Source organism: Pinus tabuliformis, chromosome 4_1 (genome assembly GCF_031772625.1).
Source record: "Pinus tabuliformis cultivar Carrire ecotype Pingquan chromosome 4_1, CPIR1, whole genome shotgun sequence".
Taxonomy (NCBI): Eukaryota; Viridiplantae; Streptophyta; class Pinopsida; order Pinales; family Pinaceae; genus Pinus; species Pinus tabuliformis.
Genome location: NC_142303.1, coordinates 619,030,780 through 619,102,868, shown reverse-complemented (window position 1 = coordinate 619,102,868; position 72,089 = coordinate 619,030,780).

The following is a 72,089-nucleotide window of genomic DNA, read 5'->3' as shown; positions in this document are numbered from 1 at the left end:
CTGACCAAAGCTAGTTATGAAGATAAAAAATTGAATGAAAAACAATATATAACTCAATTAAATCAGGAAGAGACAACAAAGAATTCTAATACCACTTAAATAAATACCACCTCCTTGAGGAGGAGCCATACCATCATAATCAATATGAATTCCCCATGTTTATTTTCCATTAGATCGACATGATAGTTGCATGATAAAAGAACATGAAGAAAATTAATGAAAGAGATATACTTTGTAAGCCCTTGAATTCTTCTGATTTTGTTAAAGGGTTTGAGATTTGTGCATTGGCTAGGTTCCTCACTTGACTAATGACTATTGAGGAATCACCAGGAAATAAGACATTTTTAATCCCATGGATATGTTAATAAGAAAATTTTGGTATAAATATAGGATTGACCTAGTTTATTGTGCCCTCCCCAAGCTCTCGAATAAAGTTATTCACAAATTCCCTTAAGGTTGCAAACAACTCATGGAGTCACTAAGAACCAAGACATTTTTAATCCCATGGATATGACAATGAGAACAAATTAGTATAAATTTAAGATCTACCTAGTTGATGGCGCCTTCCCCAAGATCCTAAATGAAGGTTAATTCATAAATTCCCTTAGGGTTACAAACAACCCCTAGACATGCCACCCAAAGTGTAATAAATGTATATTATTAAAAAATATTTTAGTATCTTTTTCATAACTTTTTACCTGAACCTTCAATTATTATTATTATTTTTAATTTTTAAATTTGGCATAGTGGGAAATATATACAAGACATCTACACAAAATTTATCGTCATCTTTTGATGTTTTGCATGGATTTTTAAATCTTCAATTTTTTTTTAAACTTTAAGCACTAAAAATAATATTTTTAGAATTTATCATAACCTTTTGCCCTAACTTGAATTTTTTTTATGTTCTTTAGATCTTTACAAAAATCATGACTATATTTACAAATTTACTGTTATAATTTTTGAATATTTTACACATATTATCTCTATTAAAAATATATATATATATATATATATATATATATTTGATAATAAAAAAATATACATTTATAATGGTGGAAAAACATTACGTGAGCATGAAAAGGAGTAAAACATTTCATTTTATATTTTTATATTTATTATTAAACTCATTATTTAGGATGTGTGCAAAATAATGTCAATTATATTTATTATATGTTCACAAGAATTTAAATTCTTTAATATTAATGAATACGAATCTAAACTATTATTTATTATTTGAACCATCTCCTCTAACTCTAGATTAAACTAAGTTTCCTACAAATAATTAATGACATCTTAAAAATAGTGTGATGTAACATATGATTTTATGATATTAATATTTTCTTTTGAAGGTCCACTCTAGACTTCAAATGTCCCTTATGGTTTAGAGAATTGATTAAAAAAACACAATCATAACCATCCTTGGTTGAGGGAAAAATGACATAAAATCCATGGAGACCAACTCCCAATGATTTTCTGGAATGAGTAGAGGATTACACAATCCTTGATTCTGGGTTGTTTTTTACCAATGACACATATAATGAATGACATTATATCTCTATTAACATCCTCTTTGCGGTTTGACCATTAGTAGAATTGCTAATGTTGTACCACCACAACCTTCATATTATAGTGCCTTTAAAATCAATTGTAGCATGCCTCCAAAATCATAGTGTTGCACTTATCTAAAGGAATAGAGAGATGGCCCAAATGGAAGAAAGGTCCAACTTTGAGGTGACATTTTTCAGCATGTTTATTTGTAACATGTTTTATATGTAGCAACAAAGTCAAGATTGCTACCATATAGTGGGGGTTGCTCAAGGTATCACGTTCACAAGAACTAGGGACTGTGGTCAATGCCATTTCTAGAGGTTGACTAAGGTGGTATGAAACTTTATTAATGTAAGTACATGGACAACTTGTGATGGTAGTCATTTTGTAAGTTATTGTGTCTCTACATAAATTGTAAAGGTTTATGCTTGGTACGAAAAATCCTTTCCTTTCTTAAAATATATTTCTTAAAATATTTACAAGCTAACAAGATCGAGTAAAATCGCTTGTGGCAAGCGAGGAATCTAGAAACTATATTAAGGAGTGTCTTACCATGTCAAATAGGTCATCAAAAATCCATGTTCGGTGAGGATTGCATCGATAACATAATCATAAGGTGCTTATTTCAACTTTTTTGTGGATCCAAAAGATTAATGAATAATATTGAGTAGATACAACACTTTGATTCCAGTGATTTCTATTCTGTCTTGACCCAAATAAACTTAACCTTGGCTCCACCATTTGTCACCTAGCTCAATAAGACCAAGCATAATGTGATAATCTCAACATTAACCTACCATAAGAGGTGGAAATTACTAAGAAAATGAGAGGTTTTTTCAATGCCTTCAGCCAACTAATTTCAAATGAATTAAATCATGGTTGGTCGATCCAAAGTACACCACAATCATCCTTAATTTATCCCATATATAGAATTGTATACATCCAATTGAGTACTTCTCTTGGTTTTAGAGTGATAAAGACTTACAAAATGTGCTTCTCTAGTTCTTTTGAAGGTGAAGATATTGTCCAAGCATATGACCACAAAAAAATTAATAGATGGCTATAAAATGGCATATGTCACCCTCATGAATCTAGTTGGCACATTAGTCAAGATAAAGGGCATGACCAAAAACTCAAAGAGACCAACCTTAAAGTTGAAGCTTGTCTTACACTCATTTCTTGGCCTAATTGGCACCCAATTATGATCTAAATTATGATCTCTTTGATTGAAAAGTCGCAAAAAAATTGAATTGATTATGTATAATATCAATTTTGGGGATGGGGTACTAGGTCATGACTGTTATTTTTACCAAGTATTTATAGTAAATGCATAGTCTTCATGTCATATCCTTATTCTTAACTAACACAATAATGTTTCCAAGGGATGAGGAGCTTAATCAAATGTGTCCTTTCTATATTAGTTTCAAAATATATAATTTGATTTCCTCATTCTCCATAACTTAGTATATGTATATAAGGAAATTAAGTATAGAAACAGTAAGTTTCAAATCAACTACATGATTTACCTAACAATCCATAGGCAATCTTGTATATGCTTTAAAGATATTTTTATATAATTCCACCAACTAATCTACATATATTTATTGCATTGAGAGGCCTTCACAACCATGGTTTTCTTCTTTGCTCCTTCCAACCAAACCATGAAGGGGAAAAATCTCATAGTCAAATAGATCATATTCGTACATTGCTTGACATTGACTAGAGATATTGTTTTAGTTATTGATACCTTTAGTATCCTATAAGATGTTCTTTCGAGATGAAAATGACACTATGGGGCCTAATATACTAAAAATCATGACACTTCCATGTATGTGGATACCCAAAAATAAAATCACGAACTTCAAGTGAGGAAACATCACATGATACCTCATATTTGAAGGGCTTGATTTTGTAGTGTCAATGGCATCATTGAATGATGAGGAGGTCTAACCCATGGTTGAACCAACTAATGGTGTATGAATAGGGTTGTGGTGTTGTTGGAAACTTATTCTTCTTGATAACTTTTTTTGATATTGGTTTCATATGGAAAATATTGTAAATGATGAAATGCAATGACATCCCCTTCACCTACATCTATGAGTGGAATATGAGCTCAAATTCCTCAGGATCCTCTAGTTTTTCTAGTTGTACCTTTGTGGTGGAAATAAAACCTTGAGTTATGTGCTAGTGATATATTTCCCCTATCCATGGTCTATGGTGGTGTCAAAGTTGAATTAGAGTATGAGTCTTATAACATAGGCAATAGCAATTGTTGAAAATTACATTCTTTGTTATTATGCCAAGGGATTTTATGGGTATCATATTTTTTCATGTGTCCTTATTCAAGTTATTTTTCTTCTTCTTTTCATATTGCTTGAATTGGTTATCTTGAGATTTGTTATCTCACTATATTCTTTTCCATGAAAGTTAGGATTACCTTTACCCTTATTCTATTGTGGATAATTTCATTCACAAATTCTTTCTCACTAGTGAAGAGATGATTAGAAAATAAAAAAAAAAATCTATTTCTATATGTGTAGGTCGATACATATTTTAAAACCAAATGTCACTTAAATTCCTTGACACATAGTTTTACACATATGGTATGAAATACATTATTATACCCATACATAAAATGAGTATTTACCCTCCTACATTATTTTTCATCTCATGTATTATTCTAATAATTTCCAATATTTAGATATTATTCCTTGAGGGCATCAACGAACTCCCTTGAGGTGGATTTTGTCTTATATGCTCAAGAATGCCACAGATAATAAATCCCAACAAGTTTTAAAATGAGGAAGGGACTTGAGGAGTGTGAAGGTAATATTATCAATGTTGGAAAATTTATGCATAGATAAATAACACTCTATATGACCTAATATATCTTGAAATCTTATATATAAGTATTTCATTCAAACAAGGGGATATCAAAATTAACATGTACCTTAAAACGTATCAATTTTAGAAATTATTTCTTACAAAGGTGCCCTTGTTCTTTTTCGGAGTCACTAAAGGATCCAGGTGAAATGATCCATCATTTTATTCATTTACAACTTGAAGTGATATCATTCGCTTTCATTTTTCATTTCATTTGCTACGTGAAGTTGTTTAGCATGAAAAATGAAGATATTTACTAGACTTGGTTAGCTAGAGGACCAAATCCATGCACCTTAACCTTATAGGACACATAGAAAAAAATAGAGAGAATACTCTTCTAATAGTAGTAACCTATATTATGTTGAGAATGAAGTAAAAAATAGCATCAATATGGAAAAGAAATAGAGAAACTAGATTCATAATAATGCCATCAACCCTTAAAAAAGAAAATATTAAGGTGTGAGAACCCTCACCCTAATATGAGTTAAGTGTTAAGTGTAATGCTAAGTTGGACGAAAGTGAGTCAAAAAAATTTCACTTGATGATCTATTTTAGGCATTATTAATCTTTTTGGAAAGAGGATTTGCACACTAGTCTAAATGCCCGGGCCTTAAAGATGCATAAAAAATTTTGGAGTGGAAAACTATTAAAAATATCAATTTCAAGATTGTTTATGTGATGACACTAAACGACCACCTTAATGAAAGGAGAGTGGTATATGTATATGCTTAAGTCATGAAAGGAATTTTTATTTTAAATTTCATATGACATATTACGAGGAAATTGCTATAACACTTTCTCTCATTTCAAGGATGATATTAAGAGTAAATCCTAGATTTTTTTAGGACACAAGGCTAGATACAAAATTTATGGATTGATCATATATAACTCATTAACAATTATCTTAACAAGAGAAAACATGTCACGAAGTGGGATTTAAACTCACATGGGTAGGTAACAACTTTTCCTCACAACAACTCAAGCTACGCACAATTAATAGGTCATGTAAGGACTTATTAGAACAATAAAGTATCATGAAGTAATTTAAACGAAGATGATAAAGTAGATAGTATATATTCATAATTTACAAATAACCTTAAGTAATAGTATAATAGAAAATGATTTAAATGTATAGAATATTAAAATATGGAGTGAATAAATGACACAACATTACTTCTTTGTGTAAAATATAACCAATGGAGGCTAAAAGATCTTAGCTTGAGTGATTTGGCAAATAATTTATCTCCCCTTCTGTGCAAGTTCAACTCTCCATGGAAATGTTGTAACTGGCCCATTTGTTGCATTTATGAAATAGTTGTATTTGGTGTAATATTGGTAACTAATATTTTGAAGTTACTGAATCTCTAGAAATTCTCATTTTAGTTATATATCTATATCTATATATATATATATGATATTTTTGCATAGATGAAATATTATTCATTATTTTGTTTGGTCTCCTTTCTTGCTCTCACTAGAAGATTATTCTTCTTAGACTACTTCATTGGGTATGTATATATATATATATATATATATATATATATATATATATACATACCCAATGAAGTAGTCTAAGAAGAATAATCTTCTAGTGAGAGCAAGAAAGGAGACCAAACAAAATAATGAATAATATTTCATCTATGCAAAAATATCCAAAATGAAAGATAGTTGAAGTTCATAAATAATAGTAATTATATAATTGATAAATGGCTAATAAGATGATACAATGAGCCTTGTGATGGAATACTTATATCCATTAACTAATTACTAAGTTGAAGGGTTCTGTGCCTTAGATTATAAATTATTATTATAACAATATTATACTTTATATATCTTATATTCATTATACTATAATGTAGTTCAAATATGGATGAAACGTTTATGAGCACATTAGTGTTGAATGAGGTGAACCAAGTAACCATCATCACAAAGAGAATAAGGAAAATGGAATTATTACTTATCACGCTTTAAATTAAGAACAACAAGGTTGATGCACTCTTCAATATTGTTTCATACAATGACTCGGTAAGTAAGCTTGGCTTAGAGTTGCATGATCACCCTCATCCATACAATTTAGGATGGGTGATTATGGATGTAGAGTAAATTTTTTCCCAAGAAGTGTAAGCTTAGATTTTCTATTAGTGCAATTGATGAAATAAAACTCAATGTAAGTCCCCTTAATGTGTGTGGTGTAGTGGTTGGTAGTCCCAAAATGCATGTGAGGGGTGCATTCTTCATGAACTGGAAAACTGATACTGCATAACATATTTGATCATTAATGAACACAAAGGGAAGTTTAACATCTCTCTTATCAACTCCATCAAGCTAAGAGATTAATCAATTGAAGAAAGAAGTATGTATTTATTTTTTCAAGGTAGAAGCAAAAAAAACACTAAATCAATGGGCATTGAAACATCCTTGAAGGCTTGTATGAAAGAAAAAAAGTTTTATTTGAAGGAACTTTTGTAGTTGTGCATAAAAGTGTTCAAGTGTAAATAGGAGGTTTGACCCAGAATGGAATTGAAGTATGAGATACAATTACTACTAGATTTTCCTTTATTAAACATAGGATTTTACTGACAATTCATATTAGAGTAAAATGAAGTGAAAAAGAAGTTTCAAGAATTGTTGGAGGAAGAATTCATCAAAACAAGTAACTTATGAAGTGAGCTCTATGTCATTTTACTATCAAACAAGGAAAAGATTGGGAGAATGTGCATTGGCTACTAAGATATAAACAAGATAAATCTCAAGAATTGATACCATTTTCTTCAAATTGATGACTTGTTAGATCAACTAGAACATATAAAATACCTCATCAACATAGATTCGAAATATGGATAACATCATGTTTGAATTAGGGAAGAAGACTTGGAATACCACCTTCAATATGAAACAAGGTTTGCATAAAGGTTAGTAATGCCTTTTGGTTTCATTAATGCACCGACAACTTTATGTGTTTAACGAACGATGTATTGCACCCATTTATAGATTCATTTATCATTGAATAGATGGATATCATTTCGATCTTTATTCTAATTTGGAGGAGCAAATGCTACATATGAAGCATTAGAGACACTAAGGAAACATCAGCTACTAGAAAGCATAAAGAAACATGTTTCGGATAAGCAGACCTTCCTCTACTTGGGGAATGTTATTGGTGGAGGTGATTTGAATATTAAACTTCTAAATATTGAGGGAATCCTTAAAAAGAATACTCCTATTAACATCACATAAATTAGGAGTGTTTTGTGGGATTCCCACTATATAAGAAAGTCCATTGCACCATTTTTAGTTGTGGACACACCACTTCATGCTATAATAGTGAGTGGTAACAAGTCTACTACATATAGAAATATATTTCAACAAAATAGTATGACGGTATGGCTAAAATTAGTCATACCTTTGAAAATTATAAGAATAATGTCATTTTTTTTATCAACTTGAGTTCATTGACATTGCAATTCCGTATCTCCAAATCGTTCTAATTATGATGATATTCCATGTTCATTGCAATATTGATGAAAATCCCCATTTTGACCAACCACTTCTATCTGTTGAGCTATTAATGAAATGGCTAGTCACTATTTTACTTGTCATCCTTGACTTGGTCAACAATCATTAGAATTTTGATGGTACAAAAATTTATATATATGCCGCATTTACAAGAGTTTGCAACATTTTCTTTATAACTACAATGGTTCTAAAAGGTTATAATGTCTTCTTATCAAGTTATATATATATATATATATATATATATATAGATTGATTGCATTACAAAATATAATAAATTTAGTACACGTCTTAATTTTATAACATAATCATCACATAAATTTTTTGTGGGGAAGAATGTCAACAAACATTAGTAGGGAAAAAAATCAAGGGGATGATGGGAGACGTTATTTCCCTTGAACTAAACACGAGGGCTTAAGTCTCATAATATTTTTAAAGAAATAGTTAAAAGCTATTGTAGGAGACATGGTCACATTGAAGGGGGACTAAAGGAATATCGTCCCTTGGTAAGCTATATATTCATTATTTGTTGTGCTTATATTAATCATATTTGTAAAATTTTCTATTATTATAACATTTGTTCTAAAAACTAATTTTGCATAATTATTTGTAATTATAAAGTCAAGTTTGCCCCCTAGTGAGTGTACAAATGCCCCAAGTAGTAGTAGAAATGATGTTGTACAAGGTGAGGAACATGGATAAAATATTGAAGATCAAATTAATGATATGTTACACAGTATTTTATCAATGACCCCGCATCTCCTGATCCCGGGTAGAGTCAGTCCTTGAATGGCATCTGTTCTGTGTCATACATCAAAATATGTGTCCATATCTTCCACATCATTCAAGAAGATCAACCATGCTCATTAATCCTGAAGTTGACCCTTTTTGCCTATGTTTCAAGATCGTCGCAAGACACTAGTATTCTGTCTACGACGATGGACCAAAGTGAACTAGAACCTCGCGACACCATCGCAAGAGTACATTTGTTCTCTGCGACGGTTGGATTTTAGGGCTCGTCACAAGTCATCAGTATCCTGCTTGTGACGATAGCTCTGAATACATTGTTGCCTCGCTATGTCGTCTCTGAGTCTTAGTGTTTAACTTGCGACGACCCAGATATGGTGAATTAGTTCAAACAGAATGCTTCTGGGTGGTTCTGGAACTGGTTGTTGGGTCAAGGAAGTTCGCCTTTCCTCCTTTGAGATGGTGGTTCCGCCTTTTGAGTAACCTCCCATGAAGATAAGCTCCCTCTCCCTCATTTATGGAGGCTCCTCCTCTTATAAAATCATCCTCCATTGCTATGATCAGCTAGTTTTTGGGTGTGAGCAAATTAGCAAGTTTTTGGTGTTGGATTGATAGTTTGTAGTGTGAATTGCTGATAGATTAGCAATTGGTTGTGGATTGTTAGTGTAAAACGGTTTTATAAGGAGGAAAATTGTCTTAGCCTAATACTAGTGCTTTTGAGTTGGAGAGAGAGTCATCAGTCTTTCTGGAGACCTTTGAGAATGAATGCTTATGAAGACAGACTAACTGGACCCTTCAAGGAAGCTTGCGATGTCAAGGCATGGTTGTAAGCTTTACTTTTGCTCATATTAATACAATCAACGGTTGTTTCCTATATCTTGTATGAAATATATTTGATAGCTTATGGTTCCTTGACTCTGTAAGTAAATAGTTCATTGTTGTGCTCTATTATGTGTTTCGTTGTTCTCTTATGTTGTTTCAGGTGAATCACTCATCAAGGAGAAGGGAACGATAGCTGGAGCAATGTAATGAAGACTGCATCGAACACCGACATAAGGTAGGCTCTTTCAACGATGACTATTTAAGGAATTAACTGTTGTATTTGTCTTGCTATGACTAGACCCACTCTAGGGCTAGAGGGGTTGCCTCTATCCGCAGAGGGAACTTTACCTACATCACAAGTTGGCGACTCCGCTGGGGAGTCCTTTGTGTGTTGTCTCTTGTTTTGCTCTTGATTTGTTTTTGATTGAATTACATAGTGTCTCTTGGTTTTGGGACTGAGCCATTAGTGTTCTGGGTTACTTGAGTAAATCTGGTAGTCCCTCTCACTGTCTGAGAGATAAGTCTGGTGTCTTTCAGGTGTTTTTGCTTTTTTTTGCCTCTTAATTGAGATTGTCGTTGTTTAGCTCTTAACAGTTGCGACGAGTCACACCTGTCCTCTTTGATCAAGCTGTACGTCGCGGATATCCCGTCATACAGCTGCGATGATTCCTAAAATCAGACTGTTGCCGAAGACAGGTGTACTCTTGCGACGACGTCACTCAGTTGCTAGCTTTGTGCCTGCGACGATTTGGCTTTCATCTCAGGTTGCTAGTTTAACCCTTGCAACAATTCCTGTAAGGTTGTTTTTCACAGCCTTACCTCCTGAATCAGCCAGTGTTGCTTGTCCCCTGCTGTCTCTTGTATCTTATCAAGCTTGTTTTCACTGTGTTTGTTAAGGCACTTTCTCCTTGGTTTCATTTGTCTGAGTCTTGAGTTTTCAAGCTATGTGGCCTAAACCTTCCTAAGGTTTCGTCAAGAAGTCATTTGCTTAGGTTTCTTGTCCTTCCATGATTCGTCCACAACCATCTAATTAGTTTGTTTGAAGTTGTTCTACTGCTTGTCTTCTTTCTGATTAGTCTGTAGTGTTTGACTATCAAACTAGTTTCTCATGTTAATTTGATTTCCGCACTATCAAACATAGATTACATTTGTTTGGATTAGTTAGGCTTGCATTTGCTTGTTTGTCATTAAATCCCAAAAAAAAAAAATATTGCATTCATACAGCATACGAAAGTGAAAGCGCATTTGCATTAGTGAATTTTTCATGATTGAGAAATTAGAAAGCAAAGTTCAAATCTTTCATTAGTAGTTGCGAGATAAGTGCATTGATGCATTGTGTTTCCTAGTGATTGGATTGCTTGCATGCACTGCTTCTCTTGCATTTGCTTGTTATGGTTTGCGTTCACTTGGAAATGAACTCCTTACCCTCATTTAGGTAGTTGTTCATCGAAAGGAATGGTGTTTTACTCATTGTAGTTGCATCCTAGGAATTGTTGAAATACATTCAGTAGGGCCTTAAAACCGAGACTTAATTCAAGATTAACTGTTAAAATCTATTGAATGAACTTAAAAACACATTGGAACCTAACACACACATATCTAGAGGTCTAGGCTAGAGACATGTTCCGGCGTCGTTAAACCTAGTTGCTATTGTTTTCACTAAGGTTGGGTGATTCCTCCTTTTGTGATTCAATAGGTACTAGTACGGATTTGTGCTCCCTGTACCGTCGAGTATATATTGGGAGACCCCACTAGGTTATCATCCTATTATCCATAGGAAGCTAAGTTTGCCACCTTACGAATTGTAACGCACCGAACACAACATTCAGGAAGATTGACTGTCGTACGGAAAGTCCTTGGTCATTTCTCTTTCATTTGATCACCAAGGTGTATATGCAGTTTTGTGATTTGTCTGGTAAACCTCTTGTCTAGTACTCTAGAGTAGTCACTTTTGTTCCTTTTCGACTCTTTAAAAGTAAAAGGATCATCTGAGCACTTGTCCTTTCAGGCTCATTAAACATTCGAAGGCGACTAGAGTCATCTTTTGTCCTTTTTCTCGACTGTTTAAATATGAAAAGGTCAAGTTTCATTCCTATGTCATAAAATTTATTTGTCCATGCTCACATTTTACCTGTTAATCTTGGCTGTGGTCTTGGTTGGAATAAAGTTGCAACCCTACTCAATTGTCTCTTTTTCTCGGATTTTGAGTTTAGGCCATCCTGGCGAACTCACCGATTCCGTCCTCTTTACCAAGCGACGAAGACTCTGCATCCCCTGTCTCTTTTGAGGTATCGACTGTTGGTGGTACCCTTCCCATTATCCCAAGTGTTCAAACTCTTGACTCTTGAGCTCCGGGAGGGGAGCCTTTTGATATCAATTGGAATCCTCTTTGGGAGCCTTCAGAAGAAGACTTCTTGTTTTCTCCCCCTCGTGTTTCTGGTGCAATGTCTTCTTCCGACATGGATGAGATGAGCCTCGTTACCGATGAAGAGAACCTAGTGTCAAGCGGAGAAATTCCTCTTCCCTCAGAAGGTTTCCCTTTTAGCACTCCTCTTGGCATGTCATTACCATTGCGCTATCATGCCTTGTCTGACATCATGAGTTCCACGTCTCTAAATCAGAGTTCTGTGTGGTCTCGTGCTATAACCCCGACCTCAGGGCCTTTCATACCTCAGATTCACAATGTATCGGTCACGTCTGTTCCGTCAATGCCTACTGTTTGTGTGGCCTCTACAGCTCCTGCTGTTAGTGCCGTTATTGCATCCTCGGTGGTTACCACTGTTACCGGGCCTTCTGTTGAACCCGCTAGTGGTGGTCCTTTATCCTCGATGCCCGGAGTTGTTAACCCTACAGGTAATATCCCACTTTCTTCCGTTTCCATTCCGGAACAGTGGTCATATGAGCAATGCATGTTTGCTCTTAAAAACCCTAATCATAACCCTCTGGGCTCCCAACCACCATCCTCTCCGCATAACTAGTTACACTATTATGATCCTTAAGGGGCTCATATTTATCACACTAGGTCCCTCCCTCCAGAACCTTGGTTGAAATTATCGTTCCACTATTGGTTGCTTGGTCTCATACTACCTACCATGGTCCACAAGGCTAACCTTTACAAGGGAAGCCTTCTAGTTTCCAAGGGCAGCCGTATCAAGGGCAACCTTCAGGCCTACAAGGACAACCCTTACTGGGACAACCTTCGACCCTTACAGGTTCCTCTTTTGTTTATCTAGGGCAACCTTCTGGTCAACTAGGTCACCCTCAATTCTAGCCAGGCCAACCTGTTGTCCAGCAAGGTTAGCCTTCTAGACAGTTAGGTCAGCCTTTGTTTCAACCAGGTCAACCCGTTGCCCAGCAATGTTAACCCTCTGGTCAAATAGGCCAACCTTAGATCCAACAAGGCCAACCTACTGTCCAGTAAGGTCAACCCTATGGTCAAATAGGCCAGCCTCAGATCCAAAAAGGCCAGCCTACTGTTGACCCATGTCAACCCTTTGGTCAAATGGGCCAGCCTCAGTTTCAGCAAGGTCAACCTATTACCCAACAAGTTCAACCTTCTGGGCAAATAGGTCAACCTCACTACCGACCAGGCCAGCCTTCTGGCTAGTTGGGTCAATCCTAGTTTCAACAAGGACATCAGTTCGATCTAATCAATCCATCTCTCAGTCAACCGGGCGTTCAAACACTAGTTATTTCTCAAGCCCCACCCGGTTTCCAGACTCAGGCTGGACTCTAGACTCAACTTGGTCTCCAAACTCAAGTTGGATTTCAAGCCCAACTTGTTTATCAAATGCAGCCTGGGCCTCAGGCGTAGTTTGGAGCTCAGCCGCAATACGGTCTCCAAGTACTTCAACAACCCCAAGGGCAACCTTAGGGTGCTCCGTATCAAAATTATCAACAACCACAGGTCAATCCTTATCAAAATTTTCAGCAGCCCTATGCTGCCCTTGTTGGTCAAGCTGGTAACCAATGGGTTGCTGGTGGTCAAAACCCAGGTCAACCATCAGGTTATACTTATAATCCTTATGGAAAAAACCCTTATGGGAAAAATCCTTATGGAAAAAACCCTTATGGGAAAAATCCTTATGGACAAAACCCATGGGGGCAACAAGGATTTGGATGGAACCCTAATGTTGGCTCTTATTAGAGGCCTATGATGTCCTTTAATCCTCAATTACCTTTTCTGGCAACCTTGGAACTGCCTGATGTGTCCAAGCTGATGAATGATCCAATCCTTCATAATCCATATTGGCCACCAGTTCCAACCAAAATTCTCGGTGATTGTCCTAAATTTGATGGTAAATCTGGAGAGGACCCTCAAGCTCATGTCATGACTTATCACCTCTAGTGCTCGTCTAACTCATGGCTTGATGATTCTATCCGCCTCTGTATTTTCCAACGGACTCTCACTAGTTCCGCTGCGAAATGGTATATTGAACTTGCTCGTGGAACTTTCCAAGACTTCAATTCGCTAGCGATGGCATTTCTTACCCATTTTCAGTTACCGATTCGTTATGAAATGGGCACACACCTCCTTACTTCTCTGAAACAGGACACAGTGACACACATCTCCGATCATATTCATGAATGGAGAAGGCGACATCATTTGATTAAGTTCTGGATCCCTGATCAACTTCTGACTGATTGGTTCACCACCTCTTTTGTCGGTCCGATAGCCCACGATATCGCTATGGGGGCATGTGTTACTGAAGAGCAAGCTATCGCGCGTGCTCAGTATCTCGATTTGGTTTATTCCCAATCTAGCATGCTTTATGATCTCTTGCCTGATGCTCCACGTCCTGGAACTTCTAAAGCCCCATCGATGCCCTCCGTCAATGGTGTTATTGGTTCTGTTGCTCAATCTTCCCGAAAGTCTTCCACGAATCCTGTGAAGCAAAAATCTACTGCTCCTAGTGAAAATGCTTCTCAGGCCACATCTAATACTGGTAAAACCTCTGAAGTCAATGTCGTCTAGTCCACCGCGGCAGATAAAGCTTCGAAAGGTAAGAAAAAGGGGAAAGGCAAAAATAAGGCCGATCCACTAAAGCAGGACCCTCCTAAGCCTCTAGCCAATGATGGTGCTAAACACAAACCAAAGTACCCTTGTCTCATCTGTGATGAGGATCACTACACTAAAGACTGTCCTAGATGGTCTGAAGTTAGTCATTTGCTTAAGGGGACTCCAGGAACTCCTGCTGTGCTTAAAGAGCCTTTTCCCTCTCAACAAACTCAAATGGTGGTCGATCAACCTCAGTCCTCTTCCACTTTTGGCTCCCAAGTTTTTATGGCTGGGACTATCCCTATCCATGTGAGTACTCAAGCGAAAGAATATCCTCCATCTGTCGGCAAGGAACCTGAAGTCCCTTCAAGCGTTCCTTCGTCCAGTTCTGGCCCTCTTCATATTGAATGACCTAGCACTAAGTCTGTCATTCAACCTCCTACTAAGGGAGTCCTCCAGAAATCTTCTTATAACCCCAATGCTTGTGCCATGCAACACTATAGTATTGTTGAGGACTTAGCCCAAGCTCCTTCGGCTATGTCTGCTTTAGAAGTTCTCCAGAGTTGTCCCCCCCAACGGAAGTCTCTGCTATCTGCCATTGGTGGCATTGACCCGACCGATTTGGAATTAATTACATTTGATCTTGAGAACCATGTGCCGCGATTGCCTCATCAAATTGCTTTCCTCATTCAAGTCATCATTAACTCGAAGAATATTCATCGCACTGTTATTGATGAGGGCGCCTCCACTTGCATCATGTCTGTTGCTTGTTGGAAGGCCATCAACTCCCCGTCTTTGAGTCAATCTCCTAATACTTTGGAAGCCTTTGATGGAAGAGATTCTTGTCCATTTGGTATCCTCCCGCATTTGCCTATTACCCTAGAAGGGAAGATAGTTGAGGTCAAAGTCGAAGTTGTTGACGCAAATTTGACTTATAACCTTTTGTTAGGCCAAAGTTGGACTTACGCCATGCGTGTGATGGCTTCATCTTTATTCTGTGTACTTCTTTTTCCTCATCAAGGGAAAATTGTCACGGTAGATCAGCTATCCTTCTTCACTTCTTCTTCTTCAGATGGAAATGTTCTGTTTGTGGAGCATACCAGTATTCCCTATGAGAGTGTGGGTGCTGGACTTTTCAAAGATCTTACCCTTATGGGCATTTTTTCACTCCCACCTCCCAATGTCACCTCTATTAATATGATTTCTACCCATTCTGATCCTTGGGTGATTCCCCCCATCGATCAGGTGGATTCATGGGGCGAGGTTATGCCGTTGAGCCCTACCGAGCTCAACTATGTTGAAATTGTTTCAGCTTCAGTTTCATCATCTGACTTTGCTCCTTTGAGCAGATCTCTCGATGCATATGTGCAATCCCCTTGGCTTGGAGACACTATTTCTTTGGATCCGTTACAAGAGACATTTCCTTCCAACGAAGCAATTCTTGAAACTATGTCTTTTGAGGATCCTCCTTGGTTCGATCATCACCATCGTTCCTCATTTCTCCCAAGCCATGGGGCCATGACTACCTATCTAGAGAAGTTTGCTTCCTGTATTCCCTCTCAGCCGCTTCAGATGCCTATCCTGATTCATGAAGTTTTTTTCTGAAGGAAATATGGGGAATATTACGCAAACCATGCCCATCGACATCTCTATCAAACTAGGGATTGTTGAGAATATTCACATTGGAGTTACCTGTTCTCCAGAAGAGATTCAGCTTTACACCAACCTTTTCAGAGAGTTTCACGACATGTTCACTTGGTCATATGAAGAGATGCCCGGTATTGACCCTAGTATCGTGGTACACAAGATACCTATGTACCCTGGTTCCAAAGCAATTCAACAACGTTTACGTCCCGTACACCCGAGAAAATCCACGGCTATTAAGGGAGAAGTTGAAAAACTTCTCAAAGGAGGGTTTATTTACCCTATCCCACTAGTGACTGGGTCTCTAATATTGTCCCTGTGACCAAAAAGCAGGGCACTATTAGGGTTTGTGTTGATTATCGTGACATCAATCGCGCGTGTTCGAAAGATAACTATCCTACTCCCTTTATTGACCAGCTCATCGACGATTACACCAGGAGTGAGATTTTCTCATTTATGGACGGCTTTTCTGGCTACAACCAGATTAATATTTCGCCTGTCGATCAACACAAAACTGCCTTCATCTGCCCATGGGGTACCTTTGCTTACAAAAAGCTTCCTTTCGGCCTAAAAAATGTCGGTGCCACTTTCCAACGAGCAATGTCCTACGCATTTCATGACATCTGTCACATTGTTTAGCCGTATCTGGATGACCTTCCAACTCATTTAGCTAAACGTTCTAACCATCCAAACCACCTCCGCGAGATTTTTCTTTGTTGTCGACATTACCGTATTCATCTTAATCCACATAAGTGTGTCTTCTGCGTCGAATCCGGCAGACTCCTTGGGTTTGTCATTTCTAAAGAAGGTATTCGTCTCGACCCCCTCAAGGTTGAAGCCATACTGAATCTCCCACCTCCTGCTTCTTTGCATCAGTTGCAGAGCTTGTAGGGAAAAGCCAATTTCCTACGTCGTTTTATCCCTAACTATGCCGAGGTTGCTAAAGGTTACACACGTCTCCTTAAGCATTGTAGGAGTTTTTAGGGTAAGTTCCTCAAACAGAACACCAAAGGACACCGCTCACAAACAGATCACAGATCAATACACCAGTATTTTGACGTGGTTAAAACCCTCAAAGAGGGAAACAGTCCACGGCCTGAGCCAATGCAGCCACTTCAGGCAATTTATTAATAAAAGAATGAAAATTTACATATGCTTCTCTCATAGACGGATTACCCTACAAATGACCCTCCATGCGCTTTAAATAGAAATCATGGACCAATCGGGTGTTAAGCCACGGATCAAGTGTTGGTAATACCGAGGAGAGAATGAACCGTCGAATCACTACATATCGTGACCGTCGGATTATAAGTTACAAAATGTACAAGGTAAAGAAACACACTTTACCTAACTCTATACTAGACCAAGTTGTACTTAACTATTTCCTATGTGTTGGAATATCCTAACATCCCCTCTTAAGAACAACTTGGGATAGGATTGAAGGATTTACAAATATGACACAATAGGAGAAGGAAGGAGGCACTAGAGCCTATCCCCCCTTAGTGACAAAATCCTCAACTCCAACCATAAATCGAAGTTTAGTGAACTTCGCCTCTATGAGAGCCTTTGTAAAGATGTCTACAACTTGATCATCTGTTGAACAATATTGCACTTCAAGAACATGGTCGTGAATGAGCTTTCTGATGAAGTGCATGTGCAGTTCAATGTGTTTTCTGCACTGATGTTGGACTGGATCTTTGCATAGCTGAATGGCACTTTGATTATCACACCAAAGTGTAGTTGGATGTTGCTGCTGAAAGCCAAACTCTAACAGGATCTGACGAAGCCACAAGGCTTCCTTACTAGCTTCTATGGCACCACGATATTCTGCTTCTGCTGAAGAAAGAGAAATGGCACCTTGTTTCTTGCAAGCCCATGTAATAGGTCCTGAACCAAGAGTGAACACATAACCTGCAATAGACTTCCGATCATCAGGGTCACTAGCCCAATCGGAATCAGTGAAACCAACCAATAGAGGAGATGCTTCGGCACTGTAATGAATCCCAAACTGAACTGTACCTCGAACATAACGAAGTATTCTTTTAGCTACTTTCCAATGACTTTCACGTGGGTTTTGAATAAACCGAGCAACAAGGCCAACAACAAAGGAAAGGTCAGGACGAGTATGGGTTAGATACAAAATTTTTCCTACATGTTGACGGTATAAGGTAGCATCAACTTCAGGAGAAGTACAAGTGACTGAAAGTTTGACTCTAGACTGAAAGGGAGAAGGGGCTGGCTTACAATCTTCCATGTGAAAGTGGCGTAGAATATCACATGCATACTTGGACTGAGAAAGGGAAATACCTTCCTTGGATTGCAAGACTTGAAGACCGAGAAAATAATGTAAGTGTCCTAAGTCTGTCATTTCAAACTTCCTTTTAAGGCTAGACTTCAAATGGTTTATAAGGTTGGGATCACTACCAGTCAGGATAAGATCATCAACATAAAGAACAAGAATGATAAGAGACTTGCCCACTTTCTTGGTGTAGACAGTATTGTCAGAATGACACCTAGAGAAGCCAGATTCTAAAAGAAAGTTATCCATTTTGGCATACCAAGCTCGAGGAACTTGCTTGAGACCGTAAAGGGATTTCTTAAGCTGACATACAAGGCTGGAGTCTGTTTGTATAAAGCCAATAGGTTGTTCCATATAGATTTCTTCATGCAAGTCCCCATGCAAGAAGGCGGATTTAACATCCATTTGAAAGAAGCAGCAAGGGAAAGAATAAGGCAGATAGAGTTCATTTTGGCAACAGGGGAGAAGGTTTCAGTATAGTCAATGCCTTCAACTTGTGAAAAACCCTTAGCAACAAGACGAGCTTTATGTTTATCAACTTTCCCATCTGGTCCATACTTGGTTCTGTAAACCCATTTGCATCTAACAAGTTTTCGTCCCTTTGGTAGAGGAACAAGATCCCATGTATCATTTGCCAATAATGAATGATATTCTTCATTCATAGCTACTTCCCAATCTGGATGGCCTGAAGCTTCTGCAAAGGTGTCAGGATCATAATTCACTGAAGCTTGAGCTAGTAAAGAAGAGGCTCTCTCGAACTGAGAACGTGTACATCGCTGATCTGTAGGATCACCGGCAAGATCACTTGCTGCATCCCGAGTAGCACAGACCCATTTTGGAAGCTGAGGAGCTGAAGGAGGATCCTAAGAAGGTGGTGGAGGATTTTCATCCTCGCTTTCATCATCTCAAGAAGAAATATTTTCAAAAGTAGAAGAGATAGGGAGAGGTGGCACATCCACCGAACTAGGCTCGCAGGCCGATATATTTTCAACAAACTTTACATCTCTTCTAATGATAACATTTTTGGACTTAAGTGGAATAAGTCTATATCCTTTGACATCTTCAGAATATCCAACAAAAATACATTGTTCACTCTTAGGTTCTAAAGCTTTATGTTTATCATCTGGAATATGGGCCCATGCTTCACTTCCAAAAACACGAAAGTGACTTACATCTGGTTTGATTGAGCTCCATGCTTCTTCTGGAGTGATATTCTTTAAAACCTTAGTAGGAGTGCGATTTATTATGTAATTTGCACAGTTAATTGCTTCTGCCCAATAATTAAGACTAAGTCCTTTAGATTGAAGCATATAATTAGCCATTTCATTTAAGGTGCGATTCTTCCTTTCAGCTACACCATTTTGTTGTGGAGTATATGGAACAGTATGTTGCATTTGAATTCCATTCTCAGTGAAAAAGTTGATGAATGTGTTTTTAACATATTCTCCGCCATTATCAGATCTTAGCTTAAGAATTTGATGTCTAGATTGTTTTTCAACAAAGGCCTTAAAGGCCAAGAACATGATAAAGACTTCACTCTTGAGTTTTAAGAAGTATACCCAAGTGCGTCTGGAGAAATCATCAATGAAAGTTAAGAAATACTTGTAGCCAGAGAATGAAGCAACTGGAAGTGGACCACATAAATCACTATGCACGAGCTGTAAAGGGGCTGAGGCGTGCCAAGAGGCACGTTTTTCAAAACTGTCCCGATGATGTTTTCCGAGTACACATCCGGAACAAACACCATCTTTGCAAGATACCATTGGAAGACATGTCACCATATTTTCTTTACATAGAGTCTGAAGAGAGCGATAGTTTAAGTGACCAAATCGCTCATGCCAAAGTTTGCTCACTTCATCATTATGAGCAACAAATACTGAGGGAAGATTTGATGACCCAAAGTTGTGAAACTTATACAACGTTGTAGAATCATCAGCAATGCCAGTAGCTAAAATCTGTCTAGGATCTCTTAGGTCCTTAATTACAACATCGTGAGGTGAAAATTCAACGATTTTACCTTCACCTGAATGAGTTATCTGATATACAGATAGAAGGCTGCAGGATAAGGTTGGAACACATAATACATCATTAAACTGAGCATTGTCTAGATGAACAGTTCCAGTCCCTACAACACTAAGAGATCTATCATCACCAACATATATATTTTTGGTGTTACAATCATTTAAAGAAGAAAACATGGCTTTGTTTTTGGCCATGTGATAAGAAGCTCCAGAATCAATGAGCCACTCATGAGAATGAGAAGAAGAAGATACATTTAGTGCATAGCCAGACCGAGATACTTGACAACCACATGCAAAAAGTGCCATTCCTGAAGATGAAGTTGAAGATTTCTCCAAATGGATGTTATGCTTCTTCATTGCTGCTTTCAAGGCTTCCATCTTCTTAAAGCATTTGGATTCTAAGTGGCCATCTCGATTACAAAAGTTGCAATGTCTATCAGTCTTCTTCCCTTTGTTTTTATTTGTCTTATCATTTTGTTGAAATGATTTTTCATTTTGAGGCTGAAATTGCTTAGGACCCTTGTTTGGTTTAGGACCATTCTTTTTAGGATACAACTTCTTAGGATTCTTTGGATTTGGTTGCTGCTGGGCGGCTAACGCTTTCTTAGAAGAGTTTCCAAGATGAAGAAGACCAAGGTGTAAGAGTTTTTCTTGTTCTCTTATTAAAGAATCACAAAAGGAATCAAAGGAAGGGGACTTGTAGGTTTGTCCTTGAGAAATGAAGGCTTATCTTGTAGAATGGAAGGTGGAAACAAACACAGAATAGGCTGGTCCCAACTTAGTAAGAATGGAGTAGATAAGGCTACTATCTTCTTTCTTAACCTTAACACCTTCCAAGAGAAGTCTAAGGGTCTTGAACTTGGACAAAATATCTTCAATGCAAGAAAATTTTTTGGGGTCCAATGTAAGCAATTCATTTTCAAGTTGATGGGCTTTAAGTTCATTTTTAATTCCAAAGACTTTAGTAATTTGTTGCAGTGCTTCATTAGGAGTATCAAGTTCTACAATATGGAATCTAAGATCTGGAGAAATAGACATCCCTATCCACCCACATGCTTGGTCTTGCTTATTTTCCCATTTAGCTACCTTATCTTCATCTTTCGGTTTGGTCTCTTGGCCTGTGGCTATTCTGTAAAGACCTTTACTTCTAAGTAAATTCACAATGTAGGACCACCATTGGAAGTAGTTAGTGCTATCAAGAATGACTTGGCATGGACTTTCCATTTTTAACAGAAACTGAAGCTGTAGATGCTGAAACTAAGTGTACCAATGGAAAGATCTCGAAAAATTAGGCCGTTTAAAAAAAACGGTTCTGAAAATGGCTTCCGAATGAAGAAGTTATGGCTTTTTGAAAAAAAAATGATGAAGTCGCCGACGAAGTGCGGGAATGTGCGGAAATGAAAAAGTCCGCCCCCACAAAATGGAGACTTGAACCCAAGACCTCTACTCTCATAAATTATCTTTGCACCAAGTGAGCTATACAAAAATTTGAGAGAGAGAGAGAGAGGGGGGGGGGGGGGGGGGGTTGATGCTTTGGGTTGCGTGCTTGCTTTGAGAAAGCTCTTTTTCCCTACAAAACAAAAAACACAAAACCCAACACGGACATACAAAAAAAATGAACCTTGCGGCTCGAAGTTAGCTTTAGCCGGAAACTAAATATTTTCAAAAATGAACCTTGTGGTTTGAAGTTAGCTTTAGCCGGAAACTAAATATTTTCCTCAATGTTTCTGATTTTCCGAGATCACACTAAGGTGCAGCGGAAAAGAGCATACGCATGAGAAAAATCCTTCCTTTCTGTTTCTGATTTGCCCAGATCGCACAGAGTCACAGGGCAAAGAGCATACACAAAAATGAAAGGTATAGATCCGGTAATAAAAAAGGCTAAATAAACCGAAACCGAAATAAACAGAGAGAAAATAACTGTAAACTGCAAATAAACACTGTATACCTCCAGATCTTAAAAATGACGCAGCTAGGGCTACTGGAAACCTTTTTGCGTGAAACGAAAGGGGTTCCTCACTGGAATAGATGCTCCCAACACAACAGAGCAGTCCTCTCGGCCCGAAAGCAGTCAGAAACAGTAGATCTAGGAAACAGTAGTCGGATACGGTTCTACCGGCTTCAGATTTGGATCACCAACGGATGCGGCCCTCAAATAGCTCTGATACCATGTAGGAATTTACACGGTAAGTTCCCCAGACAGAACACCAAAGGACACGCTCACAAACAGATCACAGATCAATACACCAGTATTTTGACGTGGTTAAAACCCTCAAAGAGGGAAACAGTCCACGGCCTGAGCCAACGCGGCCACTTCAGGCAATTTATTAATAAAAGAATGAAAATTTACATATGCTTCTCTCATAGACGGATTACCCTACAAATGACCCTCCATGCGCTTTAAATAGAAATCATGGACCAATCGGGTGTTAAGCCATGGATCAAGTGTCGGTAATACCGAGGAGAGAATGAACTGTCTGATCACTACATATCATGACTGTCAGATTGTAAGTTACAAAATGTACAAGGTAAAGAAACACACTTTACCTAACTCTATACCTAACTCTATACTAGACCAAGTTGTACTTAACTATTTCCTATGTGTCGGAATATCCTAACAAGCATGACACTCCCTTTGTTTGGGATGACATTTCCCAAAGGTCATTCAAGAAACTCAAGACACTTCTTGTTTCTGCTCCTTTGTTGTGTCCACCCGACTATTATCGTGACTATACTCTTTATCTAGCTATTGCTGATAGTACTATTGGTATGGTTTTGGTTCAAGACGATGACGATGGTTCCGAGCACGTTATCTATTATCTTAGCCGCAACCTTCTTGACACTGAGGCTCGATATGCTTATGTCGAGAAGCTCGCCTTGGCGGCCGTCTAGGCTGTCCAACGCTTTTGTCATTATATTTTGTTGCGTTCGATGACTGTGATTTTAGATTGCAACTCGATGACATACATTTTGTCACGCCAATTGCTGGGCGGCAAGTACTCGAAATGTCTTGTTATCCTTCAAGAGTTTGCTTTGGAGTTTACCACTGCTAAGTCTAAGAAGTCACTCCTGTTTGCTGAGTTGATTTGCTCGTTACCGTCTACTACCGATCCCTCTCAGATAGAGGATCACATTCCGAACGACACTCTTTTCTTGATCAGTACCCTTGATCCCTGGTATGGTGACATTATTGTCTACCTCCAGACATCTTCCTTCCGTCCTGATTTGTCTAAGGATGCTCGATGACGTATTCGTCACCATTCTCAGCCTTATCATATCGTTGGAGACACCTTATACCATCTCAGCGTTGATTCAATTCTCCATCATTGTTTGACGTTCGAGGAAGCTGAACGAGTCTTGAATGACTGCCACTCTAGTGCATGTGGTGGTCATATGTCTAGTTATGCTATTGCCCAAAAAATCCTTCATGGTGGTTACTTTTGGCCCTCCATTTTTAAGGATTGCATTCTCACTGTCCGTTCTTGTCACGCATGTTAGATTTACCAGTGGAAGATGCGTGCGCCACCTTCCCTTTTGCATCCTGTCATTACCGTGGGCCCTTTTGCTAAATGGGGCATTGATTTTATGACCTGTAACCCTCGCTCGGCTGGGGGGCATGGGTTTATCATCGTTCCTGTCAATTATTTTACAAAATGGGCCAAAGCGATGCCTACATTGTCTAATGACGGTAAGACAGTTGTACAATTCCTATTCAATCATGTGATTACTCGATTCAGAGTCCCTCAGGCTATTGTCACTGATCACGATTCTCATTTCCGTGGTTATATGATGACTGAGTTAACAACCCAGTTAGGCTTGCGTCACGATAGTTCGATGCCTTATTACCCTCAGGCCAATGGCCAAGTCGAAGCCATCAACAAAGTGTTGGTTACGATGCTTCAACGTACCATTGGCATGCACAAGTCCAATTGGCACTTGATGTTGTTTTCTGCCTTATGGGCCTACCATACCTCAGTGAAGGATTCAACCGGATTCACACCATTTCAACTGGTTTATGGTCTGGAAGCTACCCTTTCGATTGAATGCGAAATACCTTCTCTCAAGTTAGCTATCGAATTTCTCTTGAATACTACTCCTGTGGAAGAATGCCTTCTTTATTTAGAGTGGCTAGATGAGACCTGTTGACTTGCTTCTTTAGTCATTGAAGCCCAGAAGAAGAGAGTGAAAACTCATTTCGATCATATTGTTAATCCTCGTTCTTTCGCTGAGGGCGATTTAGTCCTACTATACGATGAAGCAAAATGATAAGTTGGGGGTAGGCAAATTCGAACCTATGTGGCATGGGCCTTATATTGTGAAATGTGTTTTGTAGAAAGGGGCCTATGAGCTTATTAACTATGAAGGAAACCCTTTGGATAAGCCCCGGAATGGGCTTTATCTTAAAAAATATTATGCATGAGTCTTTCGTGCATCTGCTGTGTACATAAGTGTGCTTTTCATTTTGTACATGTTTGGCTTGGTGTGTAAGCATTTGCCGCTTATTGTGTCTTTTTACTTCTTGTGTAGATGTCTGTTGCACCTTATATCGGTTTCACTGATGGTGCCTGTCGCAGTACCCAGAATCTTTCCTCTGCAGTCTGGGTGATCTATGATCCTCACGGTAAGTTAGTAGACCTTCAAGGTGTTTGTCTGGGGTGTACCACAAACAATTTCGCTAAATATAGCGTTGTCATCGAATTACTGGCTGAGGTCGTTGACCTCAATATTCGTGCATTGATTGTGAATCTAGACTTTCAACTTGTTGTTCTTCAACTTAATGGGCGTTATTCCATCAGAAACCCTCAAATATTAAGGTTGTATTTACGTGTTTGCTTACTGGAAAGAAATTTTGATTATATCACATATCAACACATTCCTAGAAGGCTAAATACGTTAACTGATGCATTAGAAAACCATGTATTAGATAGACATTTACGCAATTTATAAAAATCATAAACAAGTATTCAGATGCAATAGGTAAATGCAGTAAAACATAAATAGATGTATATCGTGTGTTGCGCACCGAGGCGCTCAAAAAATATATGTATATGTCCAAAAAATATATATGTGTGTTCAAGTTACATCGCGAGACACATGTCTCTCAAAATTTGCAGAAAACAAAACCTAGAAGTCTACTATGGATGATGCTCTTTATAGCAGACTACTGCTCGGACCACCCGTCTAAGCAGCCAATGTACCCTATTTGACACACACGTGGTGTGTCATTGGTATTGTATGGGGATCTCTTCGAATCCTCTGTAATCTAGAATCCCCTTAGTCAAGCCCTCTAGGTTCCGGGCTATCTCCTCCTCAGCATCTCCACCCAGAGGTGGTAGGTCAATCTCTCTGGCAGCCCTCTGGGCAGTAGGAGTGAGACCTACAGGTCTCTCAGGTCCAACATCTATGAAGAATTGAACATAATGATTAGGGCATGTATATTTAAAATCCAAAAACAACAAAAAAAAATTACAAAAAGTTTGTCGGTGAAACTAAGTATTTTACCTCTCTCATCCCACTGCTCTCCAGGTGGAAGCAACATGTCAGGGTCTCCCCTGAAGTCCATCCTTGCGTATGGCCAATCCTTGACCACCACCTACTGACGATGTAGCCACTCCATAAATTCGGGACCCCATGACACTGGCTGGTCGCCGCCTCCTCGCGGCATCACAAGAGCCCACCGAGTTATTCGAGTCTCTCGTGGTCCTGGCCACCCCACTCACATGTCCTATAACTGAAGGATAGGTACCCGCTCCAGCATGAGTGGTATCAAGATCGAACCGTACCCAAATTGCTTCATCTCACCTCTCTGGCATTTGGTCAACTGCCTCTTCATGTTCAGAGACACGGCCTCTGCCCAGTCAAACATAGTAGGATTGAGACAGTCTAAGGCCAACCGCAGTTGAGTTTTGGTTGCCTCGTGCTGGGCTTGGGAACCAACCACCCTCGTGATGGTGAATAAAAACACTCGTAGTGATAGATCATTCACCATGGGTATCTGTAACTTACCACTAGTGGATGATTTCCGTGCCCCTAGGCACACTCGTGCGATGAGCATATCTAAGGAATCTCTGGTGATTCACACACCGCCCATCCGGGGTCTCTCTCCTTGTCTTGATAACTCGATCAAAAAATAGATATCTGTGGTGTCAAAGTCAACCTCTTGCCCATAGATGATGAATTTCCCCTTTGTTGGGTTCCATGATTGAATTAAGTATTCCAGGAGATCTAGTTGCGCTCTCAATAGCGGTGTTAAGAAGAATTTTAGCAGTCCACAGTTTTGGATGACATTCAAACACTGAGGATTGGCTACCCCTCTCATGTCATCATCGTCGTGAGTGCGTTCTTGCCAGGAGAACGCCATTTTGCACCTGCATGCACAAGCATTCTCTTATTAAAAGTCATTCAACCATTTTCATATGCCAAAGTGGTTTAAAAATGAAGTTTTTGTGTTTTCCACGCTCGTTGCAGCTGTTTCTAAAATAGCTGCGACGGTCCGGTTTGATTAGTTCATAATTTCTTGGATCATTGCAGGGGTACATCACTTTCCTGCGATGATCCCGATTTTGGCCCATTTAGATTTCTCGGTCGTCGCAACCCCGAGGGGGAAACCTGCGACGACTGAGGCAGAATTTTTGAACCAAAAATTCCTCCAAAACCCAGCCAAAAACGTGAAATTACGTTTCAAATTGACACAAAAAACAAGAGAAAGGGCAAAGTATTTACCTGGAGGAAGTTTGGGAAGCAATGAACCACCGAAGCTCCGGGAATCGACCACCCAATTTCGCAAGGTACGTGTAGTTTGAAGTTTTTACCACGGTTAAAACAAACACAAAGTGAATTATTTTTTACCATATGCCTTTTTATAGCCCTTTTTTCAAAATTTAGGGTTTTGACTTAGGTTTTTGAACATTAATCGTGTATTCTTGTGGAATGGGTCTTATGCTTGGATTTCTTTGTGCAGTAACAGGTGTTTTGGATGTGGGTAATAACCGATACATGCTCAGTAAATACCGCAAAAGTTTGTCCTGAGTCAACTTTAAGCTCTTTTCTGACTCTTGAAACGTGAAAAGATTGCCGAGCCCTTGTCGTTTCGAGTTCATTAATGGTTACGAAATATCGTGTCCCCAGTAAGTTTTTTACTTTTTCAGGCTAGAGGCGCTATTTACGAAAAGTACTCCTTAACTGAAACAGTCAAGTGGTTCTGTCGAGTATCGTTTTCTACCTTTTCGGGCTTGAGATACATAAAGATACGAAAAGGGCCCCTTTGGAGTTTTCTTTTCCGCGTCTTTTTCAAACTCTCTAAACATGAAAAAGACTCTGACTTTTAACTATGTCGGACTTGTTAACCCCGACAACATTGGACTCATCACCATGATGAGACTCGAGCTTCTCCTCCCTAGTGCTCGTTAAAACTTCACTAGCTTGGATTTGTCCGAAGGACAAACTTATATTGCAAGCATATGCTATCCCCTTCAAGATTGTGTTTCAAAAATAATTGGGGTACTTGCCAACAATGGTGGGGGAAATTTTTTTTTTTGGAAATATTCTGTTGATTACCTATGGTAGCTAGTCACTCTTGAGCATCGACACTTTTGCTTCTCGCTATCCTCACATCGTCATTGGCCTTCTGGGGTTTGGATTTGTCCCTTTCCCTCATTCCATTTGATCTTTGTTGTCTCTGCATGACCTTCGATCCCTTGGTACCAAAATGCTGCCGCATTCTGCAGTCGTGTCGCTGATATGTTCAAGAGCTTAATCCTTCTGCAGTTTTCACCCTTACCTCCCCCTCTGACTCTCTGTTTCATCCATCTTCATCTTGTTCCTTGTCTCGTGTCATTGATGTGGGAAACATTATGGCCCTCCTGTGACGGATCGCTTCCTGTCGACATCAACTCATTATCCAGGAAGTTGATCTAGAGACTCCTTTCAGGTACCTTGGAGCTTGCATGCCTCAATGGCAAGTTCTTCGCGCTCGATGACAGACTTGCATTATTGGTCTTCGATCGAGTGATTTCACAAGTGTTTGACTTCAGCTCATTCTTCACACTTTGTGGATTGTACTAGCAGTACCTTGAGGACCATTGACATCACTAGTGGTCTCTCTCGCACTTGTTAACGGTTCACATCATTGGCCGGTAATCAAGTGATTTTCTAGTATGCTCAACTTCAACACATTTATTCGCGTATTAGAAATTTTACAATGGACAAGTTGGATTCAAGACCCTGGACTAAGATTACATAAGTTCGAGTTGCATGGATTGGTTGGTGATTGTATACATGACTCTTTGATTGGATGGCTGCGACCATACCTGAGTCCTTATAAATGGCTACGACCATACCTATATTGTCATATGGTCTTACCGACTGGGTGGCTGCGTCCATACGACAGACCAATTCTATTTGTCTTTTGGATGGCTGCGCCCATACCTAGACTACATGTATTTCTTTCACTATTAGAGATATCAGTTTTACTTGCATCTACAGGTTCTTCGCAACGGTGTTCTGGTTTAGTTATGGTTTTGTAAAGCATTTCACCCCTCCCACTCTCTTAGCCTTCATGCTTTAGGGGGCATCTATTACACAGTATTTTGTCACCGACCCCGCATCCCCTGATCCTGGGTAGAGTCGGTCCCTGAATGGCATCTGTTCTATGTCATACATCAAAATATGTGTCCATATCTTCCACATCACTCAAGAAGATCAACCATGCTCATTAATCCTGAAGTTGACCCTTTTTGCCTATGTTTCAAGATCGTCGCAAGACACCAGTATTCTGTCTGCGACAATGGACCAAAGTGAACCAGAACCTTGCGACACTGTCGCAAGAATACATTTGTTCTCTGTGATGGTCGGATTTTAGGGCTCGTTGCAAGTCATCAGTATCCTACTTGCGATGGTAGCTCTGAATACAGTGTTGCCTCGCGATGTCATCTCCGAGTCTTAGTGTGTAACTCACGATGACCCATATATGGAGAATTAGTTCAAACAAAATGCTTCTGGGTGGTTTTGGAACTGGTTGTTGGGTCAAGGAAGTTCACCTGTCCTCCTTTGAGATGGTGGTTCCACCTTTTGAGTAACCTCCCATGGAGATAAGCTCCCTATCCCTCATTTTTGGAGGCTCCTCCTCTTATAAAAGCATCCTCCATTGCTATGATCAGCTAGTTTTTGGGTGTGAGAAAATTAGCAAGTTTTTGGTGTTGGATTGATAGTTTGCAGTGTGAATTGCTGATAGATTAGCAATTGGTTGTGGATTGTTAGTGTAAAATGGTTTTATAAGGAGGAAAATTGTCTTAGCCTAATAATAGTGCTTTTGAGTGAGAGAGAGAGTCATCAACCTTTCTGGGAGACCTTTGAGAGTGAATGCTTACGAAGACAGACTGACTGGACCCTTCAAGGAAGCTTGCGACGTCAAGGCATGGTTGTAAGCTTTACTTTTGCTCATATTAATACAATCAACGGTTGTTTACTATATCTTGTATGAAATATATTTGATAGCTTATGGTTCCTTGACTCTGTAAGTAAATAGTTCATTGTTGTGCTCTATTATGTGTTTCATTGTTCTCTTATGTTGTTTCAGGTGAATCACTCATCAAGGAGAAGGGAACGATAGCTGGAGCAGCGTAACGAAGACTGCATCAAACATCGGCATAAGGTAGGCTCTTTCAACAATGACTATTTAAGGAATTAGCTATTGTATTTGCCTTGCTATGACTAGACCCAATTTAGGGCTAGAGGGGTTGCCTTTGTTTGCAGAGGGAACTTTACCTACATCACATGATCCTATGGAAGAAGATGCCAATAATAACATAGTTCAAGATGATTGGGAAAATGAACTGATCCAAGACTTGTTTGCTCCACTGGTCAGTGATCAGGATGATAACAATGATGATATTTTTGATATAGTTTTGTTAGAAAAGGCATTGAAACCATTTTACAAAGGTTCAAGAGAAAATATTATCTCTAGTAGATTATTGTTGGTGAACTTAAAGGTTTTGAATGGTTTTTCAAACACTTGTATGGCATAGATCCTAAGGTATGTAATATGTTTCATCACATATTATACATAAAAGTTGATTTTTTTCCTTTTTTGTGTGTTGATTAATGTGTAAAATAAGAATGAAATATTTACGATTAATATACTTTACATTAAATAGTGATTTTTTATGTTGTAGATTGTCAGGTGAAATTATGTTACCATCGACAAATATCTTACCTCACACATACCGAGATTTATATGCAATTATGAAAGAAATTGGAATGGAGTATCAAGCTATAGATTCATGTACTAATGATCATATTATATATTATGGACAACATGCATCAAAGATAAAATGCCCACAATGTCAAAGAAGTAGATATTGAACCGATCAAATAGAAAAAAGTGCCTCAAAAGGTTCTTTGTCACATTCCCATAATTCCGTGTTTGCAATGATTGTTCAAGTGCGAAAGCTTATCTGGTTTATGGATTACCATGCATGGAAGAGAAGTGGAGATGGTGTTATTCAAATGTATGTAGTTGGTTATGTATTTAGGGAAACTGAGGAAAAATGGTTGTGTTTTAAAGATGAACCTTGTAATGTTAGGATTTCATTGGCAACTGACATTGTTAGTACATCTGGAGAGCTCGGGTATGTTTACTTTATGTAGCCAATTTTTGTTATCGACAATATCCTTCCTCCTTGGATGTCAATAAAGAGGTAGCACATAATGTTGGCAATGATTGTTCCACGTATTTGTTTACATTATTTTTTCAAATGTAACATTTTGATTTTTCTTATTTGTTGCATATATATATATATATATATATATATATATATATATATATATATATATATATATATATATATATATATATATATATATATATAGATACATACATACCATGGCAGTAATTATGTGCACTTTCAAACAATTAGTGATCCAAAATGGATTCAGTTTTTCCTCCAGATCAAAGTGTTCAAACTTTGTTGAAAGTGGGATCAAGTCGAAGTGCTTGACTAGATGATTCCAACGGTGTGAAAATCCCAGTTCGGATGAAGACGTTAAGGCCAGTCAAAGTTTCAGGTAAAATAGGGAAAAAAAGTCAAAAGTGAAAGTCAAAGAAAGTCAAAGTCAAACTAGTCAATGTCAACAGTCAATGCTTATGTTAGTAGGACACATGTCATCCCGAGAATGTGCCACATGTTTTTGATGATGTCAGCAAGGAGGGTGACGTGGCAATTTGTGATTGGTGCACATGGGCCAATCCGGTGCTGATACGTGGCAGCCCAGATTTGCCCAATATTGGCATGCAAATCCCAAAATGTTGGGGGTCAGGGAGGATCGAACCCCTGACCTCCCGGATTCCTAAGTTTTCACCGGATTCCGCTCATCGGATGAGCTATCGCATCTCTTGGTTATCAATGTGAAGATATGATATTTATTGTTGCAGTTTGGTTCCTCTGGAAAAAGAGCCGGACGGTTGGGGTCAACCCCAGACCACCAGTGTCTTAACTGTATGCCAAACTAACTGCCTGGAATCGGAGTAATATTGAAACGTGGTAAGTATATAAACCATACAAGATATATTATATATCATATGATATATCAAACCATATTACCATATCAAATGAACCATGTAAATTGCAACCATATGATATCATATATCAAATCAAATATATGATATACATTCAAATCATATAAAAGGTTGGAAGTGTCAGGTGGGGGTTTTGACTCGCCGACCTCCCACTTACAAATACCAACGACTTCACACCATTCCGCGGACCGAGATGTCAAGTGTTTGGGCTTGATATAAAGCTAAACCACCTTTTATTTAATCTAGTTGCAAGTACAGTCCGCTGAAGAGCGCGCGGTTTCCAATAGTGGGTTTCATGCATAAGTGGTTTTGACAACACAAAAGTGGTTTTGTGTAGCTGAGAAGTGGTTTTTCCATAGGCAAAGGTGGTTTTTGACTTTTGAGGGGGTCTGGAGGTCACAGTGGCCAAATATGGTCAAGTTTATACTCGTTTGACTTGAAATTTCGAGCTGAATGCAATGGTGAGGTTCATTTTCTCATCTGAGACTCTGTTTTTGAGCTCATGCCTGTAACAGAATTTTTGAAGACAAAATAAAGAGGTCAACACTGGAGGTGAAAGGACCAGGGGACGTAGCCAGGAAGCCTGTTGAACTCCTTTATTAAATTCTGTTGTGTTGATGTGTTTGAATGTGTTTTCAAATGGTTTAATTGTTTATGTTATTCACAATCTTTTTGATCCATTGCATTAAGTAACATAAGTGAATTCACACATAGTCGATAATACCTTTTTCATTAACGGATCAAGTGGTATCAGAGCTCAAGGTTTCTAAGGTTTGACAAGTTTGAGTGAAGATTTGAATGCTTACTAGGTTGGGGCTCCAACGAGGTGAAGGAGAGCTTGTTGAAGCAAACCCAAAAATTGGAAGGGTCTCTTCTCGAAGAAGAATGGCGGAAGAAAATCCACTTGGGTCAAAATCCCAATTCTTGGATAGTTTCATGATGATACGTGCCATGGTGGAAGAGATGTATAATGAGTTTAAAAAGGATAAAGGTGAAGACACTTCATCACCTAAACCAGACAAAGGAGCAAAGGAACCTTTTCTTTTTACACCTCCAGATAAAGAAGGTAAAGGAAAGGGAGAAAAGCATCCTCCATATCCTCCATCATCACCATTATCATCATCATCATTTTCTTCTTCTCATACAACTAGTTCTTATAAGAAGAAGAAAAAGAAAACCTCTTTGATCAAATTAGATGTAAAATTTGATTTGCCAATTTATGATGGAGAACTTAATGCTGAAAAGATTGATAATTAGATAAGGAAAATTGATGTATATTGCAGGGTGCAGAAAGTTGATTCAGAAAGAAAGAAGATCCAGCTTGCTAGCTTTCGACTTGGAGGAACCATACTTGTATGCTAGGAAGGCAAGACACAAGCAGATCTCCAAAAGAATGGTAAAATAATTTCAACTTGGAATGAATATGTTTCTGCCATTAAAAATAAATTTTATCCATTGGCTTATATGCAACAAGAAATGATGAGTTGGTAAACACTACATCAATTAAAAGGTCAAAGTGTTCAAAGTTATACTCAGGAATTCCGTAAGAGAGCTTTAACACTAGGCTTTTCATTGGACTCACCAGAAACATTGTTGAAATACATAGGTGGTCTTCATAGTTATTTGAGAAATACCATACTTATGTTTAATCCAAATAACTTAGATGATGTATCAGTTCAAGCAACTCATCTAGAAGCTAGAGGTAAAAATGTAACCCCAGATGTTGGGAAATCATCCAAACCTATTGAAAGTAAGAATAAAGGCAAGAAGAAACTAAAATGGAAAGAGAAGAAAACAAACACTGTGAAGAAAAACAAACCTTCATGCACTCATTGTAATAAGGAAGGACACGATGAGGCACACTATTGGTCATTGCATCTGGAATTGAAACCTAAGAAGTTTGGAGGTAAAGAGTGAAAGAATGTTGCTGCTATTCAAAAGGACTTGGGATCAGATTCAGGTGACGAAACAACAGTTACAGCTATAGGTATAAAAGGTAAATATTTTAAAGCATCTACAAGTACTTCTTCAAATTCTGTTGATAACGATAATGACGAGAACAAAATAAATGAGCTATTTCATATAAGAGTAATTTCCAAGCATACTAAAATTGATACTTTATTTGATAGTGGGTCGCAAGTTAATTTGATTTCCGAAACAATTTTAAATAAGTTGGGTCTAGAAACAAAACCTCATAAAAAGCCATATCCATTAGGTTGGGTGTGTGATAAAACTAAACTACAAGTTATGAAACAATGTAAACTTCATTTTGCTATTGGGTCAAAGTTTGTAGATGAGGTTGAGTTAGACATAGTCCCATTGGACATATGTGGAATTGTATTAGGAAGTCCATACTTGTACGATAGAAATGCTATCTTCTATCAAACTGAAAATAAGTATCAAATCACTAAGGATGGAATTGAATATATTGTAAGGGCTCATAAACTCAAAGATAAATTCTCTTTCATAAATTCTGGACAGACAAAAAGAATTGTAAATGCAAGTAAACAATTTTTACTTATGATTGTAAAAGAAAAGGATATTGATAAATTTGATGCATTCAAAGGCTGTAATCCTAAATAAAAAATAGATCTAGTTAAAGTTGTTTCCGATTATGATATTATATTTCAAGAGCCTAAAGGGCTTCCACCCAAGTGAGAGATAGAACATGAGATTTATTTGCAGCAGGATGCTCCACTACCTAACATTGGAATATACAGGTTATTAGCTCTAGAGAATGCAAAAATAAGGAAGCAGGTACAAGAGTTGCTCGATCAAGGGTTTATTCAACCAAGCACATCACCGTGTGGATCACCTATTGTGTTAGTGCAAAATAAAGACGGTTCGTGGAGAATGTGCATTAATTTTAGAGCATTAAATAAAATCACAATAAATAATCGTTATCCTCTTCCTCGTATTGATGATTTGTTAGATCAGTTAAAAGATACAGTTTACTTCTCTAAATTGGACTTGCGAAGTGGCTACCATCAGATCAGAGTTGCAAAATAGGATGTGTGGAAGACTGCTTTCAAAACGAAGCAAGGACTCTATGGATGGATGGTTATGCCTTTTGGCTTAACTAATGCTCTAGCCACATTCATGCGAGTCATGAATGATGTATTTAGGCCATTCATTGATGATTTTGTAATAGTTTATTTAGATGACATTCTTGTTTTTAGTAGAACATGGGATGAAATTGTTAAGCATGTAAAGCAGGTTTTAGATGTTTTTAAAAGAGAAAATATCTATGTAAAACTGTCAAAATGTGAATTTGGCAAAACATCTTTAAATTATTTGGGTTATATTGTAGAGGGTGGTGAATTGAAGATAGACCCATCTAAGGTCAAAGTCATTGTAAATTAGCCTAAGCCCAATACTGCTACAGAAGTTAGAAGTTTCTTAGGGGCATCGCAATATTGGAGAAAGTTTATTGCTAACTTTTCATTGATTGCAGCTCCTTTACATGCTTTTACAAGTGTGAAACAGTTGTTTCAGTGGGGAGGAAAATGGTAGAAAGCCTTTGACACATTGAAAGAAAGGATCAGTACAGTGCCAGTACTAGCACTGCTAGATCTTTAGCATCCATTCGAGTTCGAGATAGATGCAAGTGAATATGCCATGGGGGAAGTGTTGATGCAGCATAGAAATCCTATATGCTTTCATTTTGAGACATTTACATCAACAGTAGTTAACTATCCCACATATGATAAGGAATTATATGCTTTAGTTCAGAGTGCTAAAAAGTGGAAACATTACATAATGGGTAAAGAAACAATCATACATACGGATCATCAACCACTTCAATATTTACAATCACAAACTAAATTGCAACAATCAAGACATTACAAGTGCATGGCTTTCCTAAAACAATTTCATCTTGTTATCAGATATAAGAAGGGCATACATAATAAGGTTGCAGAAATGTTATCAAGACCAATTATAAATGCATCCACAATACTTAAGCATAATTCAGTGAATCGTGAAAGTTACATAGAACAATATGCTCAAGACACAGATTTTAAGGATGTATATGCAACTTTAAGTCATGGTAAGAAGGTAGAAGAATTGGATTATTACATAAAGGACAAACTCTTATATCATTTGAGAAAATTATGCATTCCACAAATTGAAAGAGTTAACATAATTCGAGAAGCACATAGTTCTCTCATATCAGGTCATTTTGGTGTAAGTAAAACAGTTGCACAATTACAAAGATTCTGCTATTGGCCACGAATGAATGAGACAATTTATAGATATATTAAAGGATGTACTATGTGTGCTACAAGCAAGCCAAGTAATAGAAAATTAGGCTTGTATACTCCATTGCCAATTCCTTCTCGTCCTTGGTAAGGTGTTTCCATGGAGTTTTTTGGGCGATTGCCAAAGTATAGAAAGGGTCATGATTATTTGTATGTAGTTGGGGATAGGTTCAATAAAATGTGTATTTTGACACCATGCAGTAAAAAGCTCATAGCTGAACAAACTACAAAGTTGTTCTTTCAAAATGTATGGGTTCATTTTGGGATACCCACTTCTATTGTATCCGATTGAGATTCTCGATTTGTCGGGAAATTTTGGTCAAGTCTATGGGAGTTAATGGACACAAAGTTAAAGAAGAGCACGACATTTCATCCACAAACAAATGGTCATATAGAAGTTGTCAACAAGATAGCGATACAGTTGCTTCGAGGATATTGCAGTAAGCATCCCAAACTTTGGGATGAGCATTTGTGTTATGTGCAACATTCTTACAACCGTGCAAAATATTCTTCTATTCAGAGATCTCCTTTTGAGACTTGTTTTGGTTTTACACAAAAGTATCCCTTGGATTTTGTCTTTGGTAAAGACATAGCAGTTGATGGACACAGTGATGTGGATGAAGCAACAAAGTTCATTGAAAAAATCCAGGAAATTCACCAGGCAATACAGGAATAGCTGGAAAGAAGCTAAGCAAAGTATAAAGTGTGACATGACAAGCATCAAGTTGAGCATAGTTTTCAAGTTGGTGATCAAGTCTAGTTGTACATCAACAAAGAAAGATTGCAAGGGGAAGGTAAAAAGTTGAAACCAATTAGATATGGTCCTTTCAAAATACTTGATAAAACTGGTGAAAATTCCTTCTGCCTAGATCTACCAGATTATATGCAAATCTATTCTATCGTAAATGTTGAAAACTTGCGATTGTATGAACCTTTATTGATTGAAGGTCCAGAAGAGCAAGATCAACTACCTTCCATCGAAGATCTTTTGCCCGAGTATCTCAATGAGCTACAAGAGGACACAGTTCTTGACAGGAGGATAAGGACTTCGCTACGGGGAAATGTTGAGTATCTTCGAGTTGGACTCAAAGGTACAAATCCAAGTAAGGCACGAGGGATAGAGATTGGAAAAGTAAGGGAACTTTATCCTCACTTACTCGATAACTAAAACCAACTTTTGGTGGTCCAAAAGCTTCTAGTGGGGAGGAGTGATCCAAAATTGATTTAGTTTTGCCTCTAGATCAAAGTCTTCAAACTCAGTTGAAAGTGGGATCAAGTCAATGCTCGACGAGATGATTCTAACAGTGTGAATGACACGAAAATCCAAGTTCGGATGAAGAAGTTAAGGCCAGTCAAAGTTTCAGGCAAACTAGGGCAAAAAAGGTCAAAATTCAAAGTCAAACTGGTCAACAGTCAACATTCAATTCTTACATCAGTAGACACATGTCGTCCTAGGAATGTGCTACATGTTTTTGATGATGTCAGCAAGGAGGGTGACATGGTAGTTTGTGATTGGTGCACATGGGCGAATATGGTGTTGGCACGTGGTAGCCTGAATTTGTCCAATATTGGCATGTGAATCCCAAAATGTTGGGGGTCAGGGAGGATCGAACCCCTAACCTCCCGAATTCTACTCACCAGATGAGCTATCGCATATCTTGGTTATCAATTTGAAGATATGGTATTTATTTTTGCAGTTTGGCTCCGCCAGAAAAAGAGTCGGATGGTCGGGGTTAACCCCAAACCACTGGTCTCTTAACTGTATGCCAAACTAACCACCGAGAATCGGAGTAATATTGAAATGTGGCAAGTATATAAACCATACACGATATATTATATATCATACGATATATATCAAACCATATTACCATATCAAATGAACCATGTAAATCACAACCATATGATATCATATATCAAATCAAATATATGATATATATTCCAACCATATAAAAGGTCGGAAGTGTCGGGCGGGGGTTTCGACCCGCCGACCTCCCACTTACAAATACCAACAACTTCACACCATTCCGGGGATCAAGATGTCAAGTGTTCGGGCTTGATATAAAGCTGAAACACCTTTTATTTAATCCAGTTGTAGGTACAGTCCGTCGAGGAGCGCACGGTTTCCAAAAGTGGGTTTTCACATGCAGAAGTGGTTGTGACACTGCATAAGTGGTTTTGTGCAGCTGAGAAGTGGTTTTGTGCAGCTAAGAAGTGGTTTTGCCACAGGTAGAGGTGGTTTTTGACTTTCCACAGGGTCTAGAGGTCACAGTGGCCAAATATGGTCAAGTTTATACTCGTTTGACTCGAAATTTCGAGCTAAATGAAATGGTGAGGTTCATTTTCTCATCTAAGACTTTGTTTTTGAGCTCATTCCTGTAACAACATTTTTGAAGACAAAATAAAGAGGTCAACACTGGAGTCGAAAGGACCAGGAGACGTAGCTAGGAAGCCTAGTGAACTCATTTATTAAATTATGTTGTGTTGATGTGTTTGAATGTGTTTTCAAATGGTTTAATTGTTTATATTATTCGCAATCTTTTCGATCCATTGCATTAAGTAACATAAGTGAATTCACACATAGTCTATAATACCTTTTTCATTAACGCATCAATTAAGTAAGTACCAAGTTAAATATATGAATGTATATATTGAGGCTCTTATCGAAAAGTTACAAAAGTTATGGGCTGACATCACTATGTATGATGTTTGTAAACCAATAAGGCAGAAGCAATTTCAGTTCCATGGAAAACTTCTATATGATGCCATAGGACTAACACATTTTTTTGGTATGTAACATTCCAATATTGCACTTTAATAGTATATAATTATTTGACGATATCATGCATGTTTTTTAAATAATCCCTTGTATAATTGACAATAATCCATCTCTTGCAAATCTTCAAATAAAGCGTGAATTTGCATGTCTATTTTTTGGTTCTAAGATGAAATCTCGTCATTCAAAATGTTTAGGAAAGGAGGTGTTTGATGAGTGTAGGCACTTCCTGTCTAAAAACCACAGGTATTGTACTATTTAAAAACATATTTTTAATGGGAAAGAAGAGAATACATTAAAACCACGAAGAATGACACCTCATCTATGGAAGTTGGAATATAACAAAAGTTGTTGAGGTACACAATTTGTTTATGCATCATATATATAATGTTTTGAATTTTTAGTTTTTATTGAATTTGTTTTATCGTATTCGATAATTATTGTTGTGATTTCTTATATGCTTCATCAAGGTCATGAAGGTATTAATAATGGGATTACAAAAAGAATGAAAATTTATCCCACTCATGAGGTTTCCCTACTATGAGGACCTAAGAAGAGTTCATTTGTTTGATACAATGCATATCGGGAAGAATGTGACGGAAACATTATAGGGAATCATAGATTGTAGGAGGGATAAAGAAAATTTTGTCAATTTTTTTAATGGAATTGAGGAATCCAATCATACAATGCAAAGTGTGATTCAATCAAATAACGATGGAGACCGAAATAGCCTTCCATGGTTATTAACAGAGAAGCAAAGCGATGATTTAAAATAGGCCATTTGAAGAATTAAACTTCCCACAAGTTTTTCTTCAAACATAAATAATATATTAACAAAGAAAGGTGAGTTTTGTGGCCTAAAAACACATGATTGGCATGCCTTCATTAAGGTAATTAATTTGGCATATATATTTCTATATTGGTATACATCTTCATAGTTTTTTTGTCTACTTTGGATTAAACAAATAACAATTCATTTTTGTTGTTATATTATGTTCTACCTCTATATCTCCTTAGAGAAATTCAACAATAACGTCAAACAAGTTATATATGATCTTGGAAAATACATGAGGTAAGTACTGAATTATATGTAAGGCATTTTTTCAATTTGTTGTTCAAGTTAATGTCATCTTGTATTATTTTACTTGTAATGTACTATATTATGTTTTGTTCAAACATGTTATTTTATTACATCACATGTAAATGGTTGTCACTGAAAGAAATCCATAAAGAAGATATAAAGTATTGGAAGAGATAAATTCCAATGTGTGAAAAGAAAAAGTATCTACCTCTGACATTTTCCAATGCACAAGAACACTACCTCATACACTAAGTTGAGGAGATTGAATTGGGTGGACTTGTACACACAAGGTAAATTTGGATGGTGGAGAGACACTTGAAATCATTGAAGGCTTTGGTGATCTAAAATGGTCATAAACTAAAAACTGATGTAGAATTGATTAGCCATTATTGAATTGATTGTTAACTGAAAAGTGTGGAAATCGAGGAAAACTGCTTGAGAATATAACTTTACATTAGCTGATTAAATACAAGATAGATACATAGCAGAAATGAAAAAAGTAAAAAAACAGTGATACTAGACAACAAGTTTGATTACGGAGTTCGACCCTGATGAACTACGTCTCCGAGTCCACTTTCAAGATGGGCGACTGTGTTATTAGGATTGAAACAGGAGAAGTTGATTACGCAGAGAAAAGATGAGACTTAATGTGCATGCGATCAATTCTGATCACTTTCAACAGATAGCCCTATGAGCCAACTTTCCAATGCCTATCACGGTTCCCAATTCCGACTCCGGATGCTCCTGTTACACTGAAAAAAAACTGCCTATGACCTCTAGAAACTGCAAATGAAAACCAAAACCACTCTAATCTTCAATGAAGGAAAAATTCACCTTTTAAAGGCCTCTAGGTTCATGAAAACCTCCTTGGTTGAATTCGAGATGGATTTGGTTGCTCCTGGATGAGTTTGGGAACTCAGTCTTATGGTTCCATGACACCTAGGCTAGGTTTAATAACCATCGCATTAGTTTTTAAACAACCAAAACCATATAAAACCCATAAATAAACATTACATTAATCTTTAACCGCAGACAGTCAGCTAACGGTGTGCAGGCCTTGACCATGCCCATGTGATCAGGGCGGTCTAACCACAAACTGCCACGGTAACCCTTAGACTTGGCGGTTCCGCTAATAGCAAGTTGCTGATGGTTTTCCTGACCTGTTCACATGCTGAGGTTTTCACGGTGTGGTTCTGATGCAGTTAGGAATTACAGTCACAGTTACTGTAACTTTCGCCCGTTAACTGTCTGCTCACATGCACATGGTTCCCTGCTATCACTCAGAATTTTCTCAAGGTTAAAGAAAGAAATTTCCGAGGTAATAACAAACCAACTTTTAAGTATAAAATCTAGCCAATCTATACTCAAAGAAGGCTCTCTCTTTATGATTTAGCTTTGTTTGTTAAGGTATTAGGATAGTTATGAAAGCTTGAGGGTTTTGATTGTGTTTGGTGGTGGAATTCAAGAGGAGATGGATAGAATAGAGTAGATCAGGCCATTGGGCTATGGAGTCAACTGCAGATGGCTAAACTGGAATTGGATGATTCCACAGAGGGCTTCACAGGGCAAGCTAGCTAAACAAGGATCAAATGGTAACTTGAAAGAATAGAATGGCTTTGAAAGGGATGAAGGGCAGTTAAGAATCCTTCAACAAGTTTCAAAAGGAGGGAAAATGAATGATCACTAATAAAAAACAATTAAGAATTTCTTACTAAATGATCAAAATGATAAACTAAGAAGCAAAGAGAAGTTAAGAATTCCTTGCCTAAGATAGTTTAGAGGAAAACATTTAGAATAAAAACGATTTTAAAGACAGATTGCAATTAAACACTTTCTGAAATATGCTTTTTCATTTTAATATTGAAACATGAACACAAGTGAAATATTAAACCAGAAAACAATAACACATGAGATAAAGAATACTATTTGTCCAATGTTTAACACATGAATCCTGTAAAAAGTCCCTTGCTTTATTTCTTCATCCACACAAGAGTTGATCAACAACTTTTCTTTTACAAAATAATAAGTCTATAGAAATGTCTAAGAATCCACACCAAAATACTTCAAATGGAGAAGTATTTATACTAATTGTAAATTGAAATATCTTGAAAAAATATCAAGATTAGTTTCACAAATATCTCCAACTGTTTACATTAATAGAACTTAAATAAAGGACATTCAAACTAATGAATCTATTTGGCACTATTTTTATGGATTTATGGTGACAAAGAAGAGAAATTCGAATTTGATAGCAACTCTTAGTTGATGATGAGGCATCCCAGTCACTAAGTGCATCCTTCCTTTGTGCATTCTGCCCCAAAAATTCTGCAAACTTAAGGTCCAATGACAAGCTTGTATATCTCAATCCGAGATAGATATGTAACAAATGAAAGATTTTTTTGCAGAAAAGAATGCTTTTGAGATAAACCTCACTCAGTTTCCCAAAATTCAGCTCCAACTATTCACAATATTCTCTGCAAAAAGATGTCAAAAACATGACTTTGCACAAATTGAAACATAGGCTGTGAAGACATGCATTTATCTCCCTCTCGGTAATACTTGTGTAAAAAGTGAGATAGGTTTTTGTAGATTGGCCTGTTAGGAAAAAAAATCTCCTCTAGTTTTTCGAAATACTTCTTGGATTGGCCACAATAGTTTCTGTAAAACTATGATTTAAACAGGAAATTTCTGAAGAATGTACCATTTTTGCTCTAATTTCATTTTTTAACCTTAAATTCCTTTCAACTGTTTTTCACTTTACTTTGGATAATATTCATTGTAGCTGGTGAAAGTGTTTTCATCTGTGTTTAACCCTTAATGTCTTCATGTTTACTTTTTTAGTTTACTGTTTACTTTTTACTTTTACCGCTCTGTTTTTTCATCTGTCTTCACTTTGACATGAAGTTGTATACTCTTTTTTGTAATTGTCTTCCTTGTTGTTTATCTTCATGCTAGCTGATTTACTTGACTTGGTCTTCAATCTGATACTCTTTAATCCTGATACACTTTGACTGTTCTTTACTGTGTCCTTTTACCTTCAATATGTAGTTTAGGTTTTTACTGTCTGTTTCAACAATAAATCCTTTTAATTCCATGTTTCATTTGCTTGTCTTTTTACTATATGTTTTATCTTCCATCTCTGTTTGAATAGTCTTAATAATAATCTTGGAGTAAACAGGTCTTATGACTAGTATTAAGACTGTTTATCCAAGGCTGTGGTCTTCTGATCATCTGTATAACAAAACAAACTATTAAGAAAGCATGGGCTTGTAGGGGAGGTCGAAAAGGTTTCATTTGAGCTTGAAAGGTCTGTGGAGTGAGTCCAAAATGCTTTTCAGGAGGTAAACCATGCTCGAATTGGTTAGTAGAGGCTTCAGGTGGCGCAGATGGGTTACATGGGGTTTTAATGCACAATCACGTGAAAATGAGCAAAACTGGGGTTTTTATGTTTAAACGGTAAATGATTGATATTGGCAGGTAAACGAAAACGACAATTGGATTTAAATGAACAGGTTGCATTAGTGGGAGGAATTGACGTTTTGTCATTTAGTGGGAGGCGGTAAGCGGTTTTTATCACACCGCTTATGGAGGGGGGATGGTATTTGGGCTTGTCCACGCGATACCATAGGATGAATGACGTGTGGCAAGGGCACTGTTCACAAAACCACTCCGTGATCGCACATTAACGTTTGGTCATAAAGGGCCGTGCGATATGCATGACAGTCATCGAATTTGGGAGGCTTAATCGGATGGCTATTGGGGAGGTGAGGTGATAGGAGTTTAATGAGGGCAGGCCCGATGTAATTAAAGGTTTTTTTAATCATATCGAGAGAGATGGGATTGGTCAGGAAAACTATTAATTAACTGTGGGGGTTAATTAATCCTTTGTTAATATGGCGGGGGGTGGGGTTCTTAATTAGTTACGAATTAACTAATTAATTCCCATTATTGATGTGTTAGGGTTATATTAACCAAAGGGGTGGGATATCAAGATTTTGGGGTTTTTTATATAGTTAAAGTAATACGGGAATGGGTAGATTTTTATAGGGGAGTTACTATATAATATAAGTTAGTAATTAATATGACATTGAATGGAAAAAGTGCTAAGTGTCAAACATCCTCATGTGTATATTTAAACTTAGGCTAAGTGAGAAATGAAGGTTTTAATGGAAAATATTTTAATTTCCCTAAGTAATCTTAGGGAAAACTTTATAAAGGGAATGAATGATTTATGAATGGGTGTGATGATTAATGAATGGTCTTAAGTACTTAGGCATTATAAATTATTGGGCCGAGGGTCCGGTCCCTCCAAAAGTCAGAGAAATGCTCTGAGCCCCTCTAATTTGATAGATACCTTGGCACTTAGGGGAAATTAGTGAAAATTTAGGGGAAATGAGAAGGGAAGTTAATTATTTTTGACTTTGCTTGCTTGATATGCCTTCCATGTAATACATGCCTTTGCTTCATGATGAAAGTAAAATATTGATACATTTAGAATCATCATTCACCACATATTATTCTACAACCATCATCTACTTACCCTACCTACTTTAACCTAGCATTTTTACTTCTTTATTTGGGTGCACTTAGACTGGCAAACCCTTATCAATCTTTCTTTTCTTTTACATGGTAATGCCTATACCTATCTACTTATTTGCCAAGATTACACTGTTTGGTCAGATCTTTATTCTCTACTTCTAAAACATGAAATTGAAACATGAACTAGCCAAGCTTAAACTGTTTGACTATTCATCAATTGTGGGATAAGTTGACAAGCTGCACACAATTGTTTATTATACAAAAGTGAAAAAGTAGTGGCATTTAGACTTGCACACTTTCATGGTCTTTTCTTTTTGTTGGGGTTCACTTTATTTCTTTTTATGACCCTTTTTTATTCTTTTTACCCTCTTATTCTTTTTCTAGGGCATACCCTCTTTACATTTTTTAATTTTTTGATTTTTAACAAATATGGAAAACACTTGCAACAAGCAAAGGTATGTACATATTTAAGAGCTAAACCAAGTCAATCATGATATATGACACCTATTGGTATAGGAAGCTATCATTCCTGACGTGGTTTGATTCTGTGGTTAGGATCTGATGACTTTATGAAACCCCGATGGTTTATCACATCTCCAGTCACATGACCATGCGATCCCACTGTGGTCTACGATGGTGGTTAGGGATTGTTTTAAAATACATTTGAATTGTTTATAATGTTTATAGGCCGAGGGTTGTGGTATGGTTTTTGTGTTTAGGTTTTAATACTTAGGAAAATATGGTTTTCAATGTAATGCTTGGATTAGGTCTTTAGGATTAGTATTAATGTGGTACGTTAGGCTTAGATCATAGGTTTTGAATCATGGTTATAATACAATAGCCCATGTTCTTTTTTTGTTTAAATGAACCACATCAAACCCATTTTTCTCATTGTGACATTTCCACAATAAGCCCTTATCAACGAAAACAACCCCGGGAGAACTGAAAAAACTGGCGAAAATTGATGAAATTGACAACAACATGACTTCTCTGGATACATTAACTGATAGATCCTCCTGGATCATTTGGTTAGACAAAGAGCATGTCTCGAGGGTTCTATGGTGGAGGGATATATAGTAAATCAATCCATGGTGTATATTAATTAGTATCTTCCTAAATTAGTAGCAAATATGCTTATGGAATGCATTTGGGATGTGAATTCCATCAAAACATTTGAAGGGGAACACCTGTAGAGGATATGTAGAATGACAATAGTGAGAGGTAATGAAATATTTGTGGAGATTTTTAATATATATAACCTTTCATTTTTGTGTATATCATACTTATTTAATTTTTGTTATTTCAACAATTATTAATATTGACCATGGTAACTAATATTTATTGGTGCATTATGATTTTTTGATACAGTTGGTCAAGAGTGCGATGCACTACATATGTACATTGTAAATAATATTGACTAGATGAATGCATGGATTGAAAGATGTATGCAATGTGATGGAAAGTTATCATGGGAAGAAGTGTGTACATTGGTTATAGAAGCTCATCGTAAAGGAGTTAGCAATCTTACACAGAGGGAAATCAATGTAGCAAATGGTTTGAAAGATAAAGATGTGAGCACGCATTTTCACCTTGCAATATTTTATTAATTTATTTTATAAATTCTTAATGTGAATGTATGTGTGTTTTTTCATATAATTTCCAAGTTATATAAATATGCTTATTAATTGAAAATTCCTTTTTTATGTGTTTGGCATATTGCAGTTGAAACACCATAAGGCTATGTGGTCAAATGACTATAATTTCGCATCAAAAAATTGGATGAAAAGAGGAAAACTTCTAATTGTGGGATAAGTACAGTATTTTAGGTCACTAATGTTTCCTCTAGAAGTGACAGACATCCACAAGTCTATGAAAATTGATACTATGGGTATCTGGATGACATAAATGAGTGGAATTTAAATCCTTCAAATTGGTTATGTTCGATCTCAAATGGTATAAGATACGAATGAATGAACATGATCTTGATAAAATTTGTATTCAACATGATAACATATTTATAATGACCCTCAGCATTGGGTAATTATATGGGCCTTAATTCATTTCGTAGCTTAGTCAAACCAACTTTTCTCACAACTTATTACATGTTTTGATTAAATTTTGTTTAATGAGATGAGGTAACGTGAGATATTATGCCTAGTGGACTAATATGCATTGAATGTAGGTTTGGAAGAGAAAATCAAGGAATTTTGGCAAAGACTAAGGTTTTAAACTCGAATTTGACAAGGGAGAGAAATTGTAGGAGATAAATCCTCCTCATTTACTCCTTCCCCATTCAAATATTCCTCCATTAATCCCACCAACTTGGAGTGCAATCAGCCAAGTCATGAAGATTAGAAGGCAACTGAGCAAGTGATAGACAAAGAGTTAGTTCATCTCAAGTTTGGGATCCGAGCCTCCCTAAATTTAAGGAAGTCGTTGGAGACTTCAGTTGTATAAGTAGAGAGGCCTAGAGCCTCATTAGGATTAGAATTTTTGTTGTAAAAACTCTAGCTATTTTTTAAAGCTCCATACTTGTGGAATACTTTTTGATGTAGTTTCCTATTTTGGTAATAATAATGAGCTTTTTCTTGATTCAGTGCTGAGTTAACTCAGAGGGCTAAAGCTCTTGGGTTAGGGCCCAACCCTAGTAGCAAAGGATCCTCTTCTTGTATCTTTATGCTTATCTTAATTTCATAAATTTATGGTTTGATATGAAATGGGGGTTTAACAACTTGCTAATTTTACAAGAACCTCCCACTCAAAAGCTTAACAATTATATGATCTAGCTTATGTTGATAATTGCGGAATTAAGTACCTGAAACAGGTGTATGTCTTTGGTTTTTTTTAACTGTTTAAGTGCTTTAAGTTGATTTGTTTCTGCTGATATTAAACACACATAACAACCATATAATGCAGCAAATAAACATCAACTCATAACAACAAATTTAATATAGGAGTTCACCCGAATATCATGGGCTACGTCTCCTTGAGCTTTTGTCATCTTGACTTGGCTCTTTGGGATTATGGCAAAGTTTCTTTTACAATTTCCACACTCAAATCCAAAGGTTACTGAACTAAACCAATGGGCTTAGAAAACCATCTATATCCCTATCATGGTTGTCATCATTCTGCAAACAAATCTAAGATCCCCTAGACTTGATTCCTTCAATTGGTGCACTGAGCTTCCCTGAACTTCTTGATGGCACTAATTCCTTTAGAATTCTTCAACTGTCTCTAAAACCTCTTCTACTATCTCTAGCACATATCAGACATCAACAATAGACTGTTCATTTGCTCAAAATGAGCATTGCATCCCCGATCTAGGCCTTCCTCCATGGTTGCCACTAGGCTGCCTCAAACTTCCCTATAGCATCTCAGCCTTTATAAGTCTTCAGATGCTTCTGTAAACCCTTGAAATGCATTCAGAAGGCTCATATAGTCAGGAATGATTATTGGTTCACTGAGAATGAATACTGGTAGCTCCTGCAACTGCCTCCAACCTCAGGTGGCCCTCAACTCCAAAATATCCCTGGATGAAAATATCCTTGAATATGGCTTCTTTAGCTTATCTAGACTATTCCATTGGCTTCAAAAGACTTCAATTAGCCTAGCTAGCCTCTTTTTTCACTCTCTTAGGTCGAAAACGGCTCCTAGAGTGCCTTTAGGCAATTTCTCCTAGAGATACTCCACTAATTTTGGCAAACTGGCACTTAACTGTAGTTATATTTGGCATATCCCCTAAATTTCTCCGCTCCGCCAAACTAACCATTGGAGGTGACCGTAACTGCTGGCTTCAGGCGTGCATGTGACAGGTATACTCCTGGCGGTTAGGGATAAGGTCGTTAAGGCTGGCGGTCATCTTGCAAACCGTGTGGTTTGTTTTAATCAGCGGTTACATGTGAACATGTTGTATGGGACCGCTGGTGGTCCTGACCCTCAAACTGTAACTTGTTAAACTTTAAATAAAACATTTGACCTTAAACTGTTAAGAAACAATGTAGCAGAGGTGATAGCACACGGTCCTGTCTTACCGGAGGTCATGGGTTCGATTCTGTCGGACCCCCAACATAATTTTACAATACCATTCCAGGGTCATGTGGCGACCTCCGAGCTTGCCATGTGTCAACTCCTGATTGGTCAGCCAAAAGGAATATTCTAGGATATATTCCTTGGAATATTCTTTTTTAAATATTTTCCAAAAATCATTTTATTCTTGGAAATTGTAGTTTACTAGACTTTTTCAAATTGCGATAACTTCTTCAGATGGTGTCAGTGTTTCAAATCGTTCATGGCACCAGAATTAGGAAGACGAGATCTATCCGGTCGTTTAAGTTTGACACTCTTTTGAACAATTTGAAATTTGAGCTATTGTTAAAGTCCTAGATCAATATCTGATCACTCCTCCCCATTGGGAATCTTTTGGACCCCAAAAGACTGATATACTGATCTGAACAGTAGATGAGAGTATAATACCCTCTTCTTTCAGCCTCCATACACTTGCCTGCATGGCTAGTGCCTTTGAACCAAAACTCGAAGGTAGTCGACACTTCCCTTCCTGGATGCGCTTGTCCTCCTGTTAAGAGTTGTCTTCCTTGAACTCATTTAGAATTTACAGAAGGTAGTTGAACATCACTTTCAAGCCACTTCCATGGCGACCTTTGTTGCTGCAAATCTCCTTCAGTAGATGATGTCAAAGTACAAGAAAACAACTTGACGACATAAATTCTTGCTCCATCAAAAGAAACAAATTTCACATCATGTGAATCATCAACATGTCTTTACATCTTGTGTACAAATGATCGACTAAATCCCAAGCCTACAAAAACATGCCCTTTCAACAATTGACCCTTGAATTTAAGCATGTACAAAAATAATTTTAATGATTCTTTTACAAAGATAAAACACTTCATCAGTATCTCCCTTTTACAATATTGTAGACCAAATCAACTCTTCCAAGTCGACATGACATTACATGCATGTTTAGACAAAACAATATGATGGTTGATTGCTTTCCATCAAGTCAATTACATGCATGTTCAAATACAAGGAAATCATTAACATCCTTGTGTTCATACATTCCATCCTTATGCATGTATTTGATTCTTCAACTTTCTCTTAAGCACAATCATAAGTACAAGATCCTTGATCACATGTACATGTACTTTCAAAGCTGAAATGAAGATAATTTTTTTGCAATAAAGTGAGTCTACATACTCAACTTTTCCATCCTGCAACTTGCATTCCAAAAGCAAAGAAATGCAAATAGATGTGACACATTTCTTTTCACATCAAAAGACATGTAACTTTAATTGGATAAGAACTCTAACCATTTCTTACCAATCCACACCAAAGGTGCTTACTTTAACTGCACATCGACATCAACATGTGGATCATCCTGAAACACATCGATTATGGAAAATTCCTTTCCATTCTTACCATACTCTTTTTCCACTTTCTTCAAATTTCATGGAAGCATTGTTGGATGCAAAGTCCAACACCTTTCAGCAATATGTCCTTTCTTATGGCAATAAGTACAACACATGTTCATCTTCTTGACAGCATAATTTGCCTTGTCAAATGGACCTTTAGCTTCTTGCCTTCTTTCCTTCAAAAGTTTCATGTATTTGGCCATTCTCTTCCAACATCTAGAAACACTATGGTTAACCAACCACAAAAGGAGCATGCAATTCTTTTCCATTGCTTACATGGAAATTTACCATGCTTAACATAATCAAATGAAGTGTAATGGAAATCAGATTTATACCTTTCTCTTTCACCTTCATTACCTTCATGAGGATGTGAATCAAATGAAGAAGTAGCTCCCTTTGGAACACCATCAATCTCTTCAATGATTTTAGAGCTTTCACAACTCTCTAGTTCAAGTTCATGCTTATGAACACCTTCTTCCTACAAATGATGTTTCAAACAATTTCATTCCCCAAGAATACAATATTTACAAACTTGAGGTAGGGAGACTAAAATGAAACTCCTTATAGGAACTGTTTCTATTGCCTTCATGACTATTTTGGAACTTTCTCCACAAGACTGTCCATAGCCAAGACACAAATACTTAGGCCTTTCCTCAACCATTATTGGCTCAACAATACCCTATGCATGTTTGCCCAATCCTTTGACTTCATAGCCCATTTTGGAAATTAACTTGGTCCCTATGCCTCTGGTATGTTTTTCAAAAGAACCAACATAAACATTCTCAGAGGAAATTGAAGACAAACTAGAATTTTTTTACCTCTTCTTCAAGCTGATACATGACTAAGGCTTCTTTGGCAACAAGGAGTTGTGTCTCCAACTCATGCATCCTTTCCAGATCCATATTTGCAATATGAAGTTGCCTCTCCATTTCTTGCAATTTGTTAGAAAGAAACTACTTCTCTTCCTTCATGGAATTCAACTGCTCTCAAAGTTCGGTGCTCATTTCTCTCACCATTTCCATCATGATGAAAAAATATCACTGCATGTCTTCATAAAAGAATCTTGTGAAAGAGGAGGATTTAGAAAACTCACTTATAGAAGTTGTCATTGTCAAAATGAAAAAAATAACTTCAACAAAATTCACAAAGCTTTCAAAGAACTAATGACAAATTTCTGAACTAAATGGAAGTAGAATCAAATTCTTATTCAAGCAACCTTTTGTACACAAACCCTCTTATGCTTCAAGGGTTGCCTTGAGGTCCTTTGGGTAAGGAGAATGCCTTCAGCCCTTCTTCCTTCTTGTCCTCTCCTGGACCTATCTTTTCAATAGCTTTCCCTTCACCTTTGCAAACTCAAACAATAGTCAGTTTACAAACAATCAAACATTAGAATCCTTTTTACTGTTTAAACACCTATCAAGTCAAACAAGCAATATTTTTCTCTATCAATCAAGCATCTTGATCTGATACCACCTGATCTGAAATGGGGTTTTAACAACTTGTTAATTTTACAAGAACCTCCCACTCCAAAGCTTAACAATTATATGATCTAGCTTATGTTGACAATTGCAGAATTAAGTACTTGAAACAGGTGTATGTCTTTGTTTATTTTTAACTGTTTAAGTGCTTTAAGTTGATTTGTTTCTGCTGATATTAAACACACATAACAACCATATAATGCAGCAAATAAGCATCAACTCATAACAACAAATTTAATCTAGGAGTTCACCTGGATATCGTGGGCTACGTCTCCTTGAGATTTTGTCATCTTGACTTGGCTCTTTGGGATTATGGAAAAGTTTCTTTTACAAGTTCCACACTCAACTCCAAAGGTTACTGAACTGAACCAATGGGATTAGAAAACCATCTATATCCCTGTCATGGTTTTCATCATTCTGCAAACAGATCTAAGATCCCTTAGACTTGATTCCTTCAATCAGTGCATTGAGCTTCCCTGAACTTCTTGATGGCACTAACTCGTTGAGAATTCTTCAACTATCTCTGAAACCTCTTCTACTATCTCTTGCACATATCAGACATCAATAGATGGTTCATTTGCTCAAAATGAGCATTGCATCCCCGATCTAGGGCTTCCTCCACGGTTGCCACTAGGTTGCCTCAAACTGCCCTGTAGCATCTCGGCCTTGCAATGGATTTATAAGGCTCATTACAGTTAAGAATGATTGTTGGTTCACTGAGAATGAATACTCGTAGCTCCTGCAATTGCCTCCAACCCCTAGTGGCCCTGAGCTCTAAAATCTCCCTGGATGAAAATATCCTTGAATATGGCTTCTTTAGCTTCTCTGGACTATTCCATTGGCTTCAGAAGGCTTCAATCAGCCTAGCTACCCTCTTGTTTCACTCTCTTAGGTTGAAAACTTCTCCTGGAGTGTCTTTAGGTAGTTCCTCCTAGAGATACTCCAATAATTTTGGCAAACTAGCACTTAACTATAGTTATATTTGGCATATCCCCTAAATTTCTCTACTCCACCAAACTAACCATTGGAGGTGACTGTAATTTCTGGCTTCGGGCATGCATGTGACAGGTATACTCCTGGCGGTTAGGGATAAATTCGTTAAGGCTGGCGGTCATCCTGCAAACCACGTGGTTTGTTTTAATTGGTGGTTACATGTGAACATGTCGTATGGGACCGCTGGCTATCTTGACCCTCAAACCACAACCCATTAAACTTTAAATAAAACATTTGACCTTAAACTGTTAAGAAACAATGTAGCGGAGGTGGTAGCGCGCGGTCCTGTCTTGCCGGAGGTCATGGGTTCGATTCCGTCGGACCCCCAACATAATTTTACAATACCATTCCAGGGCCATGTGGCGGCCTCTGGTCTTGCCATGTGTCAGCTCCTGATTGGTCGGCCAAAAGAAATATTCTAGAGAATATTCCTTGGAATATTATTTTTTTAATATTTTCCAAAAATCATTTTATTCTTGGAAATTGCAGTTTACTGGACTTTTTCAAATTGCAATAACTTCTTCATACGGTGTCAGTTTTTCAAACTATTCATGGCGGCAGAACTAAGAAGACGAGATCTATCCAGTCATTTAGGTTCAACACTCTTGTAAAAACTTTGAAATTTGCGCTATCATTAAAGTCCTGGATTAATATCTGATCATGGTTAGACTGTTTTTAGAAGTATTTCATTGCAAGTAGTGTATATTTGATTCATTGTTTATTAGTTTGCTTCCATTTGTGCCTTACTTTAGTAGCAGGTTAAAAGGGATAAAAGAAGCACCAAAAAGGTGTCAGTAGGTGTCTTGCCTCACTTCCTCCTTCCGGGATCATGATTTGAGGAAAAGATCATTATGCAGCCCAAAAAGGCAGATTTCCATTTCTTTCATGATATTCAGAGTTTGCTGTACTTAAACTAGCATTTGATTAGTTTTTCAAAGTAGGATTTCATTTCCATCTCTTCTATATTCATTCTTGCAGTAGATCTCATCCATGATTCCATGTTATTCAACAATTTCTTCATGCATAAGGTAGACAGTTAGTTCATTAAATTTTTCTTTTCTAGCTCATGAGAATTCTTCTTGTTTACATGACTTTTTGGAAATTTCGCATGTTTGATGTAGAGTAGGTGCTTCAAAAGTAGACAGAGATATCATAGCAAGCAACCACCTTGCAACTTCATCCACCCATATGCATTCCTTGTTTTCATCAAGACCTCCACCAATTCCATCATTTTACATAGAAATTTCCTCAAGCATTTTGAGCGAATCCAACCATCTCCTAAACTTGGTTTTGGGTTTTGAGTCATCCTAGGCCTTTTCTCACTCCATTACACCCATCAATGACCTTCCCCAAGCCTTTCATCACCTCCAACACCCATCGGTTTGCTCATGGCTGCATCCTATAGAAATACAGGGAATCTTGTAGGTTTCTGTTACATTTTGTAGGTTTTCCTGGAGTGACATGTTTTGAGGTCGAATTGAGGGAAAACCTCTAGGAAGCCTCCCAAGGACACCCAGGGTCCCCCAAACCTTCCATCCATCAATCATCATCCCTAAACCACCCGCCACATCACCAAAAGAGATTAGTTTTCACACTTGTTTTTTGATGAAAAGCATAAAAAGACAAAACAGATTTATTACAGTCCTTTACATGCATAACAATTGTGTTTGATGTTTTTAACTTCCATGCTTAGGATAGTAGCATTTTGTTCATGTTAATTAGCATCATTGCAAAGCATAAATCTTAGCAGTTAATTAGAAATGGTGTGCCTTAGCATTGAATTTCATTCTTTTTCATTATTGTAGTAGATCAACTCTCTCTTAGGGTAGGTTTTTATTTCTTTCATCAAGGAACCAAGCTCATTCTGAATCCATAGAAGTCTATCTTGCAAACCCTAGTGGTCTCTCGCCAGCTGAACAATGGCAAAAGGAAAAACCATAAGTTTTACTTGTACATACATCATTGTCACCTCCAAGTTTATACGAACCTCGGGTTGATAAAGTAAAGCTGGTAGCCCAAGAGTTGCAACATTCTTGCCGCAATATTGGTTCTCATCACTTTTTTGTGCCATTGCCAGGGAGGTGTCTGAGTAATATGTGATTACTGCTTTCTTTCTTCTATTTCTTGTTTCTACTATTCTGCCATTAGTTTCATTTATGCAAAAGTAATTTAGTTTTCTTCCTTTTCATTCTGCATTCTTGGCTTTCCTTTCCATTCTGCAAGTTATATTTCAAGCAAGTAGTTAATCTTTTCATTTAGTCAATAGTTCTCATTCAGTCTGTAGTTTCAATTCTACAAGTTAGATTTCAATTCAGCAATTATTTTTTCATTCAGTCAGTTGTTTTCATTCAATCTACAATTTCATTTCTGCAAAGCACTTTCAAAGTTTAAAAAAATCACAAAACCAAACCAAAAACATTTCCTTTCATGCCTTTTAGGAATAGGGATAACTTACGAATTTTTTTCCAAATACCCCCACTGCATCAAACATCCAACCTTCCCTCTTCTTCCGTGGCTTTGAACTAAAGGAACCCTTAGGTGAGAAATCAGACATATTTGAAGAACCTACAGGGTAAGAAGAAGAACCCATTCCTACCGAGCCAATGGCTGAAAACAGAAATGACAAAGGGAATAGAGAGAGAGTTGAGGGTGCCTTCCCCATCAGGGAAACCAATGGGGACACTAAGATGAAAAATATAAGCCCCTCTGCCCTTCCTCATTTCCATGGCCTGACCACAGAAGATCCTGACACTTTCCTATTTGAGTTTGTTGTTATATGCTGAACCTATGACTATACAAATGATGAGAAGAAGTTGAAACTATTTCCATCTACCTTCAAGGATGCAGCTTTGCACTGGTTCATGGGTTTACCTGGGGATAGCATCACAACTTGGGCTCAGATGCAACAAGCCTTCAACAATAAGTATCGAGACTACTGTAGATCTAAGGATACTAAAGAAGAAATTTTTAGGATGATCTTAGGTAATGATGAATCCCTAGAGGATTATGAAGAAAGATTCCATCTTAGTTACAAAATGTCCAAGTGCACACTTGACCCTGAGTCACTGAAGTTGATCCTACTTAGACAAGTAAGGGAAGACCTTTTGGATACCCTACACTTTTTAGTAGGAGGAGATATATACCAATTACCCTATGAGGATATCAAGACTGTCTTTAGCAACCATTCAAGGGAAACTAGGAAAAAGGGTAGGGGAAGTCAACCTATGGTCAGTACATCCTCTTCCAATTCATCCATCAAGGGTGAAATTGGAAACATGTTGGAAGATTTCAAGAGTGAGATGTTGCAAACCCTTGCCTTACAGATGGACACTATGCACATTAGGAGAAAGCAGGAGGAAGCAGAGAGAGCCTTGGCCATTTTCTGTCCTAGATGCACTAGGAGGCACCCTAGGAATGAATGTCCATTGAATTATATTGAAATTTGCTTAGTATGTGAATAAAACCACTCCACATACAAGTGCCCTTCTTTACCTGGACTCAAAGTTGTATATCAAGGAGTTGAAGGGGTCACTGAGTAGCTCTATTACATAAACCAAAGGAGACCTCACGGGCCTAGGCCATACCAGCAGGGCATGCAAGGGTCATCCCATGCATATTGCAACCCCAACTAGACCACATCCATACCTTCTTAGGGACCCCATGCTCATCCTTCCTAGTCTACACCTCCTCCTTGGTCCTTTGCATCCCAGTATCATTCCCAGCCAGCCATCCAGTCATTTCAACCATATGCTCTGCCACAACCTCAGTTGAATGCATCGCCCCAGGGGTGGAGGCCCCAGTACACCAATGTTCCTTATTTATTTCCTTCACCACCTGCCCAACCATAGCTATTACACTCTGCTCCACCTAAACAACCCTAGATGCTAGCCCATCCAAATCCAAACTCTAAAAACATAAAGGCACATCAAGTATACAATGGAGAGACATCATATCCAGCGTATACTATGGAGATCTAGGAAATTAACCTGAAATATGGGAGAGTTCTCTCAGATAACAAACCTCCACCTCCACCTAGGGAGGTTGAAGAAGAAAGAGAGGAAAGCATTCTTAAAGTAAATCCACCCTTTCCTGAGAGATCAACTCAACCACTCCAGCCTACCCCAGAAGAGACTGAACTTTTGGGAAAAATGAAAAACCAATGTGTCAAGATTCCACTTCTCTAAGCCATCATGGATGTACCTATTTACAACAAGTTGATTAAGGAGAAGTGTTTCAAACATCCAGGGAGGCGAAAAAGAGATGCCCCTACCATTAATGTCATTGGACAACTGTCCGACTTTATGCTGGGGTAGGTAATCTGTCCAAAGCATTTGGACCCTAGAAGCCCTGTTGTAGATGTGCACATTAATGGCACCATTTTCCCACACACTTTGATCAATATTGGGGCTTCCATTAATGTGATGACCAAGGACACTATGCTCAAGCTCAACCTCCAAGGTTCATTGAGAAAGACCACAACAATCCTGCAACTTGCAGACCGCTCCACAGTGACCCTTGAGGGGATTGTGGAGGATGTGATGGTCTCCATTGACTCTTGGGAGTACCCTGTAGATTTCCTTGTTCTCTAGCCCAAGCTAAGCTTACTGGTTACCCTCTCATCCTTAGGAGGCCTTGGTTGGCCACTACCGATGCTTACATCAGCTGCAGAGCTGGGAATATGACCATCAAGAATGGGCATATGTCCAAGCAGTTAGTCCTATACCCTCCTTCTCAGCCATCTCTAGAACATGATTTACCTTTATGGCTGGAAGAGGAGGAAGAAGATGAAGTTTATTCTGCCCAACTGTGTACCTTAGAAACAACCATGGGAGGAGGACATCAGGATGAAGATGATTTGATTGAACACCTACTCCAAAGTCCAACTCCCAATACATTGTCCCTAGAAGATGTAGTAAAGGAAACCCAAAACAACCATCCAATTGATCTGTACTTGGCCGATTCCAACCCTCTCCATGTCAAAACCATAGAATTTGGTCCTGAGAGAACTTTGAAAATCAATCCATCGCTTTTTGTTCTCCAAGAGGAGAAGTTGTGCAACATGCTAAAGGAACATCTGGATGCCTTCGCTTGGAGTTACAAAGAAATGATGGGAGTACACCCCTCAGTGTGTACTCACCACATCTACATCAAAGAAGGTTGCAATCCAGTCTAGCAACCTCAAAGGAGGATGAATCCAACTCTTAAATATATAGTCAAAGAAGAACTGCAAAATTTTTTAGATGCGGGATTCATTTATCCTATCTCCGACAGTGCCTTTGGTGTTAGTTCCCAAGAAAAATGGTAAGTGGAGGATTTGTGTTGATTATAGGGAGTTGAATAAAGCCACTAAGAAGGAACATTTCCCTCTACCTTTCATCGACCAAGTGTTAGATGGCCTAGCAGGGAAAAAGTTTTTCTCTTTCCTAGATGGATTCAATGGGTACAACCAAATCCAGATTAGCCCAGAAGACCAGGATAAAACCACCTTCACTTGTCCTTGGCGTATATTTTCCTATACGGTCCTTCCTTTTGGCCTATGCAATGCTCCTGCCACTTTTCAGAGAGCAGTCTTGAGTATCTTTGCTGAGTTGGTCCATGATGCGGTAAAAATCTATATGGATGATTTCACACCTTATGGGGGTGATTTCGAGGAGGCTTTGTCCAACATAGGTAAGGGACTGCACAAATGCATTGAAATGAACCTATCTCTCAGTCATGAGAAATGTGAATTCTTGATTACTACAGGGACCATCCTGGGTCATTCAATATCTCAACAAGGACTGCAGGTGGACCCCAACAAAATAGCTATCATCCAAAGGGTCCCACCTCCTCAAAAGTAGAGAGATGTCAGAAGTGTCCTAGGATTATTTGGATACTATCAAAGGTTCATAAAGGACTTCAGGAATTTGGCCTCTCCTTTATTTGGATTGTTGGCCAAGGACTCTGAGTTTATATGGTCAAAAAGCTGTCAAGAGGCCTTGGACATCCTGAAGAACAAGTTAACCACTGCCTCGATTCTCTGAGGCCCAAATTGGGCCCTTCCTTTTCACATTCATGTTGATGCCTCACACAAAGCCATAGGAGCATCCCTAGGTCAGATAGATGAAAAATTGCCTTATTCCATTTACTTTATCAGTAAGAATCTGTCAAAGGCTGAACTAAACTACAAAGTGACCGAAAAGGAGCTCCTGGCTGTTGTGCATTCATTGAACAAATTTAGGCATTATATTATAGGCTATCAAAAAATTTCCCATACTGACCATGCTACAATCAAATATTTATTGAATAAACCCAATTTGAATGCTCGTATTATAAGATGGTTACTTTTATTATAGCAGTTTGATCTAATTATTGTTGATAAGCTTGGTAAAAAAAATGTTGTTGCAAACTTTTTGTCCAGATTAAATTTGCCTACAGGTAAAGAGGGAATGGTTGATGACCAGTTACCAGATGAGAACTTATTCTCCATTTTAGTTCTCTCTCCATGGTTTGCTAACATAGCAAACTATTTGGTATCTGCTCGATTCCCACTGAACTTGTCCTCCAAAGAGAAAAGTAAGATTATAAGGAAGAGCACCCCCTTCACTTGGATTAGGGTTAATCTCTTCAAACTTGGCCCAGATCAAATATTGAGAAGGTGTGTCAGGGAGGAGGAAGTGTTTGACATCCTCCTGACCTATCATGATGGGCCTTGTGGAGGTCACTTTGCAACAAAGAGGACAACATTCAAAGTATTACAAGCATACTATTATTGGCCCACTCTTCATCAGAATGTGAAAATATATCCTAGTCAGTGTGATTGGTGCCAAAGGATGGGAAAGCCTAATCCAAGGGATGAAATGCCTTTGCAGCCTCAAGTGACTTTCGAGCCATTTAAAAAGTGGGGCATGGACTTCATTAGACCTGTTGACCCTCCTTCCAAGCAAAAACAGTACATCATTGTGTGCACTGACTATCTGACTAAGTGGGTTGAAACCAAGGAAATTAAGGTAGCAACAGAGGAGAAGGTGGCTGAGATCTTAAGGGAGAATGTATTTTACAAATTTGGGTACCCTAGAGAACTGGTCACTGATAAAGGAAACTAGTTTACCTCCAACATGATTGAAGACTTTCTCAGCCAGCACAAGAGCATGCATAGGACCTCCACTCCCTATCACCCACAAGCTAATGGGCAGGTGGAGGTGACCAACAGAGCGCTGGAGAGCATCTTGACCAAAGTGGTGAGCAACAACAGGAAATATTGGGCAGATATATTAGTTGAGGCCACCTGGGCCTATAATACCACTTGGAAGACCACCACTGGATTCACACCCTATGAGCTAGTCTATGGGAAAAAGGCACCACCACTGGATTCAGACCCTATGAGCTGGTCTATGTGAAAAAGGCCCTATTGTCCATTGAGTTTGAGTATAACACATTAAGGATGGTAGCCCAACTAGATCTAGATCTTAGCAGTGCACAAAAAGAGAGATTTCTGCAGTTAAATGGTTTAGATGAGTTCAGAATGCAGGCCCTCCTACACATAGAGGTAACCCAACTTCAGAGGAAGATATGGCATGATAAGAACATCAAGGATAAGCAATTTCAAGAAGGTGATTGGGCCTTGTTATATGGTTCTAGATATAAAGACTTTAAGGGAAAGTTAAGGAAAGGATGGCTAGGACTTTATGTTATAGAAAGATGTCATGACAATGGCTCAGTGTAGATCAGAACCATAGATGAAGAGGCCATTCCTTTACTTTTTAATGGACACCAACTAAAATTTTACAAAAGACCATTGTCAAAGGAAAGAGTTCATTGATGGTATCAATAAAACAGTGATGGTGGTGGAGCAAGTTTCAGCTCCTGCCTCATCAAATCATTGAGAGAAAAAAGAAAAATAAGGACTCAGGTGAAAACCTCCATGAGGCGCCTGAGTCCCACTATTGGGTTGAAAACCTCTTGTGGCGGCCCAATGGTGTCAAAAAGAAAAGAAAAGGAAATAAAAAGATCCCTAGGTGAAAACCTCTCTTGAGGCGCCCAGGGAAAACAACTAGGATGTAAACCTCTCAGAGAGCCTAGTTGTTAAAAAAAAAAAGGGAGAAAAAAATCATGAACATTTCTAGTTGCAGGCCAACAAGGAGGACGATCAGAGAACAAAGAAGGATAAAAAAGGGACCTATTTCACTTACATTTTTATTTTTCCACTCATTGTCATTCATCACTCCACCATTTCTTTCATTTTTTTCACTCCTTTGCTTTAATTTACAAGGAGACTGTGTTTTCTATAGGATCCCCTAAAAACCTACAGGATGATCCTGTAGGATTTAGAGTGGCTCCGGAAGCCTACACAAAATGACCCTAGGGCAATAAAATGACCTTCCATGTCAAAATAATGACATCCCTACATCACAAATTCATTACCACACATGTCTAAGCTTTCATCACCCCTGCATTCACCATAAAAAAATCAGTTTTCAATTTTTTTTTCACAGTCTTCAAGAGAAAACAAAGAGAGATAAAAAATGAAATAGAGATCAGAAGGGAGTAGCACCTAAGTATTTCTCATTTCTCCACACTCCTAGTCTTCCTCTCAATCCATGTCACCATCCTCAAAATCCCAGCAGACTGTATGATTAAAATTTTTGAGGGAGAAGCAACTACAGGACATCCTATACGAGCCTATCCCACAGAATAAAAATCATGAGTAGCAGTAAGCTTCTAGCATGAAGATCCAAGGGAAGAAGGAGCTCAATAGTAGCAACAACACCATCATCTTCAACACCAGGTACCTGCACATCAAAGGAATCATCAGAGAGTAATAAAAAAAGGAAGGAGAAATAACATGCAACCAACACACAACAAGCACCTCAGGTCTTCAACAACTGCAACAAGGTATTAACACCACAGGTAAATATCTCGCTCACTCTCTCATTTGCACAATTTAGTCAAAAGATGTAAAGGTTATGAGTAAGTTGGTTTATAAGTGAAAGGTGGCCAGTTAACTTGGACACCTTCGTTCAGTCGATGAAGACAAAATAGTTGGTCCTCCCACATGTGGCAGCAGTCAAGTCAAAAAAGAGAAGAGAAGGACAAAAATAGTTAAGTCTACGGAGGCATGAACTGGGAGTTGATTATGAGGAGAGGGGAATGATGAGGTGGTAGTGGGGACCAACAGTCCAAAAATAGAAAATGTACCTTCGCTGCCAGCACACCACCTCACATAACTCAGCCATAAGAAGAAATACTCGTTGATCCCCATGCACTCATGCATGCATTTCCTCAAGGCTCACTCTAGAAAAAGTCACTCTCATACTCAAGCAACCTACAAAAGAGGAAAATTCCATCTATCTCTTGCGCAGGACATTCTACAAGAAATCCTACAAGATTGCATAGGAATCTTACAGGATACAGATAGACAATCTACAGGATTGGCCGAGAGGAATTTCAGAGGGGAAAACATGGGGGTTGGCTACAACAAATGCTATGAAGAGGTAGGCTCTATAATTCCTTCCATTTTTCAAAGAGAATTGAACAGAAAATTCCCTAGTAGTGAGTGAATTTGGCAGCTGTGTAAGGGAATTGTCTCCACAGTTCTTTTAGTTATTTACTTCTGCATTCAAAAAAATTGTGTCAACCATCTCAGCTCCTCCAAATTCATCAAAAAAATGACAGGGGGGTTTAATAGAAGGGATCCCATTAATACTATGAGAATCCACCAACACCCTCAGGTGTTAGAAATCTTCACAAGGCATAATTGGATGGGGTATTTTGAAAAATTAAGAGGGTATGATGATGAAGTGGCCCGAGATTTTGCTCTCTCCCTCATTCCACTGACCAGAATTCATGCCACTGTTTTGGTGAGAGGCCTCTCCATAGAGCTCACCCCTAAACTCATAAGTAGAATTACCACACTTCCCCTAGGAGTTCCTTGGAGAAAGGAAGACAAGGGAGATAGCGAGATTGCCAAGAAGAAGTTCTTTCTAGAGGGAGAATAACCCATTAAGGACAAAAATGGAGTAAGGAGAGCAAGCCTACCATACCCTTGGAATGAGGTGATATACCACCTTATCAAATACATATAATGTGAGGGTAGGTATAGTGTGGTTTATGGGTATCACTTTAGGCTTCTTGGAGAATTAAGGTTTGGAGCAGAAACACCTCCTCACCACAAGCTCAGCATACCATACTTCCTTTTGCAATCACTGATAGACACAAGCATAAAGGTGCAGGAGGGAAACCACCAACAGTTAGCCCACCATTGGTTAATTAGAATCATCATAGAAGATGCCCTCCACAACCTCAGAGTTCCTATCCAATGGGAAATTTTTAGAGACACGCAGACAGAGGAGGATATCAAAGCCCTCTCATATGACATTTGTCCTATAATCAGTGAAAAGGATGAGGAAGAAACTGAAATAGATGGAGAAGAATTAGAGAGGGATGAAGATGAGATAGATGAGGAGGAAGAAGAGGATAAAGAGAAGGAAGATGATGAGGAAATAGAGGAAGATGACAAAGAAGAGACTGATAAACAAGATGAGGATCTAGAAGGAGAAGAAGAGGGGAAAAATAGAGAGGAAAAGGGCAATGGAAAAGAGGAGGCAAAAGACAAGGAGGAGTCACCTAGGGTGTCTCCAGAACCCACTGAGAGAGAAGCAACAACTGCCCTCACTACTCTTAGCACCCCTATCAAACAGAAAGGCAAAAGACAGAGGTAGACCCCCTTATATTTTAGGACAAGGAAAAGCATAAGGATAAGGTAGGGGAAACCCCAAACACCAACAAAAATTCCCATTGTAATTGAGGACTCACCTAAACAGCAAAAGAAAATGCCTCCTCCTAAGTCTCCTATCACCTATGTGCGGAGGCCTATAAATAGATCCACCTCATCGAAAGGAAAAGCAATCCTATAGGATACACAGCAGGACCTACAGGAAGCATAAGCAGTCTTAGAGGAGACTCTGCTAAATCTACAGGAGACTAAAAAATTGGATAAGGAGGAAAGCCTACAACAAGAAACTAACGAAGAAAACCCAGAGCTAAGGGAACCTAGCCCCCAACCTAACCTTGACTCCTACTATAGATTTATTGAAGGGGGCAGGGTCATTCCACAACATTTTTCTATTCCACTATTCTTTGAGCTTGAGAAGGAGAGATCCAGAAATCATCGATGGATGCAGATTGCCAAATCCAAGGGAATGGAAGGCATTGGTCACATGGAGGAGAAGCTCAAGGAGATGGGCAGAGAAATAAGTAGCTTGAGGGACAGAGAGGCCATAATGAGAAATCAGTTAGAGACAGAAAATGCATGGTTGAAAGGACAATTGCAAGAAAGAGAGAACCAATTGGCATGCATTGCTAGTCTCTCTTTGGAAGTAATCCAGTGTAGGATGCCAGCTAAATCCTATGCCCTATGCATTAAGGAATAGTGGCTACAGTTCCAAATAAAGGTCCTAACACAGAGAGGCACTATGCCATTTCAGGATTATAAACAGTTCATTGATCTTTGTGATCAAAGTACATTGGAAGATAGGGCCAAGATGTCTGAGTTTTATTTGCATAACATGGCCTTAACAAAAATGAATGTATGGGACCCCAATGCCAAGCTAGGAGATTTACAGTTGATGGCTTTGGCATCATGGATGAACCATGGGGAAGCAAGGGTAGCATAAATGAAGAAGATATTGGCAAAAGAAAAAATAGAGCCTTTTATGATCAGAGCTGAGCATTCCAACCCAATGGCCCTCACAAGTACGCACAATTTAATTGCAAATGATCCTCAGCTTGCACCTAGGTATCTTGCTGCCCAAGAGCAAGAAATTACACATTTTGAGGAGATGTTCAGGTTATTAGGGGATGACAACATACAAGATTGCCTGAGGAGATGGAACACATTGCATACAGTTTAAAGATAAAAGAGTACCACTCTCCTCAAAGAATGAGGAAAGCACTGAATAGGACACCCATGTACAAGAAATCTATGCAAAGGCTCAAATTCAATTGGATTGGCTTGAGACTCAGTCCACCACTGCTCTTAGGAATGCTAGAAGGTAGGAAGGAAGAAGAAGAAAATAGGCAGTGGGAGGAGGTAAAAAAGAAAGCATGTTTCTATGAACAGGGAGAGGAAACCACAACAAAGGCATGGGGTGTCAGGGAGGCCACTAGAGCTATGAAAGACATGGATATTGATTGAGTTGCTGAAAGGATGAGTAACACTTTCAGTAGGGGGGTGATGATAAGCCTCATCATTGGGTAATTATATGGGCCTTAATTCACCTCCTAGCTTAGTCATACCAACTTTTCTCACAACTTATTACATGTTTTAATTATATTTTGTTTAATGAGATGAGTTAAAGTGAGATATTATGCCTATTGGACTAATATGCATTGAATGCAGGTTTGGAAGAGAAAATCAAGGAATTTTGGCAAAGACTAAGGTTTGAAACTCGAATGGGGCAAGGGAGAGAGATTGTAGGAGGTAAATCCTCCTCATTTACTACTTTACCATTCAAATATTCCTCCATTAATCCCACCAACTCGGAGTGCAAGAATCCAAGTCATGAAGATTAGAAGGAAGCTAAGAAAGTGATAGACAAAGAGTTAGTTCATCTTGAGTTTGGGAGCCGAGCCTCCCTAAATTTAGGGAAGTCATTGGAGACTTCAGTTGTATAAGTAGAGAGGCCTATAGCCTCATTAGGATTTGATTTTTTTTTGTAAAAACTTGTTGTGGCCTCATAATTCTGCTTCCAAAACATGGGGGATAACCACCCGGTCCGGACCTTAAGACAACGCCTTTTTTGTTTAAAGTGGTGGCTCCGACTAGGGATAATGGGAACAATTTCCCAATGTGGGTTTTAAAATGAGAGTGGGTGGTTCATGAGTGTTTTGCAATAGAATAATGATAATCTAAGTGACTTATTCTATGATGCAATTTCCCTAACTTAACTTACTCTAATATAAACCAGGGTGTTCTTGTATGGTATGCAATCTACAAAGATATCCGTTTAACATGTGATAATAAAGATTGAACACAATTAAATGGAGATGATAACGTAAAAGATAGATCCTTTGACTAAATATTTAGTCAAAGAAGTTTATAAAATATAACACATATCTAATGAGTTATATATGAAAGTCAAAACTTCATTTATGGCATCATACAAAAGTGCAATTAATGCTTCACAGAAACAATAGATCTCACATATAATTCATGAGAAGAAAGTTTTTCCACTAATTAAATGTAAACAATATTATTCATACATGATAATAGTACCAGATGTACAAAGTCCTGCTCATTTGACAAATGACATAGACCAAATTCTTCCTTCAAATCAGATTGTCTCCAAAGAATACACAAGTGCATCAACAAAGGAAAGTAGTTTGATATCTAAAAGAAAAGATCATGTTCCATCATTTCACCAATGCATTCACAAAATTACAATAGTGCATTCTTTGCAAATGTTTTTGATAAAATTCCGGACCCTTCTCTAAATGCATGAGAAGGGTATAAATACTATTCTAGCTAAGTGTGCAAAAATAGATTATACAAAATTTGACGAGGTTTCAAACAACCTTACTCCTACATACGTAACTAACTCCAAAAATAAATAGATATCAACTAAAAAAAACTACAAGGATGACTTTTTGTCTTCTAGTTTGTCCTTTAAATCACAAATATCGATCATCAGTTGAATTTGAGGAGGTGCCCCGAAATGAGATTTGAGTTTTCCTGTAAAGATTGCATCGGCAAGAGGTGGCAACATCCTTTGAGTCGCATGGAGAGAACAATTGAGGGTCATAATCTGGCTATGTGGCTTGACCAGATATTGCCAATACGACTCCCAGTTGGTCGTAGTAAGTTTTGTAATTGCATCTCTTTGATTCCACGCTTTTTCTTGCTAGCCTTTACTCAGAGCGTTTAAGTTAGAAATTTCTTTCGTATTACCCTCCTTCATGAGATTGGTAGTGAACAGGGTATGATTTACTGTCTTAATGATGTTTGTTGATACTTGAGCTACCCTTGTGACTTCCAGCTCGGCTTGTTTTTTTCTAGCATCCCAATCAGTAAAGAGGATGTCTTTGTGAGTTTCCTCAATCTCGGGTATATTGGCATTCTTTCCCTCTTCTGATTCCTACCATTCAATGAAATTAGAGATTTGGGTGTTTAAATCATTAAACTTTGTTCTCCAGTCAATGGCTTTGTCTGTGAGATGGTTTCTAGTAATCAGGTAGGGAGTGATGTGTGATAGCTTTTGGCAGAAATATTCTTGCTTCTTGACTAGAAGAGACTTTAGTTCTAGAGCCTCTTTAATGAATTCCTCAGTAGTGGGAACATTCTTGTACCTATCCAAGGATTGTTGTAATTCTTCGACTTGCATGTTTTTGGCCTATAAGTTGGCTTCATGGCCTATTTTCAAGACTTCCATGTCCTATTGCAATTGTGCGAGCTGCTCGGCTGCTTGCTGTTTTTGTCTCGAGCTCTTGTTTGAGCCACACGATTCTTTCCTCATTTTCCTTTAGCAGAGTAGACACCTCAATAGCCTTGTCCATAGTGGCCGACGAGTATGCTCTTGTGAACTGTGACAGTCTAGTCAAGTTCTCGACCGGATTGAAAGGCATGTCCTTCCAAACAACATCCATTGGCTCATCTCCAGGTGAGAATTTGGGTGCATCTACCCTTCTCCTTTTCCTTTGCCTTCGGACTATAGCCTTTTGGAGAGGGCTATAGAATACATCAAGTGGAGGTATCTCCGTCACTTTCAGAACAATTTCTGAAGTGGGAAGAGCATGAATAATTTTAGCATGCTGGGATGTTGTTGTTTCTTGATCCATAGGTGTAGACTATTCACCGATAGACTTGGGTTCTATATCTTGATGAATTTTCAGAGAAGTTTTGAATTCCTCTGTTTCTTGAGTATTTGGAGCTTTGGGCATGTCTTCCAATTTCTAATTGAATTGATCTCATTCCTTCTCCAAACTAGTGCCTTGGGCTTCTGAACTTGTCTCTGTGGTCAGGGTGTCCATTACCTATTTTTCGGTTGGCTTCCTGCTGGACTCAGTTGTATTGTCTACATCCTGGACTTTCCCTGTGTTTGGTGTATTCTCAGTGTTTACCTGAGAGTCCTTTTGAGAGCTAGGGGCTGCGCTATCGACAATGTTACTTGGGGTAGGCTTATCCTTAGTTTTTAATAGATGCATTGGAAAGACCCAGAGCCTCTCATTCTTGAATTCCTGAAATCTTTGAAAATCTTCTGGTTTCATCTTCACCTTTTCCCATTCAAGTGCTTGCTCGAAAGAAACTGTTGACTATAAAAAATCCTTAAAGTAATTATCTCCATGATTGTATGCCTTGAGCTTTAGTCCTGTAGTGACATTGTATGCCACTTTGTTTGGGTTGAATTGCCTTGTAGGCAATGTATGAAGCCTGAGGCCTTCCATTTGTGTTGATTCCTTAGTAGCATGAACAAAATTAGCTAAAGAAAAAGAGCCCCATTTGATAGGGAAAGTATGCCATAATGACTTCTTGTCATCTTTAAGAACTTTGGTCAGGCCCTTTCCCATTGTTTGGTAGGAAATCTCCCTTGCTAATAACTTATCAAAAACATATAAGGGAAGTACGTGTGGGTCGGTAGTGCTACCAAAAACCTTAATGTAGGTGAACCATTCCTCAATAAAATACTTTCCCACAGTAGGCAGGTCCGTTGCAGCTTCTTGGTAAAACCTAGGGGCTTTCTTATTGGAAATCATTTGGTGTAAGGGCAGCACAATAGAATGAAATATTCTATATAAGTAAGGTATGTAATGTGATTCCCATATTTGTATATGACTGAGATGGATTGGGTGAGGGTCTTGTATGGTCCATTTCCAATCCATGGTTGGAAATGTTGTGCAAAAATAGCCAGCATCCATAATATAAGCAAACAAATAGAAGGGAAGGAGGTTATCTGAAGAGGAGGATTTCTTTTGTCGATATTCAGTAATGGAGGTGGCTAAGTTGTTATATAGGATAGAAGGAAAATTCATGATATAGGAATTAATACAAGCATTGATCAAGGGAATCCATTCTATTGAAAACTTAGTATTATTTGGCAGTTTATACAGTCCATATAACATTTTTGCTGCATAATTGTAGGGGTTTGCCAAAGAGGCTATTGCATGCAGACCCGATTTGTCATACTTGAATTTTTTGTCTAACATCCTCCAAGTCTGAATTAAATTGAAGGGATCTGGATTATTCTCTGCGAAGTTAGCCACAAATGTGTTGTCGTAGATTTCCTGCGGGTCAGGTATGTGATATATTGCCTTCAAGTCTTCTTCCCTGAACGATCCTATGAGATCCATCCTAGAATTCTTACTTCTACCATATGGAGGAAAGAACAGGAGGCATCCCTGCATTGAGGTACTGAAGGCTTTGTTGACCCAGCTGTTGCTCTCGTAATAGTGATTTTAGGACGCTCGTCCTCCAGTCTATTGTAAATTACTTCCCAAGCTATTGTGCCTCCAGCTGCATCACAGACTGTATCAACAAAGATAGAAGCCATCTCTGTATCCTCTGTTTCAAAAATGGTCTTCTTAGTTTGCTTCTGCATCACCTTTCTTAAGGACGTGTCTTTTGTCACTTGCCTGAAACAGACAAGACATATTGACGTAGACGATATCAAGTAGTTAAGGCTGAAATCCTCTATGAAATGACTTTGGATTGTGAGAAAGGTTTTTATGAGATATTCGATTATAACTACCCATAACCTGGAAAATGATTATCCTCCCTTGGGCTGCTAAACATTAAATAACCTGTCAACTTGTTTGTTCTTATTATTTAAAACACAATTATTCCGCACGCTTTACCTCCTTAATTGTAGATCATGGTCTTTAAAGGGGTACCGTATAATTCTTATCAGATATATCGAGCGAAATGCGATTGCAAAAATCGCAATATTGCATTTCGCAAATCGTTATCGTTTGTCCTAAGGCATGTTCAAGTTTTTTGCGAATTTCAAAATGCGATTGCGAAATGACAGGATGAGGTTATCGTAGCGGGAGACCTTTTCGCATATCACAATTTCATAAAGGTTTTATAAAAAAGTAATGGGGAAAAGCGCGATATACGATTTCCGATATAATTTTCCTCCTTAGCTTATTTTGCAAGGTTTTGCAAGGTTTTGCTAAGTTTTCTCTTTAGAGTTAGGTATTATTATCCTAGGCTTAAAAATTTAAAAAGAGTCCCCATTTTTAACTCAAATGCTAGCTATTGTTAGTTAAAAATGGGGGGGTTGTTTTGTAGTACAACAATTGGTGATTCACTTGGGAGAACTAATTATCTATGAGTAATTTTCTGAAATTTCTAAAAACTTTCAAAGTAATTGAAGTTATACGAATAATGATTTCATGAGTTATAAGGTAAACAACATTTCTCTTGAACCACCATTACTTGCTCAAGCCCATCTGCTTAATTACTTCACCCTTGTAATGATAGAAATATAAATGTTTTTTTTTTACAGAAACGATTAGATGGTGTATTAATTCTCGACAGAAATGCCTCATTTCAGGTTACAATAAATAGGCAGAACTCAGTTTTCTCTTCGGATAGGAACCAGATGGTATCCCCCCAAGTGAGTCTGCGAATTCTTTGGACTATTAAGAGAATGCTCTTCTCTATATTTCCTGATTTACATAAGCAAACAAACTGCTCCAATAAAAGACAGTAAAACATTTTAAGCTAATAGTCAAGGGATGGGATCCCAACCTTCGTCTTCATTTCTTAGCAGGACTCCGTGTGGGAGGAGAGCCGCTTTGTTGGCTTCAACATCGGCTTCTTTATTGTTGTCTCTCTTTACATGAAGAAATTCCAGATTCTGAAAGGAGTTTATAAGAGTTCTAATTCTGTTCATCAATCTTGATAGCCTTAGATCAGCAGGAAGGGAGTTGTCTACAATGATCTTTATGATTGATTGGGAGTCCCCAAAAACAATTGCATCTTTGATACCCAGGGAAGTGAGCTGTTTGAGACCCTGAAAGAGAGCCAGAGCTTCGGCTTGGATGCTTGTATTGAAGCCCACTCCCCAGGCAAATCTTAGTTCAGTTATGCTCTCTACACTTTTGATTACTCCACCTGCATCGGATATACCAGGATTACTTTTTGCTTCCCCATCAAAAAAGAGAGTGCATCTTTCCTTCTTGCTGCAAAACTCTAAAAATTCTACAGCCTCAAGTCGGATTTGCCATTTTTTTAGGAGAGGAGGAAGTCTGACAATATTAGTGAAATTGAGGTTAAGATAGGCGCCCCATACAACTTCTTGGCCGCTTAAATCTTCCCTGTCAAGATGATCACCCAAACGGTCTCTTAGATGGCATTTGATTTTTTCCCATATGATCTTGAGGTCACTTTTTTTGTCTCTGAAAATTCGCTGGTTTCTTTCCAACCATATATGCCAATAAATGAGTTTAGGGAGGATGAGTCAGGCTTCTTTGATGTGGACGTTTTGGGGGGAGCCGCCTGGATACCTTGACTTCCAATTTGCAAACAAATCTGCGCAGCGATTTGGCAAGACAAAGTCAACATTCCACGGTTTTAAGGCCTCGGTCCAAAGATCAGAAGAGAACTTGCAGCGGAGCATAAGGTGGGGGGCGTTTTCCTCATCAGCCTCGCATAATGAGCAGTGGGATGGCCCGATGTATCCTCTTCTACGCATCCTGTCATCTGTCAATATTTTTTGATGGCATAAGAGCCAATTGAATACGTCAATTTTTGGAATTGAAGTTCGCGACCATATCCCTTGCCAAGGCTTCGGATCAGGGGGGATGTGAGGATGAAGGGAGAGGAGATTATAACCTTGTGCAACTTTGTAGCGTCCAGACGATGGACCCCATCCCCTGATGTTGGGCTTCCTGGAGTTCAATGGCACTTTTCCTGCTAAGAGGGAGCAGAGGGAGACGATATCGCTGGAGAGGTTGTGAGGAACCTCGATATTAATCCAGTTCTGCCATTTGCCATTTTCCCATTGAGAGATATCCCACAATGTTTTAAGGCCCTCTCTGTCCATCCATTCTCTCAACATAAGCACATAACGATCTTCAGAGAGTGGTTCACTATCCATGATGCGGTCATCCCAAATGTTGATGCACTTACCATTTCCAGGAATCCAATGCGCATGAAGATTGATCAAGGGGGCCGCTTTGATGCACAATTTATGGACCAACGTTCCAGTTTTTGGTTTGGGTTTGTCAAGGCAGCGGGTTCTCTGTCCACTGTAATATTTTCTCCACATCGCAACCTGAGCCCAACCTAGCTTTGGAGCAATTATCCTCCATAGAAGCTTTGCACCCAAAGAAATGTTTTGCTTGCTGAAATTCTTGAAATTGAGACCTCCTTCCATTCTGGGCAGGGATACTGTGTCCCAGTTTATAAGGGGAATTTTTTTCTCATTAGCTTTTCCGCCTTTCCAGAAGAAGTTCCTGATATAATCCTCCATTTTTCTCATAATACCTACAGGTGCCATCATGA